The sequence below is a fragment of the Chanodichthys erythropterus genome, chromosome 7, assembly GCF_024489055.1.
Source record: "Chanodichthys erythropterus isolate Z2021 chromosome 7, ASM2448905v1, whole genome shotgun sequence".
NCBI lineage: Eukaryota > Metazoa > Chordata > Actinopteri > Cypriniformes > Xenocyprididae > Chanodichthys > Chanodichthys erythropterus.
In genome coordinates, this window is record NC_090227.1 from 29,289,267 (window position 1) to 29,361,355 (window position 72,089).

The 72,089-nt window shown below is 36.6% G+C and overlaps 2 long non-coding RNA genes across 2 annotated transcripts; one reads left to right on the forward strand and one right to left on the reverse strand.

Annotated features, from left to right (window-relative positions):
• Positions 1-453: 453 nt before the first annotated feature.
• LOC137022762 (uncharacterized) lies at positions 454-2,854 on the forward strand. Its single transcript, XR_010895434.1, has 3 exons — positions 454-670; positions 1,178-1,250; positions 1,762-2,854. It is a non-coding gene; the product is annotated as an uncharacterized lncRNA (long non-coding RNA).
• Positions 2,855-4,865: 2,011 nt separating this feature from the next.
• On the reverse strand, positions 4,866-6,908 carry LOC137022763 (uncharacterized). Its single transcript, XR_010895435.1, has 5 exons — positions 6,846-6,908; positions 6,295-6,427; positions 6,031-6,136; positions 5,603-5,715; positions 4,866-5,033 (listed from the first exon to the last, which is right to left on the reverse strand). It is a non-coding gene; the product is annotated as an uncharacterized lncRNA (long non-coding RNA).
• Positions 6,909-72,089: the final 65,181 nt, after the last annotated feature.

A 72,089-nucleotide genomic window follows, 5' to 3' on the forward strand; every position in this document is an offset into this window, starting at 1 on the left:
ATTTTTTTTTTTTGCCTATTGTTTTGCGTCCAAGTCACGTGACTTTAGAGAGCCCGGCCGTGAGAACAAAAAACATGGCGGACATTTCTCTACTTTTTAGTGAAAAAAACAATATTTTGAGTTAGTTTCTGCATAAAAATAAGCTTTGATTACATTTTTAGCGAGAAATATATATTCTATTTTCATAATATTCACTCAGTGAATGTACATAATCACTCGCTTGCGCGTTGTTGCAAAGATTTTTCTGATCTCGCCAGAATAATGTGAAACTGCTACGTTTTGGTTGCTATGAACAATATTTTATTTTCTGCATCAAAATAAGGTTTGATTACATTTTAAGCAAAAAATATATATTATTTATTTTCATAATATTCATTCAGTGAATGTACATAATCACTTTCGCTTGCCGCGTTTGTTGCAAAGATTTATCTGATCTCGCCAGAATAATGTGAAACTGCTACGTTTTGGTTGCTATGAACAATATTTTGAGTTAGTTTCTGCATAAAAATAAGGTTTGATTACATTTTTAGCGAGAAATATATATTCTATTTTCATAATATTCACTCAGTGAATGTCAACCCGTTCTCACTCCTGACCGTTCTCACGCTGAAGAAGTCTCCTTCAGAACACATCGCGATATTTGGCATCAGTTCGCGTGTGCTGGATGTTGGTAAGTAGTCGTAAATACGCTGTTCTAATGTTTGATATAATGTCTTTTCTGTTTGCAGATATTAATCAGATTAACGTTAGCTCCCTCATGTTTAGTCACTGCATTATATCTGTCACCTCCGCTGAGGTTTTGCTTTTCATTGCTTTCTATATTAAATACTAAACTAGGGTGATTAAACACTCACTGTCACGTGACGTGCAATATATTGCACAATATATATAACATATTCATATCAGGTTCAAAGTAGTACAAGTGTGGTTTCAAAATGGTATTTGTTGTAGAAGCACGGTAAAAAAACAACACTTACCATGCTTTTTACCACAGTATTGGTCGTTTTAATGTGATTTTTGTTGTAAATACAGAGTAACCACAACACTTATCATGCTTTTAATGCCTAATAGTGTTAAATCCAAAAACTTTAAGGTCAATAAGAACTTCTTTCCTATATATATTTATATATAAACCTATATATTATAAATAATGATATTTTCTTTTCTCTTGTTTTAGCTGAAAAGACAAAAAGGGCCTTTTGGAAATGGATGAAGGAGACAGAAAGCTGCAAAGGCAAATAATTGCAATGGTATGTATGTGTTGCTTTTAACCCTTTATCAAACATTTTATCAAGCATTTGTTAAATAGTCTCACAGTAAATTAAAATTAAAGTCAAATCCTGTACATATTTATCACCTTATTTGTAAATCAGTTGTGCCCCTTCTTGGACAGTTGGACGTCCCACACATAAAAGTTTATATTAATTCCATTGAATTCTTTAAAATGATTACAGATTGGGCCCAAAATGTTCCAATGATACATGATGTCTCTCCGCACCTCATAACTACCTCTGTTTGCAAGAGTGGAAATTATCATTTGACCTGTCACATGACATCAGATATTCAATTATTTTGTCATGATCATTTACACTGCTGATAATGTCCTGCTTGCATGTGAAACATGTTATTTATTTATTTTTATTATTTATTTTTTAAAATATGAATATAGCTTGCTATACTTTTAATCATGGAAATGCCCACACATCAGTGAACTTATTACATAAATGCATTTAACATTTAATTGTGCAACACTCTTTACAGAAGGAAATCCTACGGTTATGTATGAACTCACAACATCATCATCAAGTGCTGTGCTGGGCACATTGGGTAACAAGTGTCCTCCAACGTATCCAATCTGTGACCACATTCTCCACATCTTCCCATGGGACACCAACATTCTTCAGGCCTTCGTTTCCATGTCTTCCCCTGCATTCTCCTGGTGGTGTCCACTTCATATCTGTCTTTGGGTGTTGTTGTTTGGTCATGCTTAGGGTGTGTCCAGGGAGGTGCACCCTTCACTCTGTCACAGTTTTTAAAAGTCTTCACGTGGACTCCTCCTTATGATCTCCTTGAAACGTGCAGAACCAATATTGAAAATAGTAATTTATCTTTTTCCATATTCTTGCCTTTACCAAAGAAGCACCAGTGCTCATCCGGAGTTTTGGTAAAAGTTCTAGTAATGCTGCGACTATAGTCAAATATGTATTTCTGCATGTGTGTATAGCAGCTGTTTGTCCGAACAATTGAAGTTAGTGAGAGTGTTCAGGAAAACCCTCTGAGAACAATCAATATTTATTTAATTCTGTTTGGTGCTGATATAGAGTATTACAGAAATGACACATTGACATTCTGGACATTATTCTGTGAGTTTGTTACCTCTTCATTTAGATGGACTTGAAAATGTCTTGCATTTTGTTTCATTAAACCTTTTATTACAGTGTCACTATAGTAAATGTCCACCTTAACTACATCTATGGTATCAATATATCAGTACCTGGATAATGTAAATGTAACATACCCATGAATGTATTTTATAGAAGCATTTTATTGCTGAAAATATTTAACATTTATAAAATGCATTAACTATTTGAATTTGCCTTTCATTTAGTTACAGTAAAAGTGAACAATAAACACAATATTGTATTGTATTAAAGTTGAGAATGTAAAATGTTATTTTTTCCCCCTATTCTTTAAAGAAACTTATTTTCACATGGAATTTTATCTCATCTCTTGGTTTGTAAAAATAATACTTCATCATATCGATTTGTGTAGTTATATTTCACTATAATAGATTGCCTCTGTAACTGGATATATTTTTTTCTCACAATTAACTGATTTTTATACTGTTGTGCAGTAGTTTGGGGACTACATTTGTCTTTGACACTAAATATTGGAATATGATTACAAAATCGAGTACATTCATTATGCTTTTATTTATATTTATTTTAATTCCAAGAGTTCAAATGGTGAAGAATGGTATAAATAAGTGATTAAATGTATACCTTTAATATACTACATATCTACTGTAAATGTTAGAAGCACTTTAGTAGATGCAATTATATCTCTTTCAAATATATTTATGCATCAGTTTAAAACACAAAGGAGTCTTTCGTTGTAAAATGTGATTTTTATTATATTTAATTAGATTAATTATATATTTAAGGAATCTTTCCGTCAGCCGGAACCGAAGGAGATCTGTCGTCATTTACCATAAATGGACAAGTAAGCGTGACGCATCTGTTCAGCCGTGTTGTGATTGGCTGTGACTCTATCGCAGAACTCGCTGTGATTGGACTACCTTTCAACCCATATAAAACGGCGCTTTATCTTACAAAGTTTGTTTTAGTGTGAATATTACGTTACTCATACATTAAGTTAACTATAAAGTGTTTCCATGTTGTGAGAAATTACTCCTTTACCGAGATCCCAACCCTAACCCTAGCTTCTCAATGAACTACAGCGCCATGTTTCCCGTTCATTGATAGAATGACAGAGACTTATGGGTAATGTAGTTTAAAACGTTTAGTAAAGAAATGATAAATGTTAAAATAATAAGATCTTTAATGGACAACTCGATATCTAAATATGTTTATTTTGCAAACATTTATTACATATATGAGGGACAGGCTGAAATTTAATATTTTACTGTAATCACTATTAAAAAACCTTTATGCCAGCTTTCCATGTATGTCTGAAAACTGTGCCCAACATTATTTAGTAATCATAGCATAAGCAGTTGTCCTGTTGATTTTCTCTTTGATACGCTAACCGGACTTTGTGTTACAGCCATTTGAAATGTGCATTTTTTTGCTCTTCCAGGGGCCGGTACTGGCCCCTTGGGGGTGGAAGGGCATTAAAATCTACACAGGTGTGTACTCCTCATCATGGATAACAAACGTTGTTGAATCACATTTAAATATTGCAGTATTTTATCATTTCCTCATTTTCCATTCTAACATCATGCTTGTATAGGTTTTTGATGGGTATTGTGAGACCATCTGATGAAATATGGAAATATTATAACAAAATGTTGTAATACAATAATAATAATAATAATAATTGATTAATTGAATAGTAGTTGATTATTTCTTTGCTTTTTTTGTATGAACACCAATAAATATAATGGATGAACCCACAACAACTTGCCATTATCCAGCTGCCAGTGTTGGCAGTAAACTAAAAACTATTTATATTTACACTTCACTATTACTTACACAAGGATAATGCACTATTCAGTAAAATAAGAAACTGTGCCAAAATGTCATTATCACCCCCTCTTCTTGCTCCTCACATGCCTGACATCAGTAATGTCCAGCTGTCATTTTGAATGCAGTAGTAGATGTACCAGAATGATCAACATCCATCTTCTTCAGTTCTGCTTGAAGTGTTTGTGTCAGTATAACCCACTGCAGCCTCTCTTTATTCACATTCCTTCCCTTTATTTATCTGGAAACTGCCATCCTTGTCACAACATGAAAGTATATGCAACTTTTGGTGCATTGTTGTCCCAAACAATCATGGAAATTATATGTCATTTTTTTAAATTATGAAATAAACTCAGCTTAGTTAAATTGTATTTACTCTACCAAACACCACGTTCACCATAATTTATTACACAACACTTTATTGGAGGATACAGCATAAGGTTGAAATTTGCATAAAGACAAATGAGATTCAAGATAAATAAAAACGTGTCTTCAAAAATACGTTAACGTCATAATAATCCATTCACAGACTTTACTCCTATTGCACAAATGAGCGCCACAGAATCCCATCCAGTCAACTATGATCCAGAAAACAGATTTGATATTGAGTTTAAAATAAAGATTCATTATCACAGCTGAACTGGGTTCTGCTCTTCCCTGTACATGTCTCTATCATGTTCATGTTCTTCTTCTTCTAAACAGTTTGTTCAGTTGTACTCTACAGTACAACTGATGACCAGAAGATGTGATCACTGATGTGCTGTAGCTTTTTCTCAACCAGAGGAAGAAGTCTTAACATCCCATTGTCAGGCGTTCTTCAGTCCTGGTCTAAAAGTAAAACAAAAAAACACACAATTCAAGTTAAGTAGTTTAATGGACAGCCAGGTCAGCTTATGTTCTGCATGATTTAAACAGTGGTGGGCTACTCTGGCCCTCAGCGTCCACGGTCCTGCAGATTTAGCTCCAACCTCAAACCCAACTGCCTGTAACTGTCTATAAGTACACCTGAAGACTTTGGTTAAAATTTTCAGGTGTGCTCAATTATGGTTGGAGGTAAACTCTCCACCTCAAAAAGGAGACAGCAAAAGGGCTAGAGTTGCCTGTTCCTGATTTAACTTTACAAAACAGCAGTACATAATATAATGCAGCACAGACTGTAAGCTAAGTACTGAACAAAAACTGTTTTACCCATATTAACAGCAACATGTTTTAAAAATCTTTTAGAAAGGCATGCTCTCTTTGAGCCTTCATTTCTTTCAGGACAACATACTCTTCTGTTTCTTGTTTCAAGAGCATAATTTGGTCAAAAACCAAGTGATAACCTGTACAATGTAAAATTGTTAAAATACTGCAATAAAAACTTTAAGGCAAGAATTAAGAATAGGCACAGGACTTACTGTACTCATGAAGAAGCCATGGCCATGCATAGTTTCTGCCTCTTGTGTTCCTCCGTAGCTGCACATCAGTCGTTTTTCCTCTAGGATCTTCTGTTAGTGACTTCACTTGCTATCTGTTTTAAAACACAAATACAATGTTTTAGGTCTGTGCAGTATAAGGCCTTATTTCAAGCCAAAAAAACTAGGTATTACACATAATTTAAAGAACATTTACTATTTAATTCCTATTATACTATATTATATTATATTAACTCATTATCTTCCAAAGCTTCCCTGTCTGCTTTTATCTAAAAAAACAAACAAACAAACAAACAAAAAAAACAGAAGGAACAGTTTTTAAGAACTTTTTAAGAACTTAATAGTCCTTTGAGAGAACAACATTAAATTCTGTACTACATATTACAGCATTGCCTCAACACAAGACATACCAATGGACTTCTGTCTTCTTTGGGCATGAGATGGTCATGTTCCTTCCTCACCCTAAACAAAGGACTTCGATGAGCTTGCTTTAATATAAGGACTGGTCTTCCTTCTCTGCACAGAAAAACAAGAAAGTCTCTACTTACTCTGTGTGCAATTACTCTTGTTCTTAAAACATACAAATTGAGACAGTTATAAATAAGTTAATTTACCATACCATCCAGGAGAGCATTTGATGAGTAAATACTGATTTAAATATCTAGAAACTTTACCTGGAAAGGGCTGATCACGGCAGGTTTGCAGCGACTCACTAGTAGCTCTTGTGAGGGTCGGCTCTTAAAAGAGCTGTTGAGTTTGATGTTGTAGAGATCCTAAAAAGAAGGACTAAGTAATCTGCAAGTAATCCTGCAAGACAGAAAGGAAGGTAAATTTAAAACATCACATTCAAGTTGTCAATTTACACATAACTGTAGGATTTCCTTCTGTAAAGAGTGTTGCATAATTAAATGTTAAATGCATTTATGTAATAAGTTCACTGATATGTGGGCATTTCCATGATTAAACATATGTCTTTAATAGCAAGCTATATTTATATTTAAAAGAATAAATAAAAAAATAACATGTTTCACATGCAAGCAGGACATTATCAGCAGTGTAACTGATTAGATATTGAATAGACATCAGATATTCAATTATTTTGAATATGACAAAATAAGGTGATAAATATGTACAGGATTTGACTTTAATTTTAATTTACTGTGAGACTATTTAACAAATGCTTGATAAAATGTTTGATAAAGGGTTAAAAGCAACACATACATACCATTGCAATTATTTGCCTTTGCAGCTTTCTGTCTCCTTCATCCATTTCCGAAAGGCCCTTTTTTGTCTTTTCAGCTAAAACAAGAGAAAAGAAAATATCATTATTTATAATATATAGGTTTATATATAAATATATATAGGAAAGAAGTTCTTATTGACCTTACAGTTTTTGGATTTAACATTATTAGGCATTAAAAGCATGATAAGTGTTGTGGTCACTCTGTATTTACAACAAAAATCACATTAAAACGACCAATACTGTGGTAAAAAGCATGGTAAGTGTTGTTTTTTACCGTGCTTCTACAACAAATACCATTTTGAAACTACACTTGTACTACTTTGAACCTGATATGAATATGTTATATATATTGTGCAATATATTGCACGTCACGTGACAGTGTTTAATCACCCTAGTTTAGTATTTAATATAGAAAGCAATGAAAAGCAAAACCTCAGCGGAGGTGACAGATATAATGCAGTGACTAAACATGAGGGAGCTAACGTTAATCTGATTAATATCTGCAAACAGAAAAGACATTATATCAAACATTAGAACAGCGTATTTACGACTACTTACCAACATCCAGCACACGCGAACTGATGCCAAATATCGCGATGTGTTCTGAAGGAGACTTCTTCAGCGTGAGAACGGTCAGGAGTGAGAACGGGTTGACATTCACTGAGTGAATATTATGAAAATAGAATATATATTTCTCGCTAAATATGTAATCAAACCTTATTTTTATGCAGAAACTAACTCAAAATATTGTTCATAGCAACCAAAACGTAGCAGTTTCACATTATTCTGGCGAGATCAGATAAATCTTTGCAACAAACGCGCAAGCGAGTGATTATGTACATTCACTGAGTGAATATTATGAAAATAAATAATATATATTTTTTGCTTAAAATGTAATCAAACCTTATTTTGATGCAGAAAATAAAATATTGTTCATAGCAACCAAAACGTAGCAGTTTCACATTATTCTGGCGAGATCAGATAAATCTTTGCAACAACGCGCAAGCGAGTGATTATGTACATTCACTGAGTGAATATTATGAAAATAAATAATATATATTTTTTGCTTAAAATGTAATCAAACCTTATTTTGATGCAGAAAATAAAATATTGTTCATAGCAACCAAAACGTAGCAGTTTCACATTATTCTGGCGAGATCAGATAAATCTTTGCAACAACGCGCAAGCGAGTGATTATGTACATTCACTGAGTGAATATTATGAAAATAGAATATATATTTCTCGCTAAAAATGTAATCAAAACTTATTTTTATGCAGAAACTAACTCAAAATATTGTTTTTTTCACTAAAAAGTAGAGAAACGTCCGCCATGTTTTTTGTTCTCACGGCCGGGCTCTCTAAAGTCACGTGACTTGGACGCAAAACAATAGGCAAAAAAAAATGTAACAGTCATACAATTTAAGGGCCATTATTGTAACCCCTCTACGTTTTGCACTTTGGACCAACGTAGTCAGGATACGTTTTCATATGAGACTGGGTTGATAAAGTCATTAAATTATGAGAAAATAGTTGTTAAATTATGAGAACAAATTCGTAATTTAACTAATTTGTTCTCGTAATTTAATGACTTTTTTCTCAAAATTTAACGACATTTTTTTCATAATTTAACGAATTTGTTCTCGTAATTTAACATTTTATTTCGACTTTTTTCTCGAAATTTGACGAGTTGTAACAACTTTAATCTCAAGATGGTTTTATTTTTTTATTATTGCTTTGCCCTAATCCTCTTCCATACAAAAGGTTAAGAATGAAGGAATCGCTTTTTTTTTTTCTGTCACTTCAAAAATTAAGGTTGAACCACTGTAGTCACATGGACTACTACCTTTCTGAGCCTTGAAAGAGCTTGAAAGCTCAAAATCATCTAACTAACCCTTTACCAAACCCTTAACCCTTTACTTAACTAACCCTTTAACAAAAATGTATGTGTGGCTTTAGTTGGTTCTAAATTCTAAATGTAAAATGAATGTTTTGTACATAAAATGATAAAGTTTTTATATATATATATATAATCTCGAATGCACCTGACCTGTAAAGCAAAACATTTCATCTCTCAGCTGGAGAACAAAAGTGAACCCCTCTCACTGTTCATTACTGTAAAACCGAGCCCTGGCTTGCATTGTTGTTTTTTTTTCTCTCCAAACTGTACACCATCTTGAAAATCACTTTTCTTTTGCCTTGAATGAGCATAACTGAGCTCATTTTTCCTCAGGAATGCACTTCTAACAGTTGAGTGCTGGATAATAAACGGGCTCATATATCCATATTCACCCATCAGGTGGTCATCATGAGGATTCTTATGGAGCAGAGCAGCGTGACTGATCTGGTGTGCAGACATCATCAGGTAATTCTATAATCGCCAATCTAAATATGAACTATATTAGTCTACACTCAGTTTTCCGCAGAGAAAGAAAGTCATACAGGTTTGGAACAACATAGGTGGTGAGTGAATTATGACAGAATTTTTATTTTTAGGTCAACTATAACAGTACTACAGGCAAAAACTTAGTTTTTTTATACACTAGTCAATTTTGAGATTTGGAGCTGTTTTGCTTTTTTTTTTTAATAATGTGTTATTTCAGACTAGAAAGAAAACAATACACTCTTAATATCAATTACAAAGGATAAGTTCACTTCAGAATTAAAATTTACTCACCCCCATGTCATCCAATGTGTTTATGTCTTATTCCTGCTGAGGAATAAGGGTCTTATAATCTAACAAAACAATTTGTCATTTTCTAAAAAAAATAATAATAATTTATATACTTTTTAACCTCAAATGCTCATCTTGCACTAGCTCTGTGATGCTCCACGCATTATGTAATCACGCTGAAAGGTCAGGCATGACGAACTTAGAAATACAGAAAAACTCCATCTCATTTTCTCCTCCAACTTGAAAATCGTCTGACATCGTTGTTTTACATTTTTTTTTTTTTTCTTTGACTTAGTCTTTGCACATTCACTTTGTAAACACTTGCTCAGTACTTACATCACTCATGGCCTTTCCAACATGATTACGTAATGCGTGGCGCATCGCAGAGCTAAATGCAAGACGAGCGTTTGTGGTTAAAATGTATAGAAATTTTTTTTTTTTTTTAGAAAATGACCGATTGATTTTTTAGATAAGACCCTTAGGCTACGTTCACACTGCAGGGCTTAATGCTCAATTCCGATTTTTTGAAAAAATTCAATTTTTTTGCAAGGCCGTTCACATTTTCAATTAAATGCGACCTTTTGTGATCTCCTGTGTGAACGTGAAATGACCCAAAAGTGACCCGCATGCGCAGAAGAGTACGCAACGGTCAACGACGTCACTCGTTGTTTGCGGAAGTAGACGCCACTTCGTTTGTTCCAGGCTTTAACCTCCTTGTATTTGGCTCGGAGGCTTTATATTTTTCGCTGGCATTGGAGCCAGGATCGTCTGTAACCACGCTCGGCCATTTTGCTGGAAATGTTTTCGTAAACCGCCCGGTTCCGATAAGAGCCCTCGAGTTTGGCCTGAATAGAGCTGTCACCCCAAATATTAATTAAATCTGTGACCTCGCTTCCCTTCCATTGACTGGTCTCAGCAGCATCGTCCGCCATGGTTGTTGTTTATCTTCTCGTTCCCGCCTACTTCAACGCAAAATTATGACATTTGTAGCGTATCAATGACGTACGGGTCGGATACATGTGGTCTGGCCGTTCAGACGGAGGTCGCATTTCAAAAGATCGGATACGTATCGGATTCAGGACCACATACCCAAGTGGCCTGGGTCACATTTGAAAAGATCGGATCAGTGTCGTTCAGACTGTCATGAAAAGATCAGATACAGGTCGCATAGGGGCAAAAAAATCGGAATTGGGTCGTTTCAGCCTGCAGTGTGAACGTAGCCTTATTCGAGCCCGATCACACGAAAATGCGCATCAATAGTACGAGTTTGTAATCTCATAGAATATATAAACTTATGGTACGCAGTTTTTCGCGTGCATATGATACGCACTTTATGGCGTATTATACGAACGAAACCCCCACCCCCATCCTACCCAAGAGCATATCATATACAAGCCATAAAGTGCGTATCATATGCACGCGAAAAAAACGCGTAACATAAGTATATATTCTACGAGATAACAAACTCGTACTATTGATACGCATTCTCATGTGATCGTGTTGCTTATTCCTTCCCTGGAATCATGTAGAGCCCTTCAACCCGACGGTAGCTGTTGAAGTCCACTATATGGAGAAAATCCTGGAATGTTTTCCTCAAGAACCTTAATTTCTTTTCAACTGAAGAAAGAAAGACATCTTGGATGACATGGGGGTGAGTAAATTATCAGGCAATTTTCATTCTGAAGTGAACTAATCCTTTAAACCAAACCTTTACAGTTTTATTTCTATCTAAATTCTGAAGTTTTTTACTGAGGTGTTTGTTCATATATCATTTGCTTTATTTTATACATTTTATTCCTAAAAATGTACCCTGCTCATCTGGGGTGGCTTGCCTTAATGACAAAACTCACTTTGCCTTTGAAGTAAAATATTAAATTGATAAACATTTTGTCTCTAGTGTGCAGACATCATTTTGATTGACAGCTTTAGTGCTTTGTTCTTCTTCATTTTTTTCTCTCTCTCTTCTTCAGGAGCACAAACATATTTTGGATTCTTGGTTGCTGCTGGAATGTGAGCCACTGTTTTGTTCTGTTTCTCTCTGTCTCCCCTCAAGCCTTAATCTTTGCAATGTTTTTATTTTCATTTGTCTTTTCCCCTTCTTGCTCTCTAAGGGCAGTACCTGTTGGCCAGCATTTATGTTGTGGTTTATTTGTACTCCTGCACCTTCTATTTTCCTTGCCAGAAGTGGTAAATCATGCTTTCGTTCACCTCCTGGAGGTATTAAATTCAGTCGGATTCCTCAGTGTCACAAAAGGTTTTGTGTCTTGCTGAAGCTTAATGAAGTGCAAGTGTGTTGAGAAGCGTATATCCCCAGAAATGGAGGGTGGGTGATAGTTGTTTAAAGTCTAGGTCTTTTTTTCTCTCTCAGCTTGAAACAATTCTTTCCATTTCAGGCTTTATATCTGTGCGTGGGCCAAAAGGATGTTGCCGTTTCACATAATCCAGGTTGCGTTCAGACCTTTAAGCCTAGACCAAAATGCTCAGGTTGTCTCATTATACCAAGCTCTTCCTCTAGTCTGTGCTCTGGGGCATCTTAGATAAAACTTGATTCAAGCCCTCCCAGATCATGGTGGACCACCCATAGCTGTGCTGAGTGGGCATTGCTGGTAGCATGGGTGGCACATTGGGTAAATTCCCTGCTTTCGCCGACAGTCAGACACCACGATCCATTGAAATCCCTGTTTTGGTTCGAGGTTGGTGAACGCCAAGCTGTCATTCAGACAGAAGTGGAAAACCCCCTTGTAATTTTGAGCCCAGCAGACGTGAAGGAGAGACCTTGTTCAAGGTTGTAAGGATTATCAGTGAAGTATAGTAACTCTGTGTTGAGTTAGTGCAGACTTTGCAGACATGCTTATTTAATCGGCTTGTGATGTCCATGGTATATATGGTATATATTTCTGTATATAATTATTTTGGAATGGGTTTTGTATATATACTAACATTCAAAAGTTTGCGGTCAGTACGATTTTTTTAATTAATATTATAAAATACTACTACTACTAATAAATAATATGTTTATTTAGGCTTTTATGACTGTTAAATTGTTACAAAAATTATATTATAGCAGATTATTACTAAATGCTGTTCTTTGAATTTTCTATTCATCAAAGAATCCTGAAAAAAGTATCATGGGTTCCACAAAAATATTAAGGGGCACAACTGTTTGTTTTTTTTTAACATTGATAATAATAATAATAATAATAATAAAGTTACCTGAGCATCATATCAGCATAATATAATGATTACTGAAGGATCACATGACACTGAAAACTGGAGTAATGGCTTTTGAAAAAAGTTAAAAATGATTTTGACTAGCATTATTATTATTATTATTATTATTATTATACTCCAAATGTCTATAGATATCACAATAATATTACCTCAATATTTTTTTGTCAGTGATAATCGTGTAGTGAAAATCTGATATTGTGACAGGTCTAACTAATAATGTTTCACAATATGAATGTTTTAATGTATTTGTAGCCTTGGTGAGCATAAACGATTTCTTTCAAAAATATGATTTGTCATGTGTTAAATATTTCAGTAATAATAAAATTAAAATAAATAAAATAGTAATACAAATAGCTGTCAAAGATGATTCAATAAACACATTGTTCAAACTGTGGTTTTTGGAGATCATGTCTAGCTCTCAGACATTTCTTGCTCTCATGCCAGTCTTGATTTAGATGACTGGCCTTTTGTCTCAGGGCAAACTTTAAAGATAATTTAAAACAATTGGACCTACTAAATTTTGGCTTCAGGGATGATTCTGTAAATGTCAGGACATGGGCCATAACTCACACAGATTTCTGGACAGAGTTTAATGGAGAATATGATGCTTAGAATGGAGTTTTTTTCCCCCTGTTTCTCTCCATATTACTAATGGTGTCTTGGAGATGGTTTTGTGGTCTATAAATGACAAGAAGATATATTCAGAGGATTGCAAATAAATAGAATGGCATTCATTAAAATGTATAAGTTCATTATTTTACAACTATTTTATTTTGCCACGATTTTACTTTGTGAATATACCACAAGTGCAGCAGTATGTGTGTGTTTGTATATATATATATATATATATATATATATATATATATATATATATATATATATATATATATATATATATATATATATATATATATATAGCACTATTTTACATCACCAATTTCCTCTTTGATTTTGACCATATTAAATATTTTTTCTACTGTACCTTTAAAACTTGATCTGTCCCATCCTTTAATAACTTGTTTCCATGCATTACATTATAATAGGTGCACAAACAGTGAGAAATAACTTGTTCAGTCTGTAAAATCCTGTAAAAAAAATAAAAAAATAAAGTTCAGCCACTAACACAGGGATCTTTCGGAAAGACAAGTGGAGTGACGAGTACTATATAGCACAAGGTCTTTCCATACAATTTCACTGGAACTGTATATTCACTGTACTGTATATTGATTTATGCTTTTGCTATTAGCCAGGTCTGCAGAGAAATAATCTGACTTTGGGTCTTATTTAAATGCATCCAAGATTTTTTTATTATTAGTAGTAATATTACTTCACTTACTGGTGAATTTCTTTTATCTGTCAGACAAAGTCAAAGCAAATCAATGCATTTAAGGGAGAAGTCAACATGAAACAGCATTTGCAACCAAAAAATGCTCTGTTCCACTAGAATTACCAAAAGGAATTGCAGAAAATAATATGACTGCCACTTTTCCATTGGTCGGACAAACAGATAGTCACAAACCAATGTTGTTGGACCACTGTTTGTGCACTCTTCACAAAACCAAACTCTGAATTCTTTATGGTTGACTCTGCATATGAAACTAGTATAGAAAGTATTTTAACACTGGAAAAAAAAAAAAAAAAAAAGATTAGATGGCTAAACTGAAAACAAATGTTTGGCTGAAAATCATTTGCTTCCCACGCTTCAATTGGCGTTTGTACTCGAGTTGAGCCGGGGACTTAGGAGAGGATCCTCTCTCATTTACTGTAAAAAAAACCACCACAATGATTCCATGTGGTAGTTTAATGTGAAATGACAGAAACAGAATTTTTTTTCCTCAATCAGTGTATTTAGATATCTAAAATTATGATGAAGTTACTCAAATGAATGCTGTTATTCCCTATAATTCTTCGTGGAATCCCGTGAGATACTCTTAAGAATTAGATTGAACTGAGTGTTGTTGCAGTGGTTTGTGGGTTGGAGGTAGATGTCTATTCAAGCAGAATTCACTATGGGAAATGACACCCTATTCACTATAGTAAATTAGCAGTGAGCTGAATATTATGACATTTGCTGGGAAAGACAAACCAATATGTCACAGACAGACCCTCAAACCCGAGTCTCCACACATATTATTGAATTTTAGTTGTGATTGATTGTGGCTTTCGAACTACAGCTCATTCAAAACCATGTTGAAGGTGAGCATTGTAATTCTGCCTGTGTGTTCATCAAAGGTGTTGTGAGGTCAAGAAAAACATGAATATGCTTTAGATCTTGACAGTTACTGAGAGAATGCCAAAAAACGATGGAAAAAGAAATATTTTGGAAACATAAACTCTGGCAGATTATACATAAACTCTAAGGAAATAAATCTCGGACTGAAGATTCTTTATAGGTGTTGGTGGGAGACATGTCTTGGATTGCAGAATCATAAATTGATTGTTTATAACTTTCTTTGGCAAAGCCAAAACCAAAATGAACTGCCAGTCTGTGCACATGATACACCCTGCATGCTGTTGTTGTGCCGTTACTCTGGATGGCTTATTCGAGTTGTCAGTGTGCAAGAGGTTTCTAATTTTGTATTTTTTGGATGAGTATATAACTCTCTGCATTTTAAGTCAGTTTGAATATTTGTATATGTATATATATAGTCAGATGCTGCCTGATTAGGTACAGAGATTCTCTAATTCAGCTCATTGAGTTGATGGGTTCCTTGTGTGAAGTCTGCTATAGTTTTGCTGAAGTATTTTTAGGACAACTAAAACAATATTAAGGTCTATTCACACCAAGAATGAATATTCGTTGCAAATGATTGTTGTAAACAACATTATTTTTTAATAGCCCCTATTATGATTTTTTGGATATTTCCTTTCATGTAGTGTGTAATATAGCTGTTTGTTTAAAAGTGCAACATTTGAAACATTTAAAGTGCCTGTCAAATGGAGTTATTGTTGAGTATATTCTTAAATGGAGTCGTCAGTAATTCCAGCCTTACTTCCTGCACAAACCTATGTAGGTTTGTAACCAGTTTGCATAATGCAAATAACATGGTCTTAATTTGCTGGTGACAAACAACGTCTACTTTGATCCACCCTCAAACACTGTAGTTGTAGCTGAGGTCTGGAAGACTTTGGTTCGTGTTTTCGACATGTTGAGAAGATGCAGTTTTCTGCGCTGCGAAAGCAAATCCACTTTGCACTTGCACTGGTTGAGAACTCAGGCTCGAATTGATATGGTAAAACTGACGTCATTGTTACTGTTTATATCACTGTGTATACAAGTTCTGAGGAAGATCCTGAACCCTGGCTTTGCCCTGAACCGCCTGCTCTAGGCGGGACTCGAACCCTGGTCTGCTGACATGGGAGTCAGGCGCTCTAATGGAGGCTGAAGACACAGTCTCTAGCATTTCTCTAGCGCCTAGTTTCAAACACTATGAGAAAAGAGATGATGCAGCAATGCATATTATAAGAAAATGTTATTTTTTTCTTACTACACAGACATTAACTTTTAAAACTCTGTTAACAGTATTTTTATGCATATAATAATTAAGCAAAGATACCAGATAGACGGTGCTTTTTTTTTTTTTTTTTTGCCAAAAATATATATTAAATATATTTGTTTATTGATCAGCTCCACCTATTCTACAAGATTGAGTTTGGTTTTCATTTAGCCTGATGAATATTCAGTTGTGTGAATAAACCTTTCATCAGTTTGTTTTTGCATTTTTTGCTTCACATTTGGTGTGAATAAGCCTACTTTTTGGTTTCCCTTTAGTGCCCTAGGGTTCCTTCTACCTTCTTGCAGAGAACATTAAGAAGTTCAGCCAGTTCCTTCTAAGTATACATGCAGTATGTTTTGCTTTTCTGCTGGCTATCTGTATGGATGATGTCACTTCACCTGTAATGTCCTACGGGAGTCTGTGGTCATTGTACCATGCTGCATTACAGTCCAATTTCCTGCCTCATCAATAGTGTGATGTCTCAGACCTGGAAATATTCTACACTGAAATGTGTTGGCACTGAATTTCAGCACTAAACAGAGTTCCTCTGGCAGTTACCAATAAAATGCATGTACTGTAGATGTTGCATGTTCTCATCCTCTTTTCCTGTTCTGTTTTTTTTTCCTGGCACTGGCTCTGATTAATGAGTATGCATGTTCAATTAAAAGTATGCATACAACATTTTTTTCAAAAACAAATTATCTATCTATCTATCTATCTATCTATCTATCTATCTATCTATCTATCTATCTATCTATCTATCTATCTATCTATCTATCTATCTATTTATAAACCTTCAAACTTCAAAGCTTTTTGATGAATGATAGTTCATTTGATTAAAGGTACACTATGTAATTTTTTGCTCTCTAGCGGTTAAAAAACAAAAACTGCATGCATGTTGCGGACAAACATTTTTTTGGCTCTGTGTGATTGTGCGGATGAATATGGTTATCTTACTGCTCATTTGATCTGCATCAATGTATCCGTTCAATAAAATACCGTACTCACCTGTTGAGTAATAAAAATGTCATCTCCACATCGCTTTTACAACATTTCAAAGCAATAGTTCTTGCCATCTCTGAAAGGCAAGCCAATGTTGATTCTTGTTTTATTACAAACTCTGTCACATTCTCTTTGCCAGCAGACTCTTCTCTGTTCAGTGGGGTTTTTTTTGTGTTTTTTTTAAATGGGTAATTTCCCGGAGGTACAAAATTTAGTGTGCTCCGTATCAACCTTTATGGCTCGTTGTGACAACTAACCTATGCCACTCCCACACCATACATGCGTCAGAATAGCCGGAGCAACTTTTCTCTATGTACAGATATGGCAAAACACACAAGCAATTGACGAATGAAATTTCCCATGAAAACCATCCTGCCAGGTCTAAAATAGAAGGCAATAAATGCTATTTACACTAAATGAAAATAGCATTTTTTCTTAGCGATAGATGCTGTTTACACTAAGTGCAAATAGCTGTAGATCCTATTTACACTAAGTGAAAATAGCAATATATTCTATTGACATAGCAGCATTTTCCTAGCAATATGCTATTTTCACTAGGTGAAAATAGCGATAGATTCTACATGTAAAAGTAGCCTATCAGTTATTTGCAATAAATAAATTAATATTTGATAAATTGGGAGATAAAAACTCTCCCTACACCTTCCCCTAACCTTACAAAATAAACACTTTTAATATTATTAAACGCTCTTTCACAGTTTATTTTTCCACTTTTAAAACATTATTTTCATTTTTATTAAAAAAAAAAAGCGAGCTAAAAAGCATATGCCAACAAGGTACACTATTTGCAATTAGTGTAAATAGACACTCTGAAAAAGGGGCAGCACTTATAATAAGGTTACCATGGTGAATCAGGATAAGACAAAAACACATTTTGGAAGGATTGATGATGTATTGACTTTCTTAATTTTGAGCAAAAAAGTTACATAGTGTACCTTTAATCAATCAGTGTATTGGCTTTAATGTTATAGTTGATTGGCAGCCCTTATAAAAACTTAACAAAGATAGTTCTATAACCCTCAAACCATCACACCAGGTTATCTTGAGTATATTCCAGTTCACTCATGTGTTTTCAGGTCATTTTTTCACCTATTTTATGGAATGAAGAAAGCTGCCGAAGCAGATAAAGTCCATCAGACTGAGTGAACAAGCATGAATCAAGTGTCCTCCTCAGAAAGGTAGATTTGTGGTCACCACATGGGTGATAAATCCTACAATACCTGATTCAAATGACATGATTCTACGCTCTCACACATCTTTCTCTCTATCACACTGTTTTTCTCTGTTTCAGAGCCAAGGAATGTGGGAAGGAAGATCTTTGTACAACTGTATATTTTAGCTTAAGAGAGCAAAAGATTTCCTAAATTCTGTGGCTCTATTGATGAAGCATCACATGGGTCACTGTAATCTCTTGTGATAATGGCTAGTGTGAATTTTTAGGTTTCACAACAGTTCTAAATTAAAAGTGCAAAAGGTTTAGGAGTGGAGAACAAGTTTTTGTGATTGTTTCAAGTGGTGACAACATTATGACAAGTTCACATCTGGTTTTGCACAACTCACTAGCGTTGCTTGCTTTTAATCATGCTGTTGTGAAGCAAGCTGGCTTCATGGACAGTATAGATAAGTGTTTCCAATCCTCTGTGGTTTACTGGAAGACAAAAGCATTACTGTATGATGAGGAAAGATGCTTTTCACAAACAAATAAAGAGTCAGCAACTTCGGTTTGCCACCATATTTTCTGAGCATATGCATGCACAAAGATGGTCAAATTTCCACTTCCACTTATGCAATGTTGAGAAGCCATGGAGTCCAGCTAATTATTGAAATGTGACTTTTCTTGGCCAAGCACACTCTTATAATAAAATGCACAGCAGGATGAACTCAAAATGTTTTTGTCATCCAGCTTAATTGGATGGTAGCAGTAGCCGCTCCATCTATCACACTTCTGCGTATTTATATTTTGCGACAGCTGTCTCATTATATTGAGTTCGCCTTCACATATAGGTCAACTTTGCATCCGTTGTAGTGTGGATTTATAATAACACTGCAAGTGAAAGAGAAGCTACGTATTTTAATTTCTATAAAAACTGAGATGTATATATTTATACAACAGTTAGTTCTGGTTGTCGAATCTGATTGGCTGAGAGGTCTTTCCAGCCATGCGATATTCTACCAGTATCACCATGGGAACCATTTCACCATTTGAATCACTCCGCTGCGAGCATTCTCACAGTCAGTGTCATGGCGGACCAGCAAACCCACCATATTTTTATACAGTGCTCTGTGTAAATGAGTACACCCCCTTTGAAAAGTAACATTTTAAACAATATCTCAATGAACAAATACAATTTCCAAAATGTTGACAAGACTAAGTATAACATAACATTTGTCTAACTTATAACATGAAAGTAAGGTTAATAATATAACTTAGATTACACATTTTTCAGTTTTACTCAAATTAGGGTGATGAAAAAATGAGTACACCCCACAAAAAAAAAAAAAAAACGGTCCCACTTTACATTAAGTGGCCTTAACTACTATGTACTTACATTTGAATTAATAATTTGATACAATGCACTTATGGTGTACATACATGTTTCTACATTGTACTTATATTTTAAAAACACCTGCATGTAATTAGATATGTAATTAATTTATAATTTATAATTACACTGTTGACCCATCCCTTACACCTTACCCCTACCCTTAAACCTACCCATACCACCAGAGCTTTCCCTAACCTTACCCGTATACCACCTCAGTAGCAGCAAAAGTGTTTTGCAATTCAGTATGAACCCAATAAGTACATTGTACTTATTTTTTATGTAAGTACATAGTAGTTAAGGCCACTTAATATAAAGTGGGACCAAAAAAACTACTACATCCAGTACTTTGTATGGCCTCCATGATTTTTAATGACAGCACCAAGTCTTAGGCATTATGAACAAGTTGGCAAAATTTTGCAACATCTATCTTTTTCCATTCTTCAAGAATAACCTCTTTTAGAGACTGGATGCTGGATGGAGAGTGATGCTCAACTTGTCTCTTTTGAATTCCCCATAGGTGTTCGAATGGGTTCAGATCAGGAGCACTGAATCACTTTTACCCTGTTCTTCTCCAGAAATCCAACAGTGGCCTTAGATGTGCATTTAGGATCATTGTTGTGTTGTAAAAGTGCACAACGACCAAGGGCATGGAGTGATGGTAGCATCTTCTCTTTCAGTATAGAGCAGTACATCTGTGAATTCATGATGAATGAAATGAAATGCAGCTCCCTGACATTAGCAGTAATCTTGCAGCCCCACATAAGGACACTGCCACCACATTTCACTGTAGGCACCATGCATTTTTCTTTGTATTCCTCACCTTTGCGATGCCATACAGTTTTGAAGCCATCAGTTCCAAAAACATTTATCTTGGTCTCATCACTCCGGAGTATAGAGTCCCAGTAGTCTTCATCTTTGTCAGCATGGTCCCTGGCAAACTCTAGATGGGCTTTTTTGTGCCTGGGCTTTAGGAGAGGCTTCTTTTGTGGACGGCACCCATGCATGCCATTCCTCTACAGTGTACGCCATATTGTGCCACGGGAAATAGTCACCCCAGTTTGGCTTTCTACTTCTATAGATAACTGCAGTGAACTTGCATGCCGATTTTCTTCAACACTTCTCATCAGAAGACGCTCCTGTCGAGGTGTTAACTTCCGTGGACGATCTGGATGTCTCTGTGAGATGGTTGCAGTTCCATCTTTTTAAAATGTTTGTACCACTTTTGCTACAGTATTCTGACTGATAAGTAAAGCTTTGCTGATCTTCTTGTAACTTTCACCTTTCTGGTGTAAAGAAATTATTTTCTTTCTCAGGTTTTGTGACATTTCTCTTCCATGTGGTGCCATTGCTGACAGCATGAAATGGGAAGGGGTTTTAACACCGTTTGTCAACTGTCTGCTGGACACCTGTGTAATGAATAATTAGACTCACCTGTTGTTGAATTCTTGTTAAATTAGACATTTGTAGTCTAAGGCATCCTTCGTGTGGATGTAGCCTAAAATTTAGCTTTGCTCAAAACTTTCAGTGGGGTGTACTCATTTTTGCATTACCTTAATTTGAGTAAAACTGAAAATGTTGTTCTCTAAGTTATATTATTAACCTTACTTTCATGTTAGAAGTTAAACAGATGTTATATAAAATTTAGTCTTGTCAACATTTTGGAAATTGTTTTTGTGTTCATTGAGATATTATTTAAAATGTTATTTTTCAAAGGTGGTGTACTCATTTACACTGAACACTGTAGATACTACTGTTATTTTGTAACGGAATGTAGTTTTAAGAGGGTTTTTTTTTTTTAGGCAAGAATGTTGTTGTTTAGACCTCAGATAAGCAATTTATATGTAAACAGGACCTATTTGAAAATTTGTTTAGACGCTTTCGGAAATGCAAGCTCCAGGCTGTCAGCGACCATTCAGCACTCGTGTACCCACCGAGAACAGCTTCATCTCAGCCAGTCCTTTGGGAATTTGCAGCTGGCTCTTAAGCCCCGGTTATACTTCACTTTGCGCGACCGGACGCGTTGCACGCGCAGTCGCGTCCGCCACGAGCCCTCCACATGATGAAAATTACATCATGCGGATGGTGCATGAACACGGACAGCCAAAGTATACCCGGAGCTTTATGTAGATAGTGTTTAAACACAAGGTATAATTCATTTTGGGTATATCAAGTTTATATTATATATTAAGTTTCATAACTTTATTTACATTGAAATTAAATCCTGCACTAACTAGAGTGCTGCATTTGTACATTTGACTGAACTGTTTGCTTGTGTTTATTTCCTTTTTAACTTCTTATACTGTTATAATGGCTATTGTTGTTAATTTAATTATTATTGTTCAATAGATAATATTTTATATAAATAAAATGGCGTATTTTTTGGTATTGAAAGAGTCCGGTAGTGATTTTGACTTCAGTGAAAGTTACATTAATACACCATTAGATGGCGGCAAAGACTGTCTTTATGTGTGAGTCAGTCAGTTGCAAAGACTTTTATATTGAAATGGACTGAAACAAGGAAACAAGGATGTTGTTTTTACTTTAAACATCTTATGAGATGCAACTGACAAATGCATTGACTAGCGCTGTCATGGGAATGTCTTAAATGTTAAAAGGACAAAGACAAAGATATTGCTTTCCTCAGCGGACATTCAAACCTGAAGAATATCAGCTAGATGCAGGTAATATCCTCGCTTAGTAGATATCTCTCTCATAATACTCTACATATTACGAGTTTCAATGAATCGACTCAACGTTCCTTCGTTACTAGTTCTAAAGTGACATTTTAGAAATTAGTAATGGAGGCTTGGGCTCAACTATTAAACTGCCAACTTGAGATTTGAAGATTTGAATCTGTGGCGGAAAGTAGTTCCTCACAAAAAGAGGGTTTTTAAAGACAATCCGTTGTTGTTTTTTATTTATTTACACGCTGTCGAACTGTTGTATAAACGCATTATCACACTCGTAGCCATGCAATATGGCTGTATATCAGCACGCTGTCATTACCTATAGCTGAATCACAGCCGTGCTGATATACAGCTATATTGAACAGCTACTTGTATAATATATACAGTATACTGTATGTGTTTGTGTTAATATGCATTGATCATATGTTTCACATTAAACTGGGTTGTGAGGATTTGAACCTTTGGATTTCACTGCATATGCACATCATTAACAGTATTATGTAAACACAGTGAGCAATGATAGCTCTGACAAGCACAATATATGGAAGTACAGTAAGTCACCATGAAAGTAAAACTTCTGTTATTTAATGTTCTTTATGTTCAATGCATTTAAGCAAAAGATAATTATGCCAAATTCCCAGTGTGCCCTTAAAGCAGCAGCATTACTGATCCGAATTTGACACTTTTGTTTGATAACAGAGTTAAATATCAAGACAATTTAATGTGAACCAGACCCAAGGCGCTTTAAATGTGTCAGTGTTGTCATTCGTCTCTATTCAAGAGAATGCTTTAATCACAAAGCGTTAGCACCACTCCAGACATAATCACATTGCTAAATATCCTCAAAATTAACTGCATTATTCCCTTACTACACCATTACACAAATGTGGGCGACATGTATTTTGTGTACTATTTGTCTCCTATAAGCATTAAGTATGAAACTATTCATCTAAAAAAATGCCAGATTGTACACATCCATCAGCAGTTAAATTACAGCCTAGGCGATGGAATGTTTTTGTCTGACTTGTCGTGACCCATGAAAAGTCCTGACCCCTTTTTATTGGATGCTCAGCCGTATAGCACTGGCCATCCGAGAGCAAGTAAAGTAGAATTTGAATCGCTTCCAGAGTGAACAAATGATAAATGAGTGTTGAAAACATCACACTAGTCATCTTACACAAATGCCACTGACAACACAGGTTCAGCTCACAAAGTCAAAGATGGTGTTTGTTTTTCCACATGCCAAATGTCTTTTAAGATGTTATTACTGAATCAAGGTTATATGTGGAAAAGGTAAGCAGGAAATCTTTTTTTTTTTTCCCCAAAGAAAACCTTCAGCTTGAAATGTTACTTTTCATTGCTTGCTGAACAATGGTGCAGTATCTGCATAATTTTATTATTTCTTTAATATTATTTTCAGTCTTATTTTCTACACCACTAATAATTAAGGAGATGTATTGCGAAATATCACACAAGTTGCCACTGGATGTGCAAATCACTACACTTCAAAAAATGCCTTTCTTACTTAGATTTTTTCATCTTGTTTCCAGTCCAAATATCTAAAAATTCTTAAATCAAGAAGCATTTTCTAGACAAGTAAAAAATATTGTAATAATATTGTAACTGCCAGTGAGGTAAGCAAAATAATCTTGTTTTTGGTTTGAAATGAGATTATTTTGTTTACCCCACTAGCAGATTATTTTGCTTGTTTTAATTGTTTTAATTCACTTAATTTTGACTTGTTTTTTTGTTGTTGTTTTTTCCTGAAAACAAGACAATAATTGTCTGTAATAATGTTTCTTGATTTAAGAAATTTTAAACATTTGGAGTAGAAATAAGACAAAATTAAGAAAAGCATTGTTTTGCAGTGCACACTATGAATATAATTGCATTATACAACAAAATATAATACCATATGGCTTTGGATAAGATATAAGATATGAATCCAAGTCACATGGTTCACATAAAAGAATCTGCTAAGTGCTGTAAACCTGAATGGTATTTGAATTGACATTTCACAAAATGTGGCTTAATAGTTCAGATACTTTTTCAGTTTAATGTATTACACAAAATGTATTCAGTTAGTCATAAAAAAAACATAATAGTGTAAATAGCATGCACACATGCCCTAAAAGATATCGCACACATTGCACACATGCCCTAAAATGCAATTAATTATATGAAATTGAGTTCTAGGAAAATATTTAATTTTCTGTCAGCATTTAATGTGTGTTTAAAATCTTGACATTCTGTTTAGAAAGTTAAGTGTGTCCACTATTTTTCTTTTCAAGCTGTGCCCATGGACATTTATTTTAGCCCTGTATGATGGACTGAAGATAATTTTTGCCAGTAAATTTCCTCTGTTGTCATTTTGATTGGGCCATAGGGCATATGCATTACATATCTTTTGCTGTTCTCTGACAGGTCCATTCGAAAAGCGTAAGAAAAAATGAAGGACCCTGGCAAGGTAAGCTTCCTTTGCCCTCTCTGATTTCCATATGAAATAATTTCCCTTGAGAGATCCTTGTGGTGCTGCGTTTAAATGAACAGTTCCCTGGTGAGTGGATCCGTTCAGAATGCTGAAATAGAAATTAACATGTTTTGTAATAGTTCTTGATGGTTATTTAATAGCCCAAAAGAAAGCAGAATCACAAATGAGGTCTCTTTAATATCGAAGTCATTTCTTCTAGACTGCAATGAGATGGGGCAAATGGAGACTTTTGATTTGCTTCTTACGCCCTGGTTATACTTCGTTTTTTTTTTTTTTTTTACTTGTGCGCTAGTGTACGCGCACAGCCTTGGAAAGTAACGTTATACTTCATGACTTGTGCATACACGAGCGTTCGACATATGCACAGTTTTAATCTCTCGCCACGAGTTACAAACAATATAAACATCTTTATATTCTTTCATGCTAGAGTTGTAAATGAGGTTACTTTCTAACCTCCCTCTAACCTCTTTCTAACCTCTCTCGTCCATGTAGGGCTCCATTGTCACTGTAGCTGTTCTGTTTATGCAGTTTTTCTTTGACTACTTTCTGAATCGACGCCCCCAGGGCATGGCTGCCACCTTGTGGATAAACTAATTACTGCCAAAAAAAATAAATGCGCATGTGCGACCTGCGCGTACAAGTATGTGCGGTTACAAAAATCCGGCAGTGCGCGTAGAGTATGCGCGTACTCTTAACGAAAATTAACGACCACTGTATGCTGAGCCTCATATTCACGTAAAAAGTGAGGTATACTTTGGCCTTTAGATGTTTCTCCTTAGAAAGACTTGTTACTCCTCTCAAGTTTCAGAAGAGACGTCACAAATACCACACATTGAACTCATATGACATTAGTTAAAATGAACTAACTATAAACAATACTTCTAATCTACAGCATTTATTAATCTTTGTTAATTTCAACATTTACTAATACATTTTTAAAATCAAATGTTGTATTTGTTAGCATTCATTATAATGCACTGTGAACTAACATGAACAAACAATGAACAGCTAGATTTTAACAAAGATTAATAAATACTGTAACAAATGTATTGCTCATTGTTATTTCATAATACATTAATGATAACAAATGAGACCTTATTAAGTGTTACGAAAATTTCTAATCAAGTTACTGTGTTATTCACATTAATATTTCTATGTTGTTTTTACTATGCATGTTAACAATTATAGTTACCTTTTCTTTTCAATTTTATTTTCCTTTTTCAGGACAAATCGGCCATTCAAAAGTTTGAGATCAGGATTTTATTTTAAGAAAATTATTTATTTAGTAAGGATGTGTTAAATTGATCAAAAGTGGCAGTAAACATTTATAATGTTACAAAATAAAAGCATTTCATCTTTCTAAAGAATTATGTGACATTGAAAACTAGAGTAATGGCTACTGAAAATTCAGCTTTGCCATCACAGGAATAACTATATTAAAATAGCACATTTTTAAATTGTAATAATATTTCAAAATGACTATTTTTACTGTATTTTTTGGTCAAATAAGCACAGCTTTGGTGAGCATAAGAGACTTCAAAAACATGTTAAAAAATCCCCAAACTTCTGAAAGGTATAATCGGAGTAAAAAATTATATAACAAATGATACTTAAAGAAAGTGAGAGCCCTGTTAAGTCTCTTAAGCTATGAAAGAGCAACCTCTGTGCAGTTTTTTTTTTTTTTTTTTTCATTTGGTAAGATAAAATACTTTGTTGTACAAAGCAGTCCTCAATTTATTATGGATTGATTTCTTCTTGTAAGATCTATTCCTATATAAAATTCTTTAATGCAAATCTGTCAAGCATTACCAAGAAACCATCACAGCATTTGAGAACGAGATGGATCAGGTGATAATACTGATTTGGCAAGACAAATAGCCTCATTCAAGTCCTCTACCATATGAAGCTCTATAGAATCAGCATTTTTTTGCTGTACCTGTCAACAAACCCGTTTTTTTTTTTTTCTTTTTTTCCCACAGTTGTTCACTGATTGATCACACATATCCGCTTCGCTGTGTGTGCCGGCCAGTGTTTATAGTTACTGGAGTGTGTTGGGTAAATACTGGGATTAACATGAAGGATCGATCCATTTTACATCAGCACGGAACTTTTGGAAACCCACCGTGTTTCCTTCACAGGCTCTAATCCTGTGGTGGAGATTTCTCAGCTGCTCCTTCCACTGTGTAGAAACACATTCCCAGGCATCTTTGCTTCATATAGATGGGCAGACAATGCCAGAGCGCATGCACGTGTAGAAACGGACACTGAGTCACATAAACACTCATATACAGACCAGAATCAGTCAACATCAAGCCGTGTGAGCTTGACACACAAGCTCGGGGCTCAATGTAAATATGCTATGATCTGTCCTCTGATTTATTTACTACTGACATGCTTTTCCACACACTCATTTATAGACTGTCAAGAGTGCATGCTGGGAAGTGGTGTAACTGTGGAAAAATAGACAAATCTATATGCATTTGTGTTTGATGATTTAGGAAACAATTTAGCATAGTCATATCCACATGTATCCTTTTTGATAAAAAAAAAAAGAAGGAAATTTCTGTCATCATTTCCTCACCCTCATGTCTTTCCAAACCTTGTATTACTTTCTTTCTTTCTTTCACCATAAATTTTTCAGAATGCCTACTTCTATTTTTCACATAAGAGAAGAAAAGTATATAGTGGCCATGTCAAGTTTCAAAAAGGACAAAAGAGGATTCTGGACATTCAGGTTTGGAACAACATGAGATTGAGTAAATAATGACAGAATTTTGGAGGAACTATTCCTTTAACAATATGTGACAGTAAGCATAAGGTTTTACCCATTTAGGTCAAATTCTTGCAGTTTTCCTCCCATATTATTATAGTGCTACCCCAGTTTTGGCTGATTATGTGCGATTTTAGTGCAGGACCAATTTTACAACCCTGAGGTTCCGCTGATACTTGAGCTTCTTTTGATTTTCCTTATCTAGACCACAATCTTAGTCATTTGAAGAGTTAAGAAGGCTTGAGTTGAAGGGTTGAGTAATATATAAAACCATACAGTGGACCCCAAAATTATTTGGATATTTGGACCAAGTGGCATTTATTTTAAAGAAAGCACAAATTCAGTTGTGGACAAAAAAGAGGTTTTTAGGTTAAAAATGATACTGTAGACTACTGTTCAACGGTTTTGGTCAGTACCATTTTTTTAATGTTTTTAAAATTAATAACATTAATATTATGAAATATTTAAAATATTTCCTATTTTAGTTTCTATTTTTCAGTCTTAGGTGTCACAAGATCCTTCAGCATTCACTCTAATATGCTAATTTGGTGCTCAAGAAACATTTCTTATAATCATCAATGAAAACAGTTGTGCTGCTTTATATTTTTGTGCAAACTGTGATACTTTTTTTTTCAGGATACTTTATGAATATGTGTAACCCCTCCTGTAACCCCGCCCGCTCTAAGGTGGACTCAAACCCAGGTCCGCCAGCATTGGAGTCGGGTCCTCTAACAAGGAGGCTAAAGACCACAGTCTCTAGCATCAGTAGCTAGAGCACCTTGCGAGATCAAGGGAGTGAGGTTTTGACAGCTCTGAGCACCATTCTGAAGCCTAAAATTGACAAATGGGACACCCTACGGTCTCGTGGATGGACATGCATACGCGGCAGCCATTGTAAGTCCACAAGACTGAAGTGCATAGACGTGTGCCATTTGGGATTCAGCCACTAGCTGGTCTCCATTACACTCACCCCCCTAAACCTCACTCTCATCCGGGTCACGGCACCAATGTAACCCCTCCTGTTTGAACTGCCCGCTCTAAGTGGGACTCAAACCCAGGTCCGCCGGCATGGGAGTCGGGTGCTCTAACAAGGAGGCTAAAGACCACAGTCTCTAGCATCAGTAGCTAGAGCACCTTGCGAGGTCAAGGGAGTGAGGTTTTGACAGCTCTTACTGGCTGAATCCCAAATGGCACCCTAAACACTCGCGGACTTCCTACGAGTCCGCACTTTCGTGGCACAGTGCTGCTTTGACTGTCGAGAAGAAGTCTGCCGCTGAGCTCGCACAAGTGCGGGCTCAGCAAAAGTGCACATCGAGGGCGAATATCGGCCACAAAGAGGGCACTTGTGAGCACCATACTGAAGCCTAAAATTGACAAATGGGACACCCTACGGTCTCGTGGATGGACATGCATACGCGGCAGCCATTGTAAGTCCACAAGACCGAAGTGCATAGATGTGTGCCATTTGGGATTCAGCCACTAGCTGGTTTTCATTACACTCACCCCCCAAACCTCACTCCCATCCGGGTCACGGCACCAATGTAACCCCTACTGTTTGAACTGCCCGCTCTAAGTGGGACTCGAACCCAGGTCCGCCGGCATGGGAATCGGGTGTTCTAACAAGGAGGCTAAAGACCCCAGTCCACATTACATAGGCATTTCAAAAGAACAGCATTTATTTGAAATATGAATCTTGTGACATTATAAATGTCTTAACTGTCACTTTTGATCAATTTAATGTGTCCTTGCTGTATAAAAATAAATTCTGAAAAAATAAAAATAAATATCGTACTGACCTAAATTTTGAGCAGAAAAGGTTTGGATCTTAGGACCGGTTGGTTAAAAGTAGAAAAGTTAGTTTAAGTGTATAAAATGTAAGTGTGGCTTAAGTGTCCAAATCCATTTCAGGGATATTGTACATAACCATTCATTCCCAACAGGGCATTTCTGTATGAGCAATCCTACAGTATGTGATGGAGTATGCCCATTCCTAAACATATGCAGCACAGATGTGCGGTTTCACATCTTTAAGCCACAGACACACAACCTGATGTTTCTTTAATTTCTGTCCTATAATTACAAGTGTCTGCCTGCCGCCCTAGAACACCAGGATGAATGAAGTATTGATATATAATATCAATATATATATATATATATATATATTGATATATATATATATATATTGATATTGAACATATGAATACTCAATATATGTGGCATGTCAGTCAGTTTATTTCAGTGATGCCGGTTGAAAACCTAAAACGTCACCCATCCCACAGAGATCTGTTTTCAATGGATCAAAGTGATACATTGTGTATTTGTTGCCGTTTGTTTCTATGTAATGTCTGTCTGACAAAGAAGATAAAGCATTGTTTGGGTAATTTTCTCTTTGCTTGTCTCTTATCTCTATCTCATTCATTAAAGTGGAAATCATGATGGATTAAATTTGGTCTGTGAGGGCTCAGTGACAAAGTAAACCACAATTACACTGTGATCCAGGATGTGGGTGAGTTAAGTGTAGAGAACAAAGGGAAAGTGCAGTCGTGGAACAGTTTTGTGAGCGATTTGGTATATTGTGACAATATTTAATATAGTTTCATACAGAACCTTTCAGTGAATAGTTCTTAAAAGAACCATTTTTATTAGTGTGAAGAACATTTTAATAATCCAAAGAACCTTTTTCCACTATAAAGAACCTTTTGTGGAATGGAAAGGTTCCGTGGATGTTAAAGGTTCTTCATAGAATCATCAATGCCAATAAAGAACCTTTATTTTTAAGAGTGTACAATATAATATAGACAACAGCTTGGTTCACAGATCTGGTCTGCAAATGTTCCTTAATGCCCATGACCCTCTAAAAAGTAAACGTATGTAACATATCATAACTGAAAAGTCTATTTTTCCATATTTCTACCCCGTCTTGTCAACACAGCTTTCATACTAGTTAGATTGTCTTGACGACAGATATGCAGGCAAGCTCCAATGAGGGAAATCTGAGCAGACATCATGAAAGTTCATAATTCGCCATCTGCGCGGTAAGGCTTTTGTGTTCATTTGCATATTTTGACATGGTGAAAGATGAGCCAATGAAGCTTTGGATAGCAAATTTGGTGAGGTTTTTAGAAAAGACAGGCTGCATTGTTTGTGGTTTAAGTGGAGTTAAGTTAGCTTTAGCTGATTATAGCAGGGACGCCATGCAACTTTTTTGAAGTAATGTAATGTTATCCTCATGGAGACTTTCATAATTGAAAATGCAGTCAGTTTTTTGACGGTCTAGAAACCAGTCTACATATTATGCAGTAAATATGTTGATATTGAGAAATGTAGTGTACATTTCAGGCACAGTATTGCCAGTTATGTGGTTTATATTTGATCTGCCAAAAATTGTTCCAAATAATACAACAGAAGTTATTGTGCATCATTGAACAAGCAGTATTGTTCCTGAATGAATCATGTGTATGAACAAGTCGTTTGAGCGAATGATTCAATAACTCCCTCAGAAAGACAATCACTTTTTTGGTTCCTGAATGAATCAGTGTTTTTAATGTATTGTTTCTTTAAATGTTTTGTTAACTCGCTCATAAAAACAGTTACTTGTTTGCATTCCTGAATGAATCATTATTTTGAATGAATTGGTTGAATGAGTGACTAACTCACTCAAATAACAAAGTAACTTGCAGAAAGATTCCCAGCTGTTGTGGAAAGTTAGCAAAGACATATAGTTAACAGTGAGTTAAAGAATTGTTAGGCCTGAAAATATGAGGGTACAATGAATTTTGCGACTATTATCACAACAAGGCTGCCATTGACTTGTTGTCACCCTAGAGATACAGTATGAGAAATTTACAGTAACTACCTATTTTTATGTAACAAGAGTCTTCTGTTGTTTTATTACGGTGATACAAGAAGGTTGCCATAGTGTTAAAATGATATAACCACAAAGTTACTCAAAACATATGGCAGGGAAACCACAGTGTTACTGTAGAGGTTAGACATGGCTATGACAGAGCTGAAAAGAATGAAAGAGATGTGTGCTTCACTGTTACATCTGATTTTTTGCAGATGTCCAATACGTCAGTGCCAGAGATGACACATTTTACTTATGTAATTGGTTAGAATTACAATAATCCACAATAAATTAGAACAAAAGTAATAAAACAGTTGTCTTGATGATATCACACTGTTGTCAAAATCACTTAAGATTGCTATGGATTATATATTTCAGATATGTAAACAGCTGTGTTCACCTCTCATATCAAAAATAAAACATCTGAATTTAGGACTCCTAAAGCTTTGAAATGCTCCACACAAGAGATCATTTATCATTTATAGTGATGCACGGAGATCTATCGCTGTATTTAAGAGCTGAGTTCATCTAACCAGACCCTCTGGCCCTTAGTAAATTATAAAAAAAAGCAGTGAAGATAATTCACAGAGTTTCACATAAGATTATTCCTCTTGAATTGTATTTTTCCTTTGGCCTTTTAAAACACTTTGGGTGAAAAATGGGGTAGTTCTGGATATCCGCTTGCCTTAAATTATAAATTGGAACACCTTTATTATTAAAGTAAAAATGAAATACATGGATGTGCAAAAATATGTTTACATCCTTACCTTGAAGTCATTCATAATTCACACTAGAAAGGTATTATTAAGTGCTGACCCAGTCTAGTAAAATTGCCTATTTTTCATTTTAATGCTGTATTTCACTAGCCTGCAATACTCATAGCAAGATTACAGATTATGTGAAAGCCACATAATGCCTGTTATTGTATTGTTTTTAATGGTGGAGGATGTCTGTTGTCTGAATGGAGTCTGTAATCACCAAGACAAAAATCAGTGACATGACAACAAAAAAAAAAGAAAAAAAAAAGAAAAAGAAAAAGGATTGGCACATGCTGTTCCAAAACCTAATGAGCTGCCTACGTAGGCAGCATCTTAGGGCAGCACAGATTAATGACTTAATTATGCTGCCTCTTAAGATACCTTGTTTTAGCCAAATTCTAAGGCAACATCACATGATATATTTTTTTCATGGAAAAGGCAACCCTACATGCAGTGCAAGAAACTAAATCCAAGGAGGATGAGGTGAGAGAAATGCTGATTATATAAATATATATTTAATTTAATGCTAAAAAATATTGATTATTAAATAGTTCAGAGCAAGAAAAACTGTTTATTTTATATGATGTGTTATATGATATTTATTTATTATGCCTGTTAGAGCACCATTAGCTATTTGTGTGCATGTGTAGAGCATTTATGAGGTTCCAAGAAGTTTTGTGCCATTTAGAAATTATGTAATAAACATAAAACAGCTGGAAAAGGTATATGTCTTAAAAGTCTCTAAATTACTTGCAATATATTTTGATATTAATTTATTATAATTTGTCTTAAAGCTGCAGTCCGCAACTTTTTTTGTGTTAAAATATGAGAATATGCAACATGAACGTGTTTTTGTCTTATCCTGAATCATTATGGTACACTTATAATAAGTGCTTATATTCGGACTATTTCAGACCGGACTGGTAGGACTCGCTGCAGAGTATCACAGTAACTGCGTGACTCGCCATAGACATACATGGAGAGTAGCTCTGGCTAGAATGTTCCTCCGCAAAACGCGTGTAGTTCTGTTTATTAACCGCTAGAGGGCCAAAAATCACAGACAGCAGCTTTAAATTTTACCTGTATATATTCAATTACAAAATAGTCTGTCCAGACAAAATTGCTTGATGCTTTCTCCATCTTAATTGTTTGTATTCACCGCTCTGTAGAAGAATGCATATGTGCTCAGGCGTGTAGTGCTTCTTTACAAAGTTACATCGCCAACTACAGGCCTGGCATGCAAAATACTGCATTTTTACTCATGTGAGTCAATTAGTTGTTTTTAGTTTTTGTTAAACGGTGATTGTTTTGACAACATTGGATGCAAAACTTTTCAAAAATGCAAAGGAAAATCGTTTCCATTCTTAGTGTGTTGTTGTCGTGTAAACACCCTACAATACACAGATAAACGAGGACTAAAACAAGACACAGGTGATGATAATCTGTAACTATGGAAACAAACTAGAAAAGGGAACCACGGGAACAAAAGAAACAGTAACTAAACAAGAACATACAAATGAAGAATAACCGGAACGTGACACTTAAGAGATTTCGGTTAGAATGCTGACTTTGAAAGTGCACAGTTCTGTTCCAAAACCAAGCAAACTTCTGACAAATTTTTAGATATTTTTCCACTGAGCAATGCATGTGCTAATGGAAAAATTCAATTTTATTAATTAAACACAATTATGGCTGTACGTATTGGTTAATTTATTTATATCCTCAACTTGTTGTACAGTTCAAACATTTTTCTGATAGTGTTTTTGGCACCACAGCAGATCTAATTTTGCATGTTTCTATGGAAAAACCTCAGATGTATTGATTGGTGATGGCAGTGGGCTGGAATTAATTATATCTAACGTCCCTTGACAGTTCTCTGAGCTAGAGTGCAGAGCCTGCACTGTGTATACAGACTCCCAAATGTCTTGTGATTTAGCGTCTTTTTTTGCTCTTTTTAATCCTCTCTGCCAAAGTTTAGACCTCTGAGAAATTCTACATTATGAAAAAAAGGAGTGTGTTCCATGTCTCAGTGCATGCTTCATAAACACTTACTACCTGAACTTTGGGTTTGCTCGGTCCTGCTGGGAGAAAATCACTCCCTCGGCTTATTAATGTTGATCGTATATTCTCAATTCACCCTGCGAGAGGACAGGTGCTCGGCTGAAATGAGGCAAAAGGACCGTTTGGCAACATAATTGTGAATTGCTCTGAATCACAGAACAGCCACATATCCCTCAGGTTTTTATTTTTTAAGAGCTCTTATCAGCTGTGGAGTGCATGTGAAATCATATCATTGTGTGCATGATCTGTGGCTTCCTGAAAGTAGTGGTTGTTTTTGTTTTATTTTCATAATAGGGGCCAGATTTATGAAACAGGGCAAATTTGCGTGAGAGCGCCGATGGGAGTAAAAAGTTCTGCGGGTGATTTACTGACAATGCGCACATTAAAGAACACAGACACAGCCAGATCATTTCCACAATGACCAATGCAGTCTACCAAGAGCATATATGTGATAAAAAATACATTTTTATATATTGATTAGTTTGAAAACATTGTAATTCTGACTCCAAGCTAATCTCAGAAGTACGAAAGGCTGTAAAGGAAAGGTTGTGTGGAAAGTCCTTATATGGAGATGGTTTTAGTGTGTTTTATGCAAATGACTAACCTCATGCACACGGCCTCCAAATTCACTAACAATAAAATGAGATTAAGGCCTGGGACACACTAGACGATTTTCAAATCTTAAAGGGTTAGTTAACCCAAAAATGAAAATAATGTCATTAAGCACTCACCCTCATGTCGTTCCACATCCATAAGACCTTCATTCATCTTCAGAACACAAATTAAGATATTTTTTGATGAAATCCGATGGCTCAGTGTGGCCTCTATAGCCAGCAAGTTAATTTACACTTTCAGTGCCCAGAAAGGTACCAAAAACGTATTTAAAACAGTTCATGTGAATTTAGTGGTTCAACCTTAATGTTATGAAGCAACAAGAATACTTTTTGTGTGCCAAAAAAAAACAAAATAACAACTTTTCAACAATATCTAGTGATGGCTGATTTCAAAACACTGCTTCGAATCTTTTGTTTCGAATCAGCGATTCAGATCGCATGTCAAATTGCCAAACTGCTGAAATCACGTAACTTCGGGGCTCCGAATCACTGATTCGAAACAAAAGATTCGAAGCAGTGTTTTGAAATCGGCCATCACTAGATAGTGTTGAAAAGTTGTTATTTTATTTCTTTGCCACACAAAAATTATTCTTGTTGCTTCATAACCTTTCTGGGCACTGAAAGTGTAAATGAACTTGCTATAGAGGCCACACTGAGCCATCGGATTTCATCAAAAATATCTTTGAAATTTGTTTTCCGAAGATGAACGACATGAGGGTGAGTAATAAATTACATTATTTTCATGTGGGGGTGAACTAACCCTTTAACTGATTTTAAAACTGTGGGAGACCACAGACTGTTTCAACCGATTTTTAGAATTATAATCCTCTGAACGCACACACTAGATGATTCGACCGGACGGCGAGACCACACACCTGTTGATTGCACGAACGATTTCACAGTGACACGAGATCTCATAGAGGCTCGCAAGATGAATCGTGACTTGAGAAGAAAAACAAATGGAGGACAATCGACATTGTCAGCTGGCTCTCCTGGAGCATGTTCTGTTTTACATTGAAAAACAAATTAGACAAAGAATATGAGTCTTTCTCAATAGCTGTCAAATTTCAGCTAATGAAACACGCAACATCCGGTAGGTGAAGCTTGCTCGTTCTCATTGGCTGAATCGCAAATGGCACACTTCAATGCACTTTCGGTCTTGTGGATTTACAGTGGCTGCCACGAGACCACAGGGTGTCCCCTTCATCATTTTAGGTTTCAGAAGCCGCTATGTGCCCTTGATGTTTGCAAACTACGCAGAGGACTTTACCCGGCAGTCAAAGCAGCATTATGTCACAAAAGTGCGGATTCAATTCAAGTGCTGTGCAATTTGGGATTCAGCCATTGGCTATCGCAAGCAAATGCTATTTGTTGGGGCGTTCCAAACGAAAGCAAACAAATAAATCCTTTCACGAAGTGCCCTTTCACAAGACTGTTAGTGAAGGGAACATGCATTGGTCAATTCATGGAAGTAATTTAATCGTTTATGGTCATGTGACACCCATATGGTCAGGGTGACAAGTCCTCGCGATTTATTTTAAATCAAGATATGGCATGAGAGTTGGAGTTAATGTATAAACAGAATAATTCAAGTTGTTTTGTTTTGTTGTGATATATTACAGACATTTTCAAAAGTTTTTTTTTACAAAAGTTTTACAAAAGTTTCATACAGTAGGTAAGAAATGTGTTTAATGCTTAACTTATAAAGTTAAGAACAGATTGGGAACACACATATATAAAGCATATTTTAAAAACGTCATTATTTCAGTCAGGATCACTTAAGACAAAAATTACAAGAGACAAAATTTAGTCAATTTTTTATTGGCATATTTGCTAAAGTTACAATTTGGCGGTATGGCTCTGTTCTAAATTCCCCGTCCTTTCATGAGCTCCATGAAAGCCAAGACCGGGAACAGCAGCAGCTTCTGGGGACAAACTCCAATTTTTTAACTGGGAGAGCAGCACAAAATCCCCCTATTCAGAACAGAGCATGCATCAATGACAACAGAATGACACTGATTAAGGGTGCTTTCACACTTGGTTCGATTGCCTGGACCGAACCCGAGTTCGATTGCTCCCCCCTCCCCCTGCCCCCACTGGACTGTGTTCACATTATATTATTTGGGTCCGACCCGCAGTTCGTTTGCATCATCAAACCAGCAGCTGTTTACTCCGTTGCTTAGTAACGACGGCGCAGGAGAAGGCGGCAAAATGCATAACGTTGCTCTCCTCACTTTCATATTTTTGTTTTTGAACCGTTGGTTTTGTTCATAACGACACTTGCCTCTATCTGCCGCGACTGTAGTACGGAAGGTGAGCAGAAATAAGAAAGGCTACACTACAGCTCTCTGTTTGCAGCACGTCAGTCACACTCGTTGGGAAAGTGAATGAAACACACACACAAACACACATTTTTATCAAATAATACGGCATTTATAGCGGTTCACTTCCGTAATTTGGTACGTTTGCATTCATATCAGAAGCGAACCGTACCGGAGTTCACTTGAACCGCACCCCAGACCACCCTTTTTAAGCGGACTCGTGTACAGTTCGCGGGTGCGCACCTGAGTTCAGAAGACCGTGTTCACATCATCCAAACGTACCGAACTCTGACGTCAATCGAACCCGGGTGCGCACCAAAAGTGCTAATGTGAAAGCACCCTAAGTTAGACACAAGTTTAAGGAGGAGCTGGGGAGGAGGAGGGTTGCAAGCAGCGTGCAGTGGAAGCAGCCAAGCAGGCAGAGAGACGGAAGCTGCGTTTGAGTAATGCGCCTTATTTTAGAATTGCCAATGGAGTCCATAGAAATTGGATCAGCTGATATGGGTGGGGTTGGAATTTGAGAATCAGCTGACAGCGGAGCTTGGCCTGCCTGAACTAATGCTGATGCTTAATTAATGTACATTTATTTGTATCGTATATACAGCAATAATACGATATTCATAAGATATCACTGTAGTCGCTAATAACAAAGTCCCTTTAAGACAAGTCATTTCACTTGGCGGCCATATTTGAAACGCCTCTCGGGCATCCTGGGCATCATGCAATCTCTTTGAATGGGGAAACATCAAATTCTCCAAAACTGTTCGCCAACGTTACGATTAAATTTCATATTTGAAATCACCAATGAAATCTAACAACAACTGTCTCATAAATTTAGTTTCTAAACGGTCGAATCATGACAAAAAAACTGTATTTTTTAGGCTGGTTCAAGCTAATGCGCATGCGCAGACCTAAATGCGAGTCTCTTCGGAGGTGCGCTTCTGACTGTTTCTATAGAAACCGGTGATTCTGACGACCGCTGAAGTGACGCAATGACTTTACCAGTCAGCGATTGGCTCTTATTTAGAAGGCGGGACTTATTCCGCCATATTGTGCGTTACACTTTCTCCAATTCAAAACAATACGAGTGACATGTCTTGTGTTACTCTATAGTCTTTGCTAATAATGAGAAAATTACTTGGCTTCTCCAAGTGTGTTCGAAATTGCTTCATTTTGACACACAAGTACCCTTCTCCCTCCAAAGTCCGCATTTCCAAGGCCCTGCCCTTCGGAGTGAGTAGGGCATATTCTGACTGCGCTAAGAAATTTTTTTTTGTGTGGGTGGAGATTTTTTGTGAGAAGTTCTCCTGCGCGAACAAATATGAAATAATCCACACAATTTTTAGTGAATGAGACACATTGATATTGAATCCTTTTTGTATGATAATAAAATGGTTCATTCTCACTTTACAGGTAGTAAACTTGACAGTTTTCATGACTTTCACCTTGATATTATATTTGACAATTATCTGCAATACATGGTGAAAAATGTGTTCTTATGTAATGTGATGCATTAGTAATGTTACTTGGATGTAAACATCATTCAGTTACAGCTACCACCAGCAGTACCAACAGTACGACTTCTCATTGGTTAATAAAGCATTGTGCATCAGACACTAATGCTTGAAAACTCTCTGACTCTCTCTTTGACCTCTGTAAATGATTTAAAATGTGATGTATTTTATCTCTTCCACAGATAAAGCAAACTACAGGTTGTTTGCATGCAGAAGCGTGTCTTCCCAAAGGTGATAAGGATAGCTAATCTTTGCTGTGCTGAGGTTCACCTCTCCCAAAGGCCTGTTCTTATTAGCGATGCACAGTTCCATCTAAGAAACAACCTTCAAATGGTGCAATATCCTGTGCAGGCTAATTATCAAACTCCAGATCTTAATAGATCTTTTGTGAAGTAAGAGCAAAATCAATCACAAATGTAGCCTGAGAGGATCCTTTTTTCAGAGGACCAATTTGTCCACCATTTCACATCAATTGCTATCTCCCAGCCTCGTGTAAATTGAAAGCAGAGTGAGGCGAGTGAGTGAGGATGGATCTGGCCGTTTCTAACGCCTGTCTTCCTCGCAAATATCACCCGAGGGTGAGAATGAATCAAGCTGAGGGCCCATTTTCCGAGTAATGGTTCGCTATTGTCAGACTGCACATAGAACTTTGCTTTTATTCTTTCTATCATCACATACATTCATCATTGAGTCTGTATTACCCAGAATTGTGTGCTAATGCAGTTTTGAAACTGCTGATGTGAGAGGAGAATCCTGCTCAAAAAGAGGTGAATGGGTGTATTTGAGAGTTGCTTGGGCCCCAGATGTTTCACACACACACAATTACATTTTGTTTCCCAGCAGATATTTTGAATAGATACTTACACTAAATATCCCCCTGAATATGTGAACAATTATTGGTTATTTACTGGCAGAAGCAATACTATTTAAGGTTTTATAGCTACCTCCCATATGTTTTACTCTGATCCATTTATCATTTTGTCTTAAGGTGCTCTATATTTCATACCCAGTGAAAGGAAGCATTCTGAAAGCATTATTCATCTCAATGACATCTGCAGTGTTCTGATTCTTCAGAAATGATTCTAATATGTTGATCTGGTGCTCAAGAAGCATTTCTCATCATTATCAATAGGGCTGCACATTTGATCATTCAGTTTCTGTATTTTTTCTAACTTGACTGCTATTTCAAGTAAGAATGTGTCCTATTGTCCTATTATTTGTCCAATTATTATTGGTGCTCATTATTATTGATTTTATTATTATTATTATTATTATTATTAATGATCTTCTTATACTCTTCTTATTAATGTACTTATTATTATCCAATATATATCCAATATATTATATACTACCATTCAAAAATTTGGATTTAATAAGGGTTTTATTTTTTTTAAGAAAGAAAAAAATTGGGGATTTTGGGACCCTGGGCCCCACGGCACCTCACCTTGATATATTAATAATAATATTGCTATTACTATTGCTATTGTCATCCTCGTCATCCTATGATACTATTATTATCTTCATTATTATTATTGTCATTAAAATTATTTTTTGTTTCTCTTTGATATATATATATTAACTCTGGTTATGTCTGTTGTACTTCCCTACATGCTTCTTTATTCATATATTTCCACTCCCACACCCAGTTACACTTACAGTTATACACACACACACACACACACACACACACACACACACACACACACACACACACACACACACACACACACACACACACACACACACAAATCTTACTGGCTGTTATGTGTGTTTTGTTGGTCTTTGTATTTGTATTTTGCATTTAATTTCTCATCTGTAAATATTGTAATTGTAAAAGAAAAATAAATTAATTCTTTTATTTAGCAAGGATGCATTAAATTGTTTAAAAGTAATAGTAAAAACATGTATAGTGTTACAAAATATTTCTATTTCAAAGAAATGCTAATATTTTGTACTTTCATTGCATCAAAGAATCCTGAAAAAAAGTTCCACAGTTTTAATTTAATTATTAATATTTATTTATGCTTTATTTAACCCAGAATATCCCTTTGAGATATTACAATATCTTCCTTCAGAGAGTCCTGACTCCTGGTCAAGACAGCAGCACATAAAACCACAAGATAATACTACAAACACACATATACAGTCAATAAATAAAGTCAAAACAAGAAAAAACATTACAGGTCTCCTTTAAAACAGTCTGCAAAAGAGATTTAAAAGTGTTTAAAGGCAGAAGTCTGAGAAGTTCCGAACCCAAGGATCATGAAAAAATTTATCAAATTCTGAATATACCTTTGGGACTTTCAGCTGACTTTGAGATGCAGATCTAGTGCTATAACTATTTGTGCAAAAATGTAAAAGATTAGAAATACAAGAAGGTCATTTACTTGTGAAGTGCCTTCACAATAACAAGCAAATTTCTCTAAGCTAAAGATTTGTATACAATACAGTAATGCATATATGACTCTTCGCCACAAACAAAGCATAATGTTGCATGATAAACAATCTAATTTCCTAAGTAAATATGCAGCTTGATGCATATATAAAAGATCAATCAATTACTGATAAAAAGGTATCCTGCAGTATTTTCTTTTTTTAAGCCCAATAAGGGAAACATTTTTTAAACAAATAAAAGAATTGGCCTAAGCTTTTTCCACAAAGTTTCTACAAAATTATGAAACGTTGAAATGTTTCTTGAGCACCAAATTACATATTAGAATACTGTAGCTTTCCCAGGTTTTTATGTTGCGATGAAGGTCCATGTCTTGCTTTTAGGTTACAAAGTTAAAACGTGGTCCCCTATTTCCTGTAAACCACTGTAACTCAGTTTTGGCATATTTGAGCTCACCAACTCATTAAGGTACCAAAATCACTCCTTTAGGGAGAAGTATCTCTATGTCCGAGCTCACTCTTCTCCAACATTCTGCCTCCACGCCAAATCTTTTCCTCTATGCATTAGGAGTGATATAAAACACAAAGGCTGAGTACACGGATGACAGTCAGGTCAGTGCCTGAGAGGGGCTCGTATGTCAGCGTGCCGAGATTGGCTCCAGATGCTGTGAAATGTATTACAGACCAACAGTGGCTTTGTAATGTGAACGTGTGGGATGAGAGTTCTCTGTGAGAGCCACATGCTTCCCTTTTGATATGGGCGGCAGACGTATGCCTGGGCCCCATGTTAATTGCCTGCTCCATACGTGGTCTGAAGAACCTCTCAGAGCACAATAGGTAGGAGGACATGCTGTTGGCTGCTGGGTCTGTCCTAATAAACAAGTCTGCTACAGAAGATGAGAGATTTATGCTTCTCACATAGTCAGACTTTTCACTTGAAACAATAGGCTGGTCTTTATTGTAGCATATATTCTGGTTTGTTTTGTTTTTATATTTAATTTAGGGGCAGGGTTATCTGAAATGGATTAGGATGTGACAATATTTGTCAGAACATTTGCAAATATTAAGCTTAAAGGGTTGGTTCACCCAAAAATTCTGTCATTAATTACTTACCCTCATGTTGTTCCACACCCGTACCTGTGTTCATCTTCAGAACACAAATTAAAATATTTTTCATAAAATCTGATGGCTCAGTGTGGCCTGCATTGACAGCAAGACAACACTTTCAAAGGCCAAAAAGCTACTAAAGACATATTTAAAACAGTTCATGTGACTACAGTGGTTTAACCTTAATGTTATGAAGTGACGAGAATACTTTTTGTGCGCCAAAAAAAAAAAAAAATGGGCGATTTCAAAACACTGCTTCATGAAGCTTCGAAGCTTTATGAATCTTTTATTTCCGAATCAGTGGTTCGAGTGCATATCAAACTGCCAAAGTCACGCCCCCCAGTGGTGAACCATTGAAATTTTGAAACACTTATGACGTAACGAAGCCTCGTTTACTGAAATCACATGACTTTGGCAGTTTGATACACGCTCTGTTGATATACCCTCTAAACCACTGATTTGAAGCAAAAGATTTGTAAAGCTTCGAAGCTTCATGAAGCAGTGTTTTGAAATCGCCCATCACAAGATATTGTTGAATAAAGTCGTTATTTAGTTTTTTTTTGCACACAAAAAGTATCCTCGTCACTTCATAACATTAAGGTTGAACCACTGTATTCACATGAACTGTTTTAAAGCTGCAGTAGGGAGTTTTTAGAAAACGTTAACTTACTGTAACCTGAAAATTTTAACAAGCACAACTCACAGGTCACTCCCCCTTGCTCTATGCTGCGCTACAGCCCTCCCTCCACAGCTCCTCCCCCATCACAACGGTGCCTGCCGTGAACGTATTACGTATTTTACAATACATGTAATGTTTTATTAGGACAGACCCAGCAGCCAACAGCATGTCCTCCTACCTATTGTGCTCTGAGAGGTTCTTCAGACCACGTATGGAGCAGGCAATTAACATGGGGCCCAGGCATACGTCTGCCGCCCATATCAAAAGGGAAGCATGTGTATGTATATGACGTTGCACTATTTAAGTAAGTAATAATTAGCTAGTAAGCTAATATAACGGTAACTAACGTTACAGTATGCAAGTAATTATTCTATCGATATGTAGTGCTAAATAAGGTTTGCTAGTACATTATTTCAGCAACATGACAAGTCAGTGAATTAGTAGGTTTCAGTAGTTGCTTTGCACAGTGCGTGACATTTTATCTGTATGTTATGCGGCTAGAGTTTTGACACCGAGTCAATGGGCTCCGACGAGGAATCCACACCCACAGCGACTTCGAGGAGTCTCCGGGCGGGGAGAAGAGGAAGCCGTGGTGTGTGCGGATCATCAGGCAGGGGACGGGCAGGCCTGTTTTGAAATGATCTTTGTTGTGTAGTTCTTAAAAAATGAAACAAATCAAGCAGGGATACTTACTTGTCAAGCAGAAACGTGGCTAACTCTGCATCGGTTTTTAATCCTTTCAGGACACGTAGCTCCCTCCACCTCGGAAAAGCCGCTCCGACCCTCGTTTTATTTCCGGCTCTATCTAATTCTTTCTTTTTGGCTTTTTTATCATCATCATCTGTCTTTTTCCATTTACTCGTCTTTATTTTATGAGCAGGTGCCACTCGAGGAATTGGCAGTTTGGATTGTTTTTCCGCCATAAGCAAAGCTGCGGCACACCGGTAATCTTGAATTTGAACGCCTGTACGCGCTGGCGCTGTGCATGAGAGGGGTGTGATCAGCGCACGGGAGCTTGATTGACACTGCTAAGACACTCCTCCTGGCTCTGATTGGTTGTTTCTTACCAGGAACTGTGTATTTCTGCAAATGGCAATAGGACCACTGGGAGTTTTTCACAGATTATCTGTCTCATATTCTACTGTCAGGACATAATGACAGGTTTAACAAATATGTAAAAAAAACATTTTTACAAAAGTTACTGCAGCTTTAAATACGTCTTTTTGGGTGAACTAACCCTTTAAACTACTGCACTGTCAAACTCAATAAGTTCAGAATACTCAAAACGTCTGAGGAAAATTATTACCTCAAAATATTTAAGTAAACAAATAAACATCATAATGTTTATATACTTAAGTAAATATCATATTATTAATTACATACAGTTCATTTACCTAAACATCACATTCAGATCTTGGTTAAATGTTGTAAATAGCACATGCTATTATAACTATCAAAGAGACTGTCCTTATATACTTGCATGTATATAATCAACAAAAACAACATACAGTGTACAGTATAGTCTTAAAAGTTGTGCAGCCCATCCTCAACCTAACCACAGGCTCTACTCTTCACCACAATGGTACATAACAGAACCCCCTGTAAATCCCAACATAACACAACATGAAACACTAACTTACAGTATGTCTCTCTATGTTAATCAAAAACACACAAAACAACACTTAATTTCAACATTTATTTTCCTTATACAGTCTGACGTAAAGCATGCTGCGGAATTAGAAATCTGCTGCAACTCAAACATAAGTCCGCCTACTACAATCAAATTTTGTGTTTCACACAACTTTTTTCTGAGTACAATGAACTTTCATTATTATTTGAGTGAAATGAACTCATTTCATTTAATTTCACTGTTCAGTTTTATAGTGTTTATGTAACCAATGAACTATTTTTTGTATTTCATGTCATAACTTCTTTCACCCTTCCAGCGATTAAATAGCGATTTTTTTAATACTTTTTTTAAGTCTCAAAATTGAAAGAAAAAAAAAAAAAGCCTATCATTTTACAAAATGCAAATCTGTTTATTAGGTAACACTTTACTTGAAGGGGTGTGCATAAAACTGACATGACACCTTCATAATCTTGACATCACACGTATCATGAATATGAAGGAGGTTTTATGAATGTTTATGACAACTGTCATTAAGTGTCATTCGCTCAGTTATGTCATTTTTAATGCAAAGATGGCATTGTTTGAGATGTCTTTGTTAGGACAACTTGACATAAACTAATACATCATAACCTGTCAGTGTCTTTGTCATTGGCAACTTCAGCTTTATGGGTTAACATTACATTACATTATTTTGGTAACACTTCAGTATAGGGAACACATATATAAATGATTAACTATGACTTTTCCCTCAATAAACTCTTAATTTACTGCTTATTATAGTTAAAATATCTTGGAGAGGTGAGGTGTCCAAGTCACATCATCTTGCTACTGGGGTACCTCAGGGCTCTGTGCTTGGTCCACTTCTCTTCTCCATCTACACGTCATCACTAGGATCGGTCATTCAGGATCATGGTTTCTCCCATCACTGTTATGCTGATGACACACAACTCTACCTCTCATTCCAACCAGATGATCCGACGGTTGCTGGTCGCATCACAGCCTGCCTGACAGCCATTTCTGCCTGGATGAAGGACCACCACCTCCAACTCAACCTTGCAAAAACGGAACTGCTTGTGATCGGTGCAAACCCAACACTTCATCACAACCTTTCAGTTCAACTTGGGTCTTCAACCATCACTCCTTCCAGGACAGCCAGAAACCTTGGAGTGGTGATGGATGATGGTCTAACCTTCACAGATCATGTTGCAGCAACGACCCGGTCCTGCAGATTTGCCTTGTACAACATCAGGAAGATTAGACCCTTCCTATCTGAACATTCCACACAAATTCTTGTCCAAGCTCTTGTTCTATCCAGACTGGACTACTGCAATGCTCTCTTGGCTGGCCTTCCAGCATGCACTATCAAGCCTCTACAACTGATCCAAAATGCTGCAGCAAGACTGGTCTTCAACGAACCGAAGAGAGCGCACGTCACTCCTCTCTTCATCAGTCTGCACTGGCTGCCAGTAGCTGCTCGCATCCAATTCAAGGCTCTGATGTTTGCTTACAGAACAACAGCTGGCTCTGCACCGCTATACCTTAACTCACTACTTCAGACATACGCGCCTTCCAGAAACCTGCGTTCTGCAAGTGAACGGCGCCTTGTGGTGCCATCACATAGGGGCACAAAATCACTCTCACGGACCTTCTCCGGGACTGTTCCTGGCTGGTGGAATGACCTACCACGCTCTATCCGAGCAGCTGAGTCTCTAGCCATTTTCAAAAAAATGCTAAAGACGTATCTTTTTCGTCAGCACTTGACCCAGTAGTAGTAGCACTTACCTTGACTAATATTCTTCTCCTATCTGTGTATTTATTTATAAAAAAAAAAAAAAATTCGCTATGAGCACTTTACTGACATAACTGTGACTTCACTCAGCACTTACATACTGTTGTTCTCATGTTGATTTAATTGATTCTACTACTCTCATTTGTAAGTCGCTTTGGATAAAAGCGTCTGCTAAATGACTAAATGTAAATGTAAATGTAATTGTTAGGTTTAGGTATTGGGTAGGATTAGGAATGTAGAATATGGTCTTGCAGAATAAGGCATTAATATGTGCTTTATAAGTACTAATAAATAGCCAATATTTTAGCCATATGAATGCTAATAGTAATAAGCAACTAGTTAAAAGACCCTAAAATAAAGTGTTACCATTATTTTATAACAGTGTCATCTTTTTTTACGAAATTTGAAATTGTCTATTATCTGACCTTCTGTTGAAAAAAAAAACAAAAAAACATGAAATGAAAAATAGCCATGACGCTGTTATAAAATTATTTGTCAGAGTATTGTCACTTAATGACATTCTAATGACAAGTTCAATTTGTACCACTGTAGTTGAGCTCAAGATACATATTCATGACACTATTATAATGGCCTCATGACAGCCAATGTCAAAACCAACCACATGACAGTTTAATGCAATGTTAACCCATAAAGCTACACTCTTAGCCCGGATTTTATATTTACTTAAAAATATAATTACAATATACTTAAAATATTTAAGTTTGGTTGCATTACTTATAAAATATAAGTAAATTCTACTAATTTGTGGGTGTATTTGAATGTGTTAATAAATGTAAGTTAAATGCACTTGAATTATGAAGTTTTTCTCCTGACCACGCCTCCTTCACACTGGTTTGCGGCAGGTAATGACGCCATTTTGTCGTGGTGTGTATGAATTCAAGGAGCTGTTGATGAGCAGTTGGAACATTTGTTTTGGCTGTTCTACAGACATTTTTTCCTAACATTTACCTTTTTATAGTTTTTCACCAAAGGAGAAAATCACAATTTTTAAGTTATCATCATCGAGGGTCAGGGTTTGTTTTAGTTGAGCTCTTGACCCTTAACTTTTTAATATTAGATTTTGTTTGGGCAGTTTTAACTGCATTAAAACCAACCAAACAAGCAAAGTTAAAAGATGATCAAGAAAAGGTGATGTTGGTTATGTTTTCACATAATCATTATTTGATCTGAATCACTGAACTCATTTAGAGCCCAATCTCTGAGTTAAATTTACATTATTGATTACAGAAGCACTGTGATTCTACAGCGGAGGATCAACTTCTACAATACATTTTTTTTATTTTTTTTTAAAGTTGTCCTTGTTACAATATATATATATATATATATATATATATATATATATATATATATATATATATATATATATATATATATATATATATATTTTAGGCACATACAGACATCAAGAATCAGCCTGTGAATCTCAACGACGGTGACAAGCAACATGTTCTGATAAACAGATCAACTCTGAACATTAGAAAACAAGCTACTAAAAAGTCACAGAAAAACAGCAAAATTTAAATAGTGAGAATAAAGAAAATTACTAAGACAATTCAGCTCATAATTTATTCATGCAGCAATGCATGATGGAAGGCATGGATGAATTTTGATTGGTGGCAAGTTAACTTGCTTAGTACATAGAACTTAAATATACTAGTTGTAGTACTACAAAATAATTAATATTACAAAACATTTTAAGTTAAATGAACTTGAATTACTAAGTTCACATTACTTAATCATTACTTAATTTTTTTAGGGCAACCAGTTTCCTCAAATTTTTTAAGTAAATTCAACTTATCCGGGCTAACAGTGTAAATGATGTCAAGTTGTCATGACAAAGACACTGACAGGTTATGATGTATTATTTTATGTCAAGTTGTCATAACTCGGACATCTCAAACAATGTCATCTTTGCATTAAAAATCTGAATCAGAATCAGAAAAAGCTTTATTGCCAGGTATGTTGTTTACACATACTAGGAATTTGTTTTAGTGACAGAAGCTCCACAGTGCAACAGAGTGACAGCGACAAGACAAGACACATAATAAAAAGAATAAAATAATAATATACAAATTTACAAGATAGACAAAGTGCAAAAAAAGCAAAAAAGAATATTATAGACAATTGTATGTACAGTTATGCAATGACATAATTGAGCGAATGACACTTAATGACAGTTGTCATAAACATGCATAAAACCTCCTTCATATTAATGACACGTGTGATGTCAAGATTATGAAGGTGTCATGTCAGTCTTATGCACACCCCTTCAAGTAAAGTGTTACCTAATAAACAGATAATGAAGTCATCATTATCTGTTTATTATAAAACTTTTTGACTTAAACATCTTCAAATGTAACATTCCACAAAGTATTGTAACTCTATGACTCAATTTTGTTGTTTTCCCTATACGATGACCCTGTCTCATTTAAAACATTAAAAAAACATTCCACAAACATTGCAGTTTGGCTTTTTTATTGTAAACATATTTTAATATTTGATCAAAAATACAGTCAAAACAGTAATATTGTGAAATATTGTAATTTAAAATTTATTCCTGTGATGTCAAAGCTTAATTTTCAGCATCGTTACTCCAGTCTTCAGTGTCACATGATCCTTCAGAAATCATTCTAATATGCTGATATGCTGCTCAAGAAACATTTATTATCATGATCAATGTTGAAAACAGTTGTGCTGCTTTATATTTTTGTGGAAACCATGATATATATATTTTTAAAGATTCTCTGATGAATGGAATGTGTTATTTTATAACAATGCAAAATATTTTATGCCACTTTTACTCAATGAAATTAATTAATTATTAATTAGAAATGCACTCATGTCACTCATTATGTGTGTGTGTGTGTGTGTGTGTGTGTGTGTGTGTGTGTGTGTGTGTGTGTGTGTGTGTGTGTGTGTGTGTGTGTGTGTGTGTGTGTGTGTGTGTGTGTGTGTGCGCGCTATGCAGTGATATCATTGATATTCATGAAGACAGTAGGCATGAGGCAGCTATAGATTTTGGAAAACATCTTTACAATATTCCATGTTGCATAGGGTTAAGTGGAAAGTCAAGCTTGGTGGTTGGTAGATATGGCTCTTAATCAGTAAGCACATTGAGGGCCTCCAGATCAGCCATAATGAACGGCACACTAATTGGACTCTGGCAACCTCTGTCCTCATCTGGCTGCCCTTTATTATGTATGGGTGGAACAGGCAGGAGCCAGGAAGCCCACCACTTCAGAGCACACCGCAACACAAATAAAACTGCACTGATGAGATTAAGCAATTCAAGATGTGTGCGTGTACTTTTTTAGGCAAACAGTGAGAGAGAGACTGTTCCGCTCTTCCGTTGTTGTTGCGTCCGTTTGCCGGGTCCTTGCGTGCACACCTCGCACAAAACCACATGCATTATGCTCCATTCAGTAAACAGAGCTGTGTTGTTTTCATTGTGCCTTTATGTGTCACTCAATAAATAAACATTGTTTCCCATAACTATTATATGGGAAGGATAAATACACAAAGCTAATTAAAAATCTTTAGCCTTGGGACACTTCTCAGACGACGCTCAGTGATTCATTTTTTGAGTGAATCTTAATGCTGGATAGGAGAAAGAGTGGAAAATAAACATTAAAAAATGTGACTAAGACGTTAGACTGCTGACCAGATGAAACCTAATTGAATTTGAATTGTTAATTTTATGCACATGCACATTTCACTGATCCAAGCAAGCAATGTTTTTTGTCTGAATGTTTTTATAACATGTTGCATTTTGGTTGTAGTTAGGCAACCAATATATATATATATATATATATATATATATATATATATATATATATATTACATAGATAGATAGATAGATAGATAGATAGATAGTAGGGGTGCAATGGTACAAAGAAGTCATAGTTCAGTACGTACCTCGGTTTTGGGGTCACGGTTCGATACGAGTTCGGTACAACAGCAACAAATGCCCAATGCTAGGCTTGTGCAGAGATTAATTTTCTTTAACATGCTGTGACAATGGCAGATGCACAAAGTTCAGTATTATGTTTTTTTAAGAAATCATGGAAAGATGAGCAAGAAGGAGAAAAAGAACTTACTTCACCTTTCCAAGTGGGGATAGTGAGTGAAGAGGCACCTGAGTATTCCTATTTCCAAGATACGCATATTTCATTACTGGACTGTAGTAGTGAGTCTTCCACCACACAAATTGGCGCAATTCCAATGATTTTGTCTTATTATAACAGTGAAAACAACTTAAAAAAATCATTTAAGATAAGAGTAAGTCATCTTTCGAAACTATAAAGCATCTATTTTTTTGTATGCTTTTGAAAAATAAAGAAAACAAACAGGATGTTGCTTTCTGCCATTCCGTTCTTTTTCCTTTCTGTGAAATCAGTGGAGCGCGTCACAAAAATTAATCGAAACTCAGCAAAGCTACTAGCAAGCTCTTGTTAGACATCTGAACTCTTGTTTTGGGTTGGTGGTGCATAGATCGTCTCTTCTTCTTCTGCTCTTTTTCCTGTTGTGGCGGTTAGCAAACAACATTGCATTACTGTGCGCACACGCCCCCTCATGGATTGGAGTGTGGATCACCTGTGACTGACTGTATTCATCGAACTGTGATGTCCGTACCATGATGATTCGGGACGAATACATGTACCGTTACACCCCTAATAGACAGACAGACAGACAGACAGATAGATAGATAGATAGATAGATAGATAGATAGATAGATAGATAGATAGATAGATAGATAGATAGATAGATAGATAGATAGATAGATAGATAGATAGATAGATAGATAGATAGATAGATAGATAGATAGATAGATAGATAGATATCAGTCTACATAACATTTGTGGACCATTATCTTAACTTAAAACAAAGCCAAACAGATTTAGTTCAAAAATCTGTGACAATGTGAAATTTTAGGGTACGTTTACAAGACAATGATATGCTTAAAGGTCCCGTTCTTCGTGATCCCATGTTTCAAACTTAAGTTAGTGTGTAATGTTGTTGTTAGAGTATAAATAAAATCTGTAAAATTTTAAAGCTCAAAGTTCAATGCCAAGCGAGATATTTTATTTAACAGAAGTCGCCTACATCGAACGGCCAGTTTGGACTACATCCCTCTACTTCCTTCTTTAATGACGTCACTAAAACAGTTTTTTGACTAACCTCCGCCCACAGGAATACACAAAAAAGGGGGCGTGACCTTGTTGCGCTCCCACGGAGAAGAGCAAGAGTTGCGTTTGTAGAGTGTGTTTGTCGCCATGTCGTCGAAACGCTGTTATTTTCATCCCGTAGTCCAATCACCTTTGTTTGGCCTTCCCAGGGACGCTGTACTTAGAGATCAATGGTTACAATTTATGTTTAACTCTGTTCCTGAAAATTATAATTGTGGTATCCTTACCGCAATAGTTGGACTGCAGTGCACATTATGGCCACAAGAGGGGACTATGTTTATGTATATGGCTGTTTTCCGTATGAGGTACTCTTCTGAGTGAGTGCTAACGTTTTTCTGTCGCTGCTTGTGGAGATTGAAGAGTTCAGTCTCTCGGGAATTATTGTCTTTTGTGTTCATTCGGCACAACACCACAATAATCCACATGTAAATCTATGTACAGCCACGTTATGGTAAAAGGCGTGACCTTTCTGGGCAAGGTTCGCTAAGCTGCTGTCGAATCACAACACAGGAACCACTGGCACAATCAGAACTCGTTACGTATTTCTGAAGGAGGGACTTCATAGAACAAGGAAGTCATCCGCCCGTTTTTATGACAGTGGAAACAGCGGTATACAGATAAGTAAATTATGTGAAAAATACTGTGTTTTTTTACACGCGAAACATGAACACATGTTATATTGCACACTATAAACACAATCAAAGCTTTAAAAAAACACGAAAAACGGGACCTTTAAAACTGAGAAGTTTTTCCTTTGTGTTTTCCGCGTACATACGACACCATTGTCTAATGATCCCCATTCACACGAATCCGTGAAAACGGCTAAAAATACTGTATTCTGCTGGCAGGCCATTAGATGGAGATGAAATACTACAGACTGAACATGTGATGATTACACAGCGACCGTTTTCAAAAACTTGCACTTTGAAACCCGTTTCCAAAAGTTTGCATTTTCAGACCACCAAAACGCCATTTTTGTGTAAATGAATGGCCAAAACGCATTAAAATTTTCTGTTTTTAGTTGCAAACGGATTCGTGTAAACAGTCCCTAAGAGAACCTTTCAGAATGGGAGACATTTTGAATGAAAATTTATAAACAACTTTATGATAACATGTATTTTATTACTTTTCTTATAGAAAAACTGCATATGAAAAAAGACATTATTATTATTATAACTTTAAAAAACTTTTTTTTGTTTTTACAGCATAGTTGTGCTAGCTGGGACTGGAGCCCAGAGTTCTGATACCCAGGCCACCATGGCTTTATAAGTTGGCTCTTATGGTGCTGTCTGGGATTTTTTTTTGCTACTGCTTAAACTGTTTCATTAGAAGACAATTCCTGTGTTTATGTTTCTTGGTTAGTGTGCATGTGCATTTGTTTGTAAAAAAAAAGACCACTGTGTGGAGAGAGTACAGAGTTCAGTTCTGCTTTTTTTTTAACATTAGAATGTCTGTCTCATTTTTAAGCCTGTCTGTCAACAGTCCACTATGCTGACAACACTATAGATGCTGGAAATATGGTACAGTAAGTGCCTACAATTACCACTTACTGAAACTTACATTCAGCCTTCAAATGCTTTCGAAAATCTATTTACGTAGGATATTTTAAAATTTATCTTAGCTGTGTGATACAGCATGACGGACAAGCTTATCATGAGGAGAATAGCTTATCATTAAATACAATACACGTCTAATATATGTTCAATTATTCATTCCATTACTTAAGTTTTAAGACATTGCCTACATACAGATGAAGATGAAACAGATGGATACGAAAAGAAGCAGCGAAAAAATACTCTGGTGTTTTGTCATGTTTTCATCTTGCTTTTATCTCTTGTCCTTCATGATTGGTTTTAATAAATTCATACTTTCAAATTTAAAGGCGCACTACAGTACTTTGGCTTCTCTATCACCATCTGTGGCTGAAACATAATTTTTTTTTTTTTTCCTTTTTTAAACATCACTTCTGATAATAGTTCTGATGGTTTGATGATTTCCTGCCAAATCTGTCTCAATGCTCAAAATATAACCCATTATTGTAGGCTTAACGAAGGACACATTTTTGAACATTGATATTTTATGTACTCACTCAGTAATGGGACTTTGTTTTTTGTTTTGTTTTTTTGTTTTACCAAACAATTGTCCATGGTAGACCTTTAAGTTCTGTCATTATTTACTCATTTGACCCAATATATCTGTGGTCTTTGTATTCTTTATTTGACAATTTATATGACAACATTGCTTATCTTAGCAGCATTTTAGCATTATTTATACACTAGTATAGTATTTATTAATATTTTAATTTAGCTTTTAATGTTCAGTTTTCAGTGATTATGCCATGTGCTTCACATTTTTATTAGTTTTTTTTTTATCTTTCTATTTTGCTTTAATTTATTTCAGTTTTAGTCAATTTAGTACTTCAAATTAAACCTAAAAGTTTGAAACAATGTTTTTTTTTAAGTTTGTTTTCATCTAGTATTTATATTTTATTTAATTTCACCTTTATTTCAATTAATGAAAACTATTTTAATAGTTTAGCTAACAATAACCACTGATTATATTAGAGTCAATAGTGATTCAAGTCTTTAAACATGCTGTTTGATTCATTTACATAGGTTATTTTGCTATTACATGGAGTTTTTGATACACAAAACACTTGGTCTAAGAGTTTATTCATAGCTACTTGTAGTTTTTGTCTGGAACAAAAAAGATTGCATGCATTTAAGGCCCGTTCACTCCTAGAGCGATTGGAGGAAAGGCATAAAGGAGAGTGCTGGGCCATGTATGGGCCAGAGCATCGACTTCCTTCGAGAAGAATGTTGGGCAATGAGAGCTGTCTTCTGAGGCGAAGAGGTCTATCTCTGCCCTCCCGAAGAACTCCCAAATCTTGAGGACTACTTGGGGGTGGAGCATCCACTCGTCGGAGGGGACGTTGCTCCGTGACAACATGTCTGCGCCCAGATTGTTCCTACCAGGAACATGAGTCGCTCTGAGCGACTGAAGCCTCGGAAGAGCCCATTCCAGGAGACGTTTCGCCATAGCGCATAAGCGGCTGGACGAGAGACCGCCCTGGTGGTTTAAGTATGACCACACCGTCATACTGTTCGACCAGACTAGAACATGACGTCCTGTCAAGTGAGTCTGAAAAGACTGAAGGGCCTTCATCACTGCTAGCATCTCTAGGCAGTTGATGTGAAGATGGCTTTCCTCGCGACTCCACGAGCCGAAGGCCAGTCTGCCCTCGCACACAGCGCCCCAACCCGAGTTGGAAGTGTCCGCTGAGAGCACCGTCCTTCGTGAGACCGCCTGTAAGGGCACTCCGCGCTTGAACCACGTGGGGTCCATCCAAGGTTTCAGGGCTGCTCTGTCGGGGAAACTATTTCCACAGCTCCCTTCTTTAGCAATGTCATAACTTCGGCTCGGAGGACATGTGCGTCGTCTGGATTGACCGAGGTTTGAAGCACCCCGCCGAAGCGAACTGGAGTGAGTAGCCCTGGATTACGATCCCCATAACCCAATCTGACACATCGGGGATGGCCCTCCAAGCCTCGGCCCGAGTGGCAAGGGGTTGAATGATATCGGACTGCCATTGAGGGGGTCGTACACGAGAGGGGTGTAAGAGGAAATGTGCTCTTTTTGAGATGAGGTAAAATATTGTTCGCCGTGAAAATGGCGTTTGGGGTGGGCGCAACAGGAGTGGGCCCATCTATCACTTGGAGCATGTTTCCCACGCCCGGAATTAAACGAGGCGGAGGGGAAATTACTTGTGGGAGCTTTTGGGGCTGTCCGGTCGCAACGGGACGATCCCCCATGCTCTTCTTTCCTGACGAATCAGGACGACTTCGGAGGCACCGGGTCCAGCACAATCTTGGGCCGGGGTCCCTGGCGTCTCGGGAAGGGAGGGCGCTTCGCAGGGCGTGAGCGCTGACGATGCTCCTGGGGTGGCGCCGCCTGTGTTACGGGTGGTGCTGGCTTGTTCTGCTGAGCCGGCGCAGTCCTGGGGCGGCTGGACGCAGAAGCAGAGCTGGAGCGCTTCGGCAAGAAATGTCTCATAGCCTGAGACGATTTCTGCGCAGCAGTAAAGCGCTCAGTGAAGCCGTCCACTGCAGGCCCGAAGAGACCAGAGGGAGAGACCGGGACACACATTTTTGTAGGCAAAACCCGGAAGCGAGTTAGCATTTTAGGACTTCCGGTTCCAACGCCGTCAAATCGATGGGTTTTTTTAATGGGTTTTTGCTAAATCGCCTGAAATAAGGTCTGTGGTTAACAAAGCCTCTAAATACTTTCACGTTTTGATCTATGACATAAAACACACCAGTTATGACCCGCTTGTGATTTTTAAAATCTGCGGTTGCTAACAAATTGCTAAAAGGGACTACTTCCTTTGGCGGGTACTTTAGACTTCATCATTAAAAATGGGACATTTGGACAGCATTTCTCATGAAAAAGTGGATAAGTATTAATAACAGCGCAGATCATAATCAGCGAGCATGTTTTTAAATAAAGTTGTTTTCTAAATAAAGTTTGAGGACGCTTGGTGGTGGTGATGTTGATCCGCGGCCATGGTGTGCTGTAGTCCGTTTATAGCCTACTGTTAGCCTTTTAAATCTGACGACTTTATTTAGGCTTCAAAATCTATAAATGTTGTGTTAACTTGTAAAGATTATCTTGATAGACAAAATGTGTAAGTGTCATAACCCTTTGTTAAACACAGAGCTTATTTTCTGCGATTTTCCAAAAGTCTATGGGAAAAATGCATAGGCTTTCAACCGAGGGAACCCGTGCGCCGCTAACTTCCGGGTTGGCCTACAAAAACACGTCATCCCTGGGGCACTCTATTAACTTCTCTGCAATGTGTCTGCCATTTTAAATGCTCAAGCCCTTAAATTAGAATGGATTCTGATTGGCTGTCTGTGTTTTATTGTTTTATTTATGAAGAACTTGGGTATGTTTGAGCATTTTGTTCTTTTTAGGGTTGCATCTTGTGATATCACATTCTGTTTTTGGTTCATTTAGATGTCTTTGGTCCATTAGTTTGAAAAAGGTGGGTCTCGAGTTCACTTGTTTGGTGCGCACCAAGGTTTGAATGGCACCGTTCACACTTAATCAAATAAACTGCACTATCAGAGCAGTCGCACCAAAGTTCGCTTTTATCAAACCAAACCTGCCAAGTGTGAGCACACCCTAACATGTACAGATAGTAGAGGAATTTTTTTTATCCTTGCATACTTTTAGAAATAAAAACATCAGTACCCTTTATCAGCTAATGTCAAATAAAGTCTATACAGGTCAATACTTGTGGAACAACAATGAGGAATGTGTATGTAATATGTAATATGCATATCTAACTTAAGTTCAACACCATTAGAAGTGGTCAGGAGTCAGTTTGAGTATATTATGCATGGAAAACCAGTTGCAAAGAACTGTTCTTGGTGTAAATATATCGAGTAAAACCTTTATCTTCCTCTTTTAGAGGGTGTGAACTGTGGCCTAGCAGGGTGAACTCTTAATGGAAAAACCATTTCCAGCTCAGTCGTTGCTGTTTGTCCCTCTCACATGCAGATAACCAATCATTTTCCATCCTGTTTTCATTGCTAGCAGTTTATGTATGAGACAACGATAACATTTGATGGTTGGTGTGTTATGTTTGTAAGTTCAGGGTATCATGTTTGACTGTGATGGTCAGGTTTGTTTACACATGTGCAAGTATGGTTTCTTGGCTTTATTTTAGCGAGATTTGAAAATGGTTTCTTATCAAAGGTGTGGTCAGAGCGGTGCAATATTTTTGTCAAAAGTAACCGGTGAAATGTAATTTGTGGCCAGTGTGCATAGTTTGTGTGGCAACCCAAACACAAAGTAACCTAAAAGCATATTTCAGCGATGTTTACCGTATAGAATTCAAAGTGGTCTTTATGTTTTAGTCCAGCTGAGTGGAAACAGACATGGCTCTGGGTTATGGAAAAAGAGATTGTGTTTTGGATGACTGTCAAAATATTATCAATCAATATGACCAATCTAAATATTTTTCTCCCACATTGTACATCTGTCTCTCTCTGTGTTATGCTGATATGCCTACTGTGCTGACCCGACGTCCAGATAAAAGCCCACGACACACAAACAGATCACTTCCCAGACTCAATACTGAACCCACGGCTCAGAGAGGTTCTATAATCTCAGACAGTGCTGTAACCAGTGGGATGTAATTAAAGCACCTCAAGCGGTGCACAAAAGCAGCTCCTCTGGAGTTGAAGACATTGTCCATGTGGTGCCTTAGGTTTTATTTTTTGCATGCAGGGAAAGTATGCAGGCCACAGTTGGACTCTTTCATGTTTCATGACTCAGATAAAAAAATCTGAACCAGAGATTTAGTTTTCCATCATATTTTTTTTCCATTCAAATCTTTCCAAATGCATTGTTATCCAAGTAGTATGTTAAGAAGTTGACCACAAGACCATTTGATGCCATTCATTTTTCACTTGCATGTGTATTGTATATATCGCTTACATTATCATTCTTACAATCCAACTAAAACAATGGGTAATGTTGCAGTTTCTTATATTTTTTTATTTTTTGCAACTCCAAATTTTATGAGGCTCTGTATATTTTTGCCATATGTGGAATATGAAGGTATGAATCACATGGATTTTTTTTCGGACTGATAAACATAAATAAATCACCCCCAAAATATAAGTTGCCCTGTGCCCAGGGGCTCAACATTTGGTGCTTCGCCCCTGGTCACAAGTAATACAGTCCTCTCTGTAGCTATATGGAGATGTATATGGAGCATTTTACTACAGTGCAAATGTGGCAATTGTTGTCATAGTAATGGTGCTTGGTCCGCAAGTTTCCAACCAAACTGTAGCTGAGCATGTCTTATGAAAGCCGTAATTATTTCTTGTGCTATATTCAGCAAAGTTTAGCATGTTTGGCAGTATTTTCTCACAATTTTTGTGTTGTAAAAATGTATCATTTAAGCTTTTATATTTAAGACTGAGAAACAAGGGAGCAGGAAACAGAAAAAGAGAGTAGGAGAAGGAGAAAGAGAGTATATTTTGTCCACACTCAGTGGTAAATCAGCAGTCAGTAAACTGGGCCAGTTCTATTGTTGGTGCCTTGCAGCAGAAAACAGAGTCACTCCTCACATTAGTATTCAGGACTGGACTCATTACAATTCAGACAGTTTTCTTGCTTTCTACATGTCTGCCTGTACACTATAAATGAATTTCTAACTTTACAGAACCTAGTTATCACAGATCTAATGAATAAATTCTGAATTTAGCACAGGTTTGCACTGTCTGCAACATTCGTTGCAGCTCAAAAATTGACCTGAAATAATTAGCTGAATACTACTTATTTGATCTCAATAGCCTCCCTTATATCAGACACTTTTGGTACCAGCCAGAATAAATAAAACATAAGGGGTGACAAATATGCCTGAAAATAGGTATAATTCTCACTCGGCCAACAAAGCATAAACAAAAAAGTACTTAGTGCACCTTTAAATCATTAATAATCAACCTGCAAACTACAGATGTGCAGGTGTTTGGTTATTTTAAAGCTCGTAAATGACTATCTTAAAGTATTCAGAAAAGGCAGATTTTATTTCCTATGTGGGAAAGGGAAGCTTTTAAAAGCTACATGCCCTTGGCAAACTATTCCTCATGTAATGCTTTTAATGTAATGGGTCTTAGGAGGGGAAGTTGTAAGTTACCAAAGGCAATTCTGTGAGGTGCTAAATTCTGCATTAGACTTGAATTTCTTCATGATAAACTGCCAAAAAAAAAAAAAAAACCTGAGCATCTCTGTGAAGAGCTGTCTTATATCTCAGGCATCAGTGTTGACAGCAAACAGAGCCTTAATGTGCAATAATGTGTTTTCTAAAAGCAATTTTAGGCACTCTTTTTCTTTCTTTTATACATACAGCGAGGTCAGCATGAGTTTACATTTATGTTCTTAGCAGATGCTTTCTGACCAAAGTGACTTAAAATAAAGTGCACAAATCATGTTAATGGCTATTTCCATGACAGATAATTGCCATTCATGTGATTTGTGCACTTCATTGTAAGTCGCTGTAGCGTCACAGGCTGGTTAATCTCAGGTCTCGGCTCACAGAACACACCATTACCTGCCAACACCTGCTGTCTCTCTCTTCCCGGACTCTATACCCCATGAAAGTTCAGTCCACATTCACTCTAATGCATAATGCATTATCTTTTTGCCCTTTAAAAAACTCCCCAAACACCTCTTTATTAGCCGTGTACTGAATACAACAAAACTACTTTCACTATTTTACTTTCACAGCCAGATATCTGGATGTCTTGCAGTTAATATCGATCTAAGTTTGATACATTGAATCTTTTCTGATTCTGTTATATCTTCTGTGATAAGAAGCTTTTTTGTTTGCTTTTGAAGTAGATGTTACTGAACTTTTCCTTGTTGCCTAAATTATTACTCTGAATGTAGTTACCTGCAGTTTCGTGTTTTTGCAGTTTTATGCTTCAACCACAGATGGTGATAAGGAGGCCAATTTTTTGTTCGTCACAGAACATTACGGCTGTGTCTGAAACTGCACACTGTCTGAGCCTGTACTTCTTTTAAGTAATTACTTTTTGACCATTAAAAAAGTACATTATGATTCTATATTGTATGAATGTGTGTAATCTGCACACACTACATTCGCCATGTTTTCATTGTCATGTGACCTACCAGCATCACAAATCCTTTCCCGTGGCTTCATGGGATAGTAAAGTGCCTATCGTTTGCACACAGTAGTAGGTCATCAAGTTCTTCTGTTTTATGAATAATGTGAATTACTACTCTTTTCACATATTATTTTTTTTGCCTACTATATTGTAGGAACTAGGAAGTATGCAATTTAGTTCCTGAACGATTTGAATCACATTGTCTTTGTTCTCTCAAAGATCCAAAATAAATCAGGGACAGTGATTATAATGGTTGGTACCCATCTGCTACATAAAACAAGATCTCGTTAAATAATTTGTGTTGTGTATACTTCACAATGCAATTTCTTGCTAACTATAGTTTTACAATTTTTTGCTAATCAGGTTTTATAGACTCAATCTTTGGATCTTATTTAGCAAATTAAATATTTTTGTTCATTTGAGCTACAATTTTTGCAGCAGCCAAATTCCCCTGCAGTCTTTGATCATATTCCAAATTAGGAAATCATTATAAAGTTACAGATAAATTATGAAAACCATAAATGAGACTTTAAGTTGTCATGTGACATATGCAATGAAAAAAAAATATTCATCACTACCTATTGGAGCATATTAGTGTGATTCACCATCCAATTTAAAATGTATTGAAAAGCACTCTTCAAGTTATGGAAAAGTGAATGCACATTTTTATAATTATGCAACTAAATATTCTTGTGTAGAGTAAAACTTGTTGCTATAGCGATTATAGATTCATGAGCCAATTCTTTTGATTCAGTTCTTTTATAATGAATTTGGTCAAACCGGTTCATATCTGAATGATTCATTTGTGAAGCGGTTTGAAGGAGAATGTTTGTTTAAAATCCGTATTCAATAATCAAAAACTAAAAGTATAGGAATAATAACAGAAATTCATGTGGGAGTCTGACAGAAGAAAGATTATAATGTGGGTTTAAAATGACATGAGAGTGAGTAAATGATGACAGATTTTTATTTTCCAATTAACATTCTTTCAGACTTGTTTGTTTTCTGTCAGTGTTTATATCTTATCCTGTAAAGCATTCCAACAAAATATGCTGTGCTATCAGTTGTATCCGGACAAGTGTGCGTGTGTCGTACAAAGAGCAGTAGTACGCCTGAATGCTCTGTCTGTGGTCTATAGAGGATGATTCAGCTTTCCATGTGGATCCTCTGCCAGACACATTAGCTTCAATCTGCTGGGAATCTCATCACATGCTTCTTGGCTTTATGATGGCATGCTGCTCATCAGAACCAGCGCCGCTCCACTGCTGGTTGTAAAAACCTTCATCAAAAGGGGTTGAGTCTAGAAACATCCCTCATACCTCTGTAGACGCTCTGTTGAAGAGTCTGTCATGTTGTCAGCGACAGTTCAAAGGGGGCCAAAGCCTGGATATGCTGGAATGATTGATGGGAAGGTTTGATTGATCCTTGTTGCTGAGCAGTATGTGCAGCAACCAAAGCTGTCAATCATTTTTTATCATCAAAAAAGTTTTTTGGCTACGAGAGAATTATGAAATGTTGACAGCTGTTCACCATTAACATGCTTAAAATGATCTTGTCATCACCAATAAACAGCTGTACATTAATTAAGTTAATGCTTTTTCTATGGAAAGGAGGAGCTTAACATATATTTGCATAAAGGTGTATTGCTGTAATATCTAATTAAGGTGCCCCAGAACTTTTTTTTAAAAAAAAAAGATGTAATATAAGTCTAAGGTGTCCCCTGAATGTGTCGGTGAAGTTTCAGCTCAAATTGCCCCATAGATTTTTTTTAATTCATTTTTTAACTGCCTATTTTGGGGCATAATTAGAAATGAGCCGATTCAGGGTGTGTGGCCCTTTAAATCTCATGCTCCACGCCCCAAGAGCTCGCTAATCGCGTAAGTACAGTGTTTATTTGGATGTTTACATTGATTCTGAATGAGTTTGATGCTATGCTTCGTAGCTAACGGCTAATGCTACACTGTTGGAGAGATTTATAAAGAATGAAGATGTGTTTATGCATTATACAGACTGCAAGTGTTTAAAAATTAAAATAGCAATGGCTCTTGTCTCTGTGAATATAGTAATAAACGATGGTAACTTTAACCACATTTAACAGTACATTAGCAACATGCTAACGAAACATTTAGAAAGACAATTTACAAATATCACTAAAAATATCATGTCATCATGAATCATGTCAGTTATTATTGCTCCATCTGCTATTTTTCGCTGTTGTCCTTGCTTGCTTACCTAGTCTGTTGATTCAGCTGTGCACGTCCAGACTTCTGCCCTTGTCTAATGCCTTTCATAATGTTGGGAACATGGGCTGGCATATGCAAATATTTGGGGCGTACACCCCAACTGTAACGTAACAGTCGGTGTTATGTTGAGATTCACCTGTTCTTCGAGGGTCTTTTAAACAAATGAGATTTATATAAGGAGGAGGAAACAATGGAGTTTGAGACTCACTGTATGTCTTTTCCATGTACTGAACTCTTGTTATTTAACTATGCCGAGATAAATTCAATTTTTGAATCTAGGACACCTTTAATTTAATGAGGCTCAGTTTATGTTGTTCTATTGTTTAAATGTTATACTTATGAAAGCTCTATGAACATTCTGAAAAGTTCCCATAATGTTTGGAAAATTATAAAAAGTTATTAAAACACTTTACACAGGGTGAATTTTCATTTCATGCCGACTTTAAGGACCACATGAAATGGTGTCATGAACTGGTTTGAAGGTCTTGCCAAAGTGCTTGTCTTATTTATTGTTTGTCAGAATGAATTGCTAATATGCATATTTTGTTCCCAGAATAGAAATACTGTACAATATAAATGTGTATATTTTCTCGTTTTAGCCATATAATAGCATATATGTTGATCAAAACTAACAGATATTGAAATTTAAAGGGGTAATTCACTGTTGGCAAAAAAAAAATAAATAAATAAGGCCATAATTTACTTTTGATTTTGGCACCACCTCTCTGTTGTTCTGAAAGTCCATGAGTGTGAATACAAAAATGTGGTAGTTCGATCTGTAGGTTTAACAAAAGCCCTGGAGCTGTCAAAATCCAGCAGGTGACACAAGATTATGCATTTTGCATCATCTGGCAGACGTTTGCTGAAAAATAAACAGGGATATCTGGGTGCAGGCAACACGGAGATAGAGTTCTCACTGTTCATTTACATATACTACCGACACTGTAACAATACAAATCTAGCTGAAAATCTGTAAAAGCTACAAAACTCCCATTTCTATTTCATGGCTTTGTAACTGTTTGATTTTTCCCACAAACAACGACCTATAAACCATGCTAGTCTATAAATAGAAATTTAGATAACTTAATTATTCCAAATGTCTTGCAGCCACCCTCTCTCGGTCCCAGACTTGAAGGTCAACACCAGTGAGTCTGTTGACCCACTTTTAGATACCAGAAGGAGCGCCTGGCCAATGACTGAAAGGCATTCTGCAGCGCGCCATCTGCGCACATGGATAGGTCAAATGTCAGCATGCCTTCTGAATCACACCTGGGGAAATTTTTAAAGTGTGATGGATTATAGAGAATTGCTTAAACCATGCATTTGGAGACCATCATAGTACATGGACTGAAAATACTCTCATCAATGTTAAAAACTAAAAAAATTACTTTATTTACTTACATATATGCATGTTCCTGGTCTTACTGTGCACAATTCATCACTGGACATTATTCCAAAGAAAACAAACATAAAAACTCTGAAACTTGTTGGGCTGAAAACAACTTTCCTTTTCAGCTGACATCACCAATCCCTTTTATTTTTCAATCAAACCATCATTCATGAATGTAAAATCCACTTTTCAAGATCAATAATTTCCCGACAGATTAAATCAAGTCCCACCTTACTTTTTCTCATTGAACATCCTGTTTAAGTCAGAAATGTGTCACATTGTGAAGTAAAACGGGTTGTGAATTCCAGTTGACTTTGAAAACATGCTCTACTTGGATATTTGACTGATATGTGAGGAAAAAAATATGTGAGGGTATGGAAGAAAGGTTTATTTGAGTGATTTGAGAGTTTTGAGTGTGGAAAAACTGTGCAACGTGGTTATTTGATTATGTAAATCAGATGTGGGAAAGCCATTGGATGCGGAGAGAAACTATGGGCGGCTGGAACTGGCCTGTTGTGGGGAACAGGCCTCCATCCAAGCCTCTTAATGACAGTCATTGACCCCCTTCTGTCTAAGACTGTTTGAGAGTAAAGCCACAAAAATGCATACATTCCTACATTCATACAGGATAAACAGATGGGAAATTGAAGATATTCTCCTGCAAAAGGTAGGATCTTTTACCTGATACCATGAGGAAGCAATCATTTACACCCTGGAATGTCCTTACACATAAATTCATGTAGACATGAGCCTGGAGAAAGGTTATCTATTATCTTCTGTTGTTATTCCACTGATGTTCTGGGTTAGATTTTGTATTACGTTCTTCTGTTGCTCATGCCGTTCATCCGTTCATTCTTTATCGCACTTCTGTGAGTAATCTGAGATTTCCATCTCTGCTGGAAATAACCTTAACTACTTCTGATGTGCTGTGAATATGTGCAGGTGCAGGTACTCAAGCGTAAAATACTGATACTTTGTGCTTTATGGGCATGAAACACTTACGCCAGCTCACATAATATAGACTAGTGGATCTTTTCCAAATACAGAATTCATTCATACTTCACATCACACATGTCTTCGAGACCATAGATGCTCAGTAGGGAACTTGCAAAACAACTTCTTTTTTTGCCCAGATAAGGTTACCAAAGTCAAAATCATGTGACTGGAAATGTTAAAGTTATTCATCCGTGACTCATTCAGTCCAGATTTGTCAAAGTCAATCTTGAGTTTAATCATTGAAAGACATCCAAAAGGCCTCAGTTTTCCAACCTGTTGGAGGTCGCAATGCAATTATTCACTTGAGTTCATTATTATTGGGTATGCATGATGTTTGAAATCAAAATGTAAAATCATTAGCTATATAAGGTACTATATGTGGACGGCATGCTGACTTACAACCTTCTTGCGCATGAATGACTTTCACTTTCATATAAATGCCTCACTAATGACTAATAGTCTGTTATTGAAATGGCATTTTCTAATGCTACTCTACTAAATTCAGCATTATCTTGCTAAAGGTCAGCTTATTTTTTGGACAGGGAAAACTCAATGGGCCCTATAATACACCCGACGCAATGCGACGCAAGGCGCAGCGCAACTTTGTTTGCTAGTTTGCGTCCGGCGCCGTTCGCGTTTTCCCGTTCAGCGCCACGTCCTTAAATTAGTAAATGCATTTGCGCCAGTTAGAGCGCCCATGGGCGTGCTGGTCTAAAAAAGAGGTGTGTTCAGGTGCATTGCCGGCGCATTGCTATTTTAAGGAACTGACAATAGACTGCGCCATAGACCAACTCAAACCTGGTCTAAAGTCTAAAGTCAGTGGCGCAGTATTTTTTTGTTAGAGCGCGTTGGTAGAAACTGCGCCTCTGGGCGTGTCCACAGTGCGCGTTGACTTTGCTTATTACACACAGGGAGGTGCATCACACAAACATGTCAAATATTAAAAACAAAATGATTACAGTATAAAAGAATATTATTGTGTAGGTTACATAAATATAAAAATGTAATGATGAATAGTTATTGCGTGTATTAGAATTAGGCTACCTATTTTCAATTCAGCGGCCTATTACTACTTACAATGATGAACGAAATTGGCTAATTAATTGAACAATCGTGCCAATACACACACATATATATTAACTGACTCATCACGTAGAGCTATTTGAAAGCCTGCATTTGCAAGCCCGCTTTAACTTCGCGCACGAGCAGATCGGTTTCTTCGCTTGAAAAGCGTTCAGCTTTTCCACCAACAAATTCCGCCATGTAAATAGCAATCCGCCATGGTGCGCGCGCATCTCGCTCTTAAAGGGAATGGGAGATGACACTCTGATTGGTTTATTGAACGTTACGTAACTCATTAAGAGAATAGGGACAACCCATTTCAAAAATGCGCCCCTTTTTTCCGTCGTTAAAATAGCAAAAGTGGATTTGGAAACGCCCTGAGTGTACCTGCGCCGTGTGCTGTACACTTTGCGTTTAGATCGTTAAAATAAGGTCCTATATCTCTAAACATTGATGGGAAGTTAAAAATATTATGAAATTTTGACAATTACACTTACAGCCCATGGTTCCAAGCTTACCAAGCCTTCAACCATAAATTAGTAATGAAGGCGTAAATGTTATCAAACACAAATGTCACTCTTTCTAATCTCATGGTGACAAAAACACCACCCAGGTTCTCCAATCCATCACCACGTGTTCCTACATTAAATCATTCTGCCTTGAAATGAAATGGCAGGCTAGTATCACTTATGTGGCTGAAGGCTAAGTTAAGAAACTGTTTTTAACTGTAGACATGTGATCTTGTGGTCTTCCTCGTGGCTGTTATCTATTAAATATAACAGTTGCATGGGTACAGAGGGGGTGAAGCTTTGAAAAGAGGAGGATATAAAGTCCAAAGAGAGTATAAACCTTAAAGGGGTGGTTTCACTTTTTTTTTTTAACTTTAGTGTGTAATGTTGCTGCTTGAGCATAAACAATATCTGCAAAGTTACAGTGCTGAAAGTTCAATGCAAATGGAGATAATGTCTTTTAAGGTTATGGCAGTTTAATGCCTACAATTACGACCGGTTTGGACTACAATGAGCTTCTTTCCGGGTTGGTGACATCATAAACCCTGCAGTTAACATAAATGAGAGCATGGGAACAAACAACAAAGTGGGCGCGGCCATGTCGCGCAGCATTATGGAAGTGATCCATATAGAGCACCTGCAGTGATTTCAATCACTAAAAACAGCGAGACGATTTTTTAAAAAGCTAACGTGAAAAACACTAGGGTGGGTTGCACCAATAAGGATTAAATTAAGCAAAGTTTAACACTAATACAAGGATTTGAAGACAGCTTCTAGAATCTACATGAGTTCAATGCTGGATTTGCACCAAGGCTATTACTGAAAGATGAAGCAGTTCCCACTTTAAAAGCAGAAGCTGCTGTTTATGGGCCCTAAACTGTAAGTACGTTTTATTGTTTGTACATGTCTTTTAAATGTATATGTTGCTATGTTTTTTTGGTTGCATCAAGGACGTAAACAAAGACCAACGCGTTTTTGCTTCGCTAGCCAGTTAGCTAAATTCTATTGCATACTTCTCCAACAAAACCAAACAAACGTCTATGTTCATAGACAAACAGTTGTTCATGCTATAAATTAAACAATACCTTTACAAAAAGGCTACTACTCAGTCATGTATTCAGCTACAGTAAAGCTTCAATCAGAATAAAACTGTATATTAAAAGCTAACAAACAGCAGTAACATTCACAAGTGACAGCATATCTAAACACTGACACAAATACAAACGGAAATACTTACCATTCATAAAAGTCCTTTAAAAACCATGGCTTGACCCTCTTCATCATTACTGCTATCTGGGTCTGATTTGGGCTCAATTTAATATGACAATATAGACGCCATTATTTACATTTCCACAGAAGCACACGTAACAACTAATGGTAAGGGCAGTGACATTTCCGGACGCTTCAGCGAATCACAATACACTGAGCCAGCTAACCAATCAGAGCACATTGCGTATTTCGGATGGAGTAGAATCAGGAAGTCAAACCGGCTGTTCAAATGACAATGGAAACAGCGGTGTAGAATAAAGGTAAAATATATGAAAAATACAGTGTTTTTTAAAAAAAACAAAGCATAAAGACTAAAGTTAAGTTAAACTGCGCCCCATAAACACAATCAAGCTTAGAAAAAAAACAGTGAACCACCCCTTTAAAATAATCCAATGCATTACATTTAAAAAATAAATAACTAAGAATATGTTGTAGTCGTAAATTCATACATTTAGTCCTCTGATTTGATTATATTGTATTGAATTATTCACCCAACAGATTAATTCAGTTTTGGGATGAATAATTTAACCATTCTGTCAACTGAGTTTATTCAACAAAGCACTTATATTGTGTTTCTTGGAGATTCACAATGATTTATTCTGCTGTAATTTTGTTGCTGTGCCATAACTGTGTATGAGACGCACTAAGTATTAAATTAAATGTTAAATTAAATTAATATCACACTCACAATCATGCTGGTGATTTGTATTAGACCAACAGCACTCATGCTCCTGTAGTCAATAATTTGATCCCTTAAAACTCATCTTTGACATCACCAAAATGATATTTAAAAAAAAATCCTGTGAAAAAAAAAAAAATCTTCATGCCTTAAGGCAGTAACACACCAAGCCGACGGTCGGCCATCGGGCAGTTTTTGTTTGGCGGCCGACTAAGTTTTCTCAGTGTGTTCCGCACTGTCGGCTGAAGTTGGTCCTCGTTGGCGTCGGAGCTCATCGGTCCGTCGGGCTACTTGGCCGTCGGCTGTCAAGCGTCGGTTTGGTGTGTCAGGGCAACTTTGGACCCAGACACTGCCGATGTGAGCCAATCCCACAGTCTGCTTTTGTCGCCACTAGTTCGTCGGCGTCGGCTTGGTGTGTTCCTGCCTTTAAAATAGCTTGAATGTAACTCTACACCCTTGTCTCATTTATTATACATGGGTCTATGAATATGCTAATTAGCCCCGCCTCCAATCACTCACACAAGCTCACTTACTGAGGTAAACGCTGCACAATTTAGCTTTTTACAACGCCAGACACATAACGGTAATTAATATGATTAGCCTTTTGCTAATCTACATTATCAAACAGCTAATAATGTGTTGCTAATGTTACACAAACAATGTTCCTGTTCGTGAGTCAGACAGCTGCCTTCTAACAATCAGTATCCTTAGAAACACTTTGAACACCTTAATGTCAGTAGAGAAAGGCATATAGTTCATCATAACATCGTTATGTACATCATACACCTGCTATATTGCCAAATCTACCCCATTTTTTATATCAACAGAAAAAAAAATATATCAAGATATATTCTTTAGACTCTCCTGCTTCAGAGCGGTCATGGTTAATGATATGCTAAAGTCCGCCAGAACGTTGACATGATTGGTTACAAGGTATAGTGGGTACGGAAAGTATTCAGACCCCCTTACATTTTTCACTCTTTGTTATATTGCAGCCATTTGCTAAAATCATTTAAGTTCATTTTTTTCCTCATTAATGTACACACAGCACCCCATATTGACAGAAAAACACAGAATTGTTGACATTTTTGCAGATTTATAAAAAAAAAACTGAAATATCACATGGTCCTAAGTATTCAGACCCTTTGCTGTGACACTCATATATTTAACTCAGGTGCTGTCCATTTCTTCTGATCATCCTTGAGATGGTTCTACACCTTCATTTCAGTCCAGCTGTGTTTGATTATACTGATTCGGACTTGATTAGGAAAGCCACACACCTGTCTATATAAGACCTTACAGCTCACAGTGCATGTCAGAGCAAATGAGAATCATGAGGTCAAAGGAACTGCCTGAAGAGCTCAGAGACAGAATTGTGGCAAGGCACAGATCTGGCCAAGGTTACAAAAACATTTCTGCTGCACTTAAGGTTCCTAAGAGCACAGTGGCCTCCATAATCCTTAAATGGAAGACGTTTGGGATGACCAGAACCCTTCCTAGAGCTGGCCGTCCGGCAAAACTGAGCTATAGGGGGAGAAGTGAGAGAGGTAAAGAAGAACCCAAAGATCACTGTGGCTGAGCTCCAGAGATGCAGTCGGGAGATGGGAGAAAGTTGTAGGAAATCAACTATCATTGCAGCCCTCCACCAGTCGGTGCTTTATGGCAGAGTGGCCCGACGGAAGCCTCTCCTCAGTGCAAAACACATGAAAGCCCGCATGGAGTTTGCCAAGATGGTGAGAAATAAGATTCTCTGGTCTGATGAGACCAAGATAGAACTTTTTGGCCTTAATTCTAAGTGGTATGTGTGGAGAAAACCAGGCACTGCTCATCACCTGTCCAATACAGTCCCAACAGTGAAGCATGGTGGTGGCAGCATCATGCTGTGGGGGTGTTTTTCAGCTCTAGGGACAGAACGACTGGTTGCAATCGAGGGAATGATGAATGCGGCCAAGTACAGGGATATCCTGGACGAAAACCTTCTCCAGAGTGCTCAGGACCTCAGACTGGGCCGAAGGTTTACCTTCCAACAAGACAATGACCCTAAGCACACAGCTAAAATAACGAAGGAGTGGCTTCACAACAACTCTGTGAATGGCCCAGCGAGAGCCCTGACTTAAACCCAATTGAGCATCTCTGGAGAGACCTAAAAATGGCTGTCCACCAACATTTACCATCCAACCTGACAGAACTGGAGAGGATCTGCAAGGAGGAATGGCAGAGGATCCCCAAATCCAGGTGTGAAAAACTTGTTGCATCTTTCCCAAAAAGACTCATGGTGTATTAGATCAAAAGGGTGCTTCTACTAAATACTGAGCAAAGGGTCTAAATACTTAGGACCATGTGATATTTCAGTTTTTCTTTTTTAATAAATCTGCAAAAATGTCAACAATTCTGTGTTTTTCTGTCAATATATTATTGTGTTTATGCTGTGTGTACATTAATGAGGGAAAAAAATTAACTTAAATGATTTTAGCAAATGGCTACAATATAGCAAAGAGTGAAAAATGTAAGGGGGTCTGAATACTTTCCGTACCCACTGTAGTTTGTGACGTCAGAAACAACAGCGATTTCAAACCGCAGGTCTTTTTTTCACTGCAGTTTTAAACAGAAAATACTCAGTAATGGTGTTGACTTATGAATTTGACACATGGTTTGTCATATTAAAATATTAAAAACACCACATAGACATATAAACAACATTAAAAACTTGATTTTCACAACAAAGACGCATATAATGTGTTAAAAAGTGCTGGTTGTAAATGTAAGTAGCTATAGGCAAATGAGTTTAAAACCCATACGTGAATAGCAGGCTTTATGTTCACTTTAGCGTAATGGAGGTTTTTCCCACACAGGAAACAGATTATTAGAAAATCATACAAATTTGACATTGACAAATGACATGCACAAATAATACATGTACAAGAGGGATTACACCTATTTCATACAGGAATTTGATATTATACTTTAGGTAATGACATTTCAGCATGCTATTAAACCCACATAAAATTTACATGGTCTATAAGTCTTCATAATCTTGAATTGTTATCCATAAGCAAACAGATATGTACTTAGGCTTTTGAGCTCTTTATTGTGTACTCAATCCATTTATACCTTCAAATGTGAAGTTTGCCATGTAATTTGCTGCTGCCACTGTTCTGCATATAAATTTGAGGGGTTATGTACTTAAAGCTTACTTTTTCTGATCTAAAAGAGATTGTGGGATTTGAGACTTTGCTTAAATTTGTAGGTCTTAGTCTAACTACTGCTCTTATCGACGTAGAATTATCACAGTGACAGGAATTCTGAGGTTTCCGTGTATGGGAGGCAAACAAAAATTGTTAGCAGATCTGATTGTGTATAGGATTTGGGAATTTGGGAAACGTACAACCTTCTAATTTTGAAACATTGTAAAAATACTAAATTATACACTGTAATGCTTATGAAAAATTTTCGTTTGTGAAAATGAAATACAATATAGTTAGCATTATAAATATAAAATACTCTTTTAGTGCTGTGTGCACAGAATTATCTCAAATTAAGCCATG